Consider the following 71532-nt stretch of genomic DNA (forward strand, 5'->3'; position numbering starts at 1 on the left):
CCCCATTCTTTTCTATTTTAAATGCATCTGCTGCTTTTTTTGTGTTTAAAACTGTTTTATTTCCCTTGCTTTTATTGTACACCATCTCGATACATATTTTGTAGAAGGCGATTGATAAATTAATGACAATAATAAAAAATATAACAATACGTTCTTGTTATTTTAATTCATACCCCACCTTTTTCCCCTTAACAGGGTCTCAAGGCACCCTACAGATAAAATAAGAACAGCTAAAAACGTTTTTTTGGGGGGGAGGGAAAGAATCATATATATGTACGTATATAAAATAAATTAAAAACTTACAAATAATTATAATAAAAACAGCTCAGCGGCAGCCCTTTCATTAAAAGCAGTCAGTTCTGAAAAGCCTGTTGGAACTAGAAGTTCTTCACCTGTCAGCAGAAGGACAGCAAGGAGGGAGCCAGTCTAGCTTCTCCAGGGAAGGAGTTCCAAAGTCTGGGAAAGCCACCACCGAGAAGGCCCTCTCCCGTGCTCCTACCAAGCGGGCCTGTGAGGGGGATGGAACCAAGAGAAGGGCCTCCCCTACCTACTTACCCAGTAGCAAGGTCGGCCCTCTCGTGAGCCACCCAAAACCACCTGGCTCAGACACTGGATTGGGGTAGGCGTGGGGTTGCTGTTTATCCGCCTGTCCTGACTGCCTGGCCTGGCAGAACTACACAGCTGCCACACATCACTGATGTTGGTGGTACCCACGTCTCCTCACTTTCTTGCCTGTCTGGCCACTTGCTGCAATGCAGGCTCTTCATTCCTGAGAAAAGGATCCTTCTTCAGAATGACTGAGGTTCCTTACAGAGCCTTTGTTCTGCTGCCGCTTTGTCACAATGGTGTCAAATTACTTTTTTTATTTTAAAAAGTGTGTTTTATTTTATTTTTTTTAATACTTTTTTATTCGAGCTTTAAATAATACACATGTCTATATAAATATACATTGTACAAATCATCATATCACTGAACGTATAAACATGCATATAAATAAATTATTGTTAATTTTTTCTTTTTTACAAAAGAGGAAAGAAAAAAAAGGATCAAAAAACAGAAATTTCTTATCATCAAAAAAAAAAAAAAAAAAAAACCCTTTGGACTTTATTTAGTCCTGGACTTCCCTCCACCCTATTGGTAAGTATCAAATAATCCTACATTCACGTATTTTCTCTTAATCTTAAATATTAGACATTCTCTGTTAGAGTTAATCCAGGCCCACCAGTGTCTTCTACTATTTATTTTCAATATATTTCTGTAGCACCCTGCTTGTGGTTAACGCTTAGCTGGAATGAAATATTCAACGCAGCAATAGAGAAATTAAAATAGTAATTTATTTGTCAGACAAATAAATAAGAGGCACAGTGGTACATGGTTACCAAGCTCTGGCCTGGCCTCCTGCCATTCTGGCCAGCACTTATATTCCCTTAATCCAGCCCCCTTTGCTCCTCCTGTGGCTGCCTCTGTCCAATCAGCCTGGTTGAAATTCCTATTGGCTGTTTGGTAGAACCAATCACAAAAGATACACCCACAAAAGATACACCCACTTCCTTGCCCTTATAAGGGAGACAAAGAGCTATATATATGACATATAAGTAATAATATATCTTACATGGAATCTTAATTACCAGCTCACCTCTTGCCCTCCTTGCCCTATTGCCTTCTAAAACAAATGGTTAATCTTACATTTTTATGTTCAACAGATGTCAAGGATCTTGAGTTTCACATCAACATTGAAAGATTTCCTTCATTTAAGGTTTCTAAACAAATGCCTGACAACTATATATCAAGACTGCTTGGATGGCGTCTTCTGTCTGGCAGGGGGGCTAGGCTCATTTGCCCCTCTGGTCTCCTATTGCAATATGACTCTATGAAATAAGAATCTAGCATTTCTTAAATCCTTTGCATAATTACATTTAAGCCAATATATTTAAGCTAATATATTTCATACATTTATCATAGGTAGCCTCTTAAAAGAATAAAGCTTTTCAAAGTAAAAAGGAAGGAACTCAGTAAAACAGCTTTTAAAAGAAGCCTCTTCAGTGTACACCTCCCCCTTTCCCCCTCCTTTCCCAGCCAGCTAGATGCTTCTCCCATTAGCTCTTCTCAACATTTATTGCCTTTTTTAACTCTCTCAGTTTAAGAAACAGCTTTAGAAAAGACTTTTCAAAAATGTTCTCTTTTCTTCTAGCTAAATGTTTTTCCCCATTTGCTCCTGGCCTTTGAAAATACAACTCAAGGTTTAAGAGAGGCCCCATGGTATCATGTTACTATTTGCCCATTCCTAATGGTGTTTTCTCAGCCTTTTTTATCTTCTGTATCATGTAGGATCAGTGTCCTCGCTCTCAGCCTTTAATTTCCTCTTTTTATGACTTTGAGAATTGTTTTTCTACTATAAATCAATGGGGCCCCCTTGTCTTAGGAGAATGGCCAAGGTTTTCTCTGCCTGGCATGAAACATTTGAAAATCTAAGCCCATTTAATTTAGGAACCTGATCAAGATATAAGCCAATATAAGTCTTGATTAAAAATGCAGTCTATATTCAGATGCCAAATTTCCAGTATTTGCTCCAATTTTTATGAAATTTTTGCTCATCTTGGTCTCGTATTCTACCCGTTAATCTAGCAAGTTCGGCGTATTCCACCATTTTAACCTGCCAATCACTTATACTAGGTATGGTTTCCATTTTCCAGTTTTGTGCCAGCATAGTTCTTGCGGCTGTGGTGGCATAGAGGAATATATTCTTGTCTTCTTTTTTAATCTCTTTACCCAACATTCCTAGCAGAAAGGCTTCAGGTTTTTTGGGAAAAGTATATTTAAGAATTTTTTTAAGTTCATTATATATTAGTTCCCAAAAATTTTTCACTTTATTACATAACCACCACATGTGGTAAAAATCGCCTTCTGCTTCCCCACATTTCCAGCATCTTTTGTTCTTTAACCTGTAGATTTTAGCTAGTTTCACAGGTGTAAGATGCCACCTATATATCATCTTCCACATATTTTCCCTCAGTGCCATACACGCCGTAAACTTTGTGTTATTATTCCATAATTCTAACCACCTTTCAAAATCAATGTTATAACCCACGTCTATCGCCCACTTTGTCATTGCCTCCTTCACCTCCTCGTCTTTAGTGTACCACTCCAGTAATATGTCGTAAATCCTAGACAGTGTTTTACTCTTTCCCTCTATTACCTCCACACTAAACCTAGATTTTTTATCTTCAAATCCTGAATTCTTTTTGTCTTCCATTAACAAACCATTCACCTGGTGGTATTGTAGCCAACTTGTGAAAAAAGATTTTATCTGCTCGTATGGTCTAAGTTTCAAACCTTGTTCTGATTTGGTTATAAGTTCTTCATAAGTGGCATTCTTCTCTTCCATATTAGTTTTCTTAACAGTCAACACCTCTATTGGTGAAATCCACCAAGGAGTCTTCCTTTCCAAAAGATTTTTATTCCTCTCCCATACCTGGAGTATTGGACCCCTAAAAATATGGTTTAGGAAGCCCCTGTGTGCCTTCACCTTTCCGTACCACAGGTACGAGTGCCACCCGAACCTGTTGTCGAAGCCCTCCAGATCTAGTAATTCTCTGTTTTCCAATCTTATCCAATCTTTTAACCACAATAAACATGCCGCTTCATAATATAGACTCAGGTCCAGTAGGGAAAAGCCCCCTCTTTCCTTTTTATCTACTAATATTTTCATTTTAATTCGCGGTCTTTTTCCCTGCCAGATGTATCTCGCCAAGGTTCTCTGCCATTCTTGGCATTGCTTTGGACCTTTGAGTACCGGGATAGTTTGAAATAAAAACAGCATTCTAGGTAGAACGTTCATTTTTACAGCTGCTATCCTTCCTAAGAAGGATAGTCTCATTCTGTCCCAAATTTCCAAATCTTTCTTAATGTTTTTCCAGGTGGTCTCATAATTATCTTTAAACAGGTTAATATTCTTAGCCGTAATCCATACCCCAAGGTATTTTACCTTTTTTGCCATCATTATTCCCACCCTTTGCTCTAGATCTACCGTTTCTTCCTTAGTTAAATTTTTAAAAAGTGTGTTTTAATTTGCTGCCATCACAGCTAAGTGGTGGTGTGAGTGCTTTCCGTCTGAAGAGCTAGCAACGAAACATCCTTGCTGTAGCCACTAGGCTATGGTTACCAGATTTTTTTCAATGAATCCAGGGACACTTTTTTTGGGGAAGCTGAGTAGCAACAGGGAGTCAGTAGTGGGGATGGTGAGGCAAAAGACCCTGGGCCCAAGCACACATGCATACAGTGGTGCCTCGCAAGACGAAATTAATTCGTTCCGCGAGTCTCTTCGTCTTGCGGTTTCTTCGTCTTGCGAAGCACGGCTATTAGCAGCTTAGCGGATTAGCGCTATTAGCGGCTATTAGCAGCTTAGAAAAAGGGGGGGAAGGGAAAAAACTTGCAAGAACTCGCGAGACGTTTCATCTTGCGAAGCAAGCCCATACGGAAATTCGTCTTGCGAAGCACCTCGAAAGACGGAAAACTCTTTCGTCTAGCGAGTTTTTCGTCTTGCGAGGCATTCGTCTTGCGGGGCACCACTGTATTGCATAAAGGTGCAAAGCCCTTCTTTCCCACCCTGTGAAACATAAATGCACAGTTTTTTAAAAAATTGGGCAACGGCCACCTGCCCGCGACTCCTGAGCCTTCCCCAATCTCCTGCACCCTTCCCCCTTTGTTTTGACAGATCTGGGGAGGTTCGGGAGTCGCGGGCGGGTGGCCGTTGCCCAGGAGGGGCACAAGGAATGCGGTTTCTCTGCCAGGCAAGGTGCAAAGCCCTTTTTTCGCACCCTGTGAAACATAAATGCCCAGAGTTTTTTTAAAAAAACTGGGCAACGCCCGCCTGCCCGAGCCTCCCCCAATCTGTCAAAACAAAGGGGGCAAGAGATCTGTACCGCCAGACGTCCCTGGTTCCCCTTCGGCAGTGGCGGCGGCAGTGAGCAGCTCCTGAAGCCAGCCAGAGCCAACTGTGTTACCAGGCTGGCTCCGGGCTGCTGAGGCTGCCGCTGCCACATTTCCCGGGGACAGATTTGCAAATCTGGGGGCTGTCCCCGGGAACTGCGGACATCTGGTAACCCTAGAGTAGGCAATACCTCATACAGAGGGGAAGGGAGGAGGAAGAGAAGCAGTGGGCAAAGGGAGGGAGAACTAGAGAAAGAGAGAGGCTGCAAGGGAGACGTCTTGTCCTTCATGTCGAGAAGCAAAACGTCTTGGGATGTTGGTAATGATCAACATGCAGAAGTAGCTTTTGAAGGAGGAGTGGCTTTTGAAAGTATTGGACTATGCAGAAATGGCAAAGCTGACAGCAAAATTAAGAGATCAACAAGACAAACTTTTTATAGAAGAATGGAGGCTTTTTATGGACTCGTTTTTTAAAAATACCGCAGTGGTAGTCCAAAATATATGGAGGGCACCAAGCTGGGGAAAGAGGCCAGCCCATTTCAGTTAACTATAGCAGATTTTAACATACCGTGTTATCTCCTTTATTCATGCTTTCGTATAAGTCATATGCGTTACAAATACTTTGTTTTATTAGTATGGACGCAGAACTTACAGTGCATCTATCCAGGAAGCTTGCTTTCTGATAAAGCCAGCAGTTATTCTAAGAACCGCCCGCAAGCCTGCACTGCTTACTTATTAAACTTCTCCCTAATGGGAACGCTCCATCATTGGCTGCAAAGTTTAGATTTGAATTTGATTGCAAAGTTTAATCAAGGTTTGTGATCTATGGCAGGAGGTAGCTGGCCAGCTCTGCAAAATCCTTTCCATATAAAAGAACCTGGGGACGCATAACCCGGCGGATGAAAAAAGGAAAAAGATTGCCAATTACTATTTGAAGTGAGCGCCGAGCTAATCAAAGTGATGAATTAATTTCCTTTAGCAAATTACTTAGGTCTAAACAGCATATCACATTATCTAAGTTTGCTGGCACAACAACTTGATACATGGATCTGGTGAAATGGATTGCATGTTTTCAGAGGCTGAACTCACTTCAAATAAACTTGTTCCCTTTGCTTGTTTATTTATCACCCCAGAAAAATAACCGGTGGGGGCGGGGGGGGAGAGAAGGGTATGACCTTATATACAGGTTCCAACACCTACACACATAAATGAGGCACATTTGTTTATAAATAGCAATTATTTTATTGTGCTAGAAGGGGAAAATCTCTGGGTTAATCTCTTTTGAAAACAAGAGTTGTCCCACCACTGAGAGAGAAGATGATGGTGGTGGTGACTGGAAAAATGCAAAATGAGAAATGCAAAATGAAATAAATAAATAACTACTACTACTACTAATGAATAACTTCCTCAACACATTTTTAAAAAGCCATAGAATGTTAATCAGCTGAATGCATTGGGGTTTTGGTTTTTTTGGGGGGGAATAAAATTTATTAAATATTTTCTCAAATTAGAAAAGAACGTGCAGTGTCTTTCTCCCCCCTCCCCTTTTTTTCTAGGTCACAGACAACAGTCCTACAATAAATAAGCAAAATAACGAAACAGGCATTAGAAGTCACCCCAGAACTGGCCCTATTGAACATTTTCCAAGATCATAATGCCCACTCACATTATAAAGAGCTTATAACTCACCCACTCTCAGCAGTCAGAAACATCATAGTTAGACCCTGGAGAAATCTGTCAGGAGTAAACATAGACTACTGTTAAAAAAATTGTATGGGAAACAGCTTTATATGAAAAGGACTCCTTCATCCTGGTATGGCTCCCCTTTATCACATATACAGCCAAATGTCTGGCTGAAAAGAAACATTTTTGCCTGTTCCCTAAATATTTATAAAAGGTGCCAGACTGACCTCCCTGGGAGAGCATTCCACAAAAGGGGAGCCACTGCAGAAAAGGCCCCGTTCTCGTGTTGCCCCTCTTGTGGGGGAGGCACACAAAGAAGGGCCTCAGAGGAGGATGAAAATGGGAAATATGACACTTGATTCTATGAGACCTGAGAACGAAATGAGCAGAATGGGTGGTCCTGTTACAATGGAATGTGAAGTCAGTTAACAAGCACCTGCGATATGGAAGCACAGAGGGCCACAATGTGCAAAATGTGCACAAATGTGGAAAATGGGAACGGTGCGCTTTCAAGGGGTGTGCGGAAAGGCCCTCTGTGCCTTTGCAGGTTAAAAATAAATAAATGCTACTGACATTGGTGTGTAATGAAAGTTGTTGCATGTAACCAGAAGCCTGTGATTCAGCTGTCATTGAAGCCAAACTTTCATTGTCATTATGATCCTGACCACCGATTGGGTCATGCTAGCCGGCCTCTCTTACAACATGCACGCTTCATTTCTAAAACACAAAACCTGTAAAGATTTCAGGAACCAGATTTAGTCTCGTATTTGCATTTATTTTCCCCAGACTGCTGTTTCAGAGACACCGAGCCGGTTTATAGATATCTTTTACCAGACTAATTTGTTAGTGGAGGTATGAGGATAAAGCAAAATGTTGAGTTTTGCAAAGCTGCTCTGCAGGCAAAAAATATGATTGCAATTATTATTATTTTTAGATGGTGTACTGTGACAGGTTGAATAGCTTAATTAGCACATCAAAGGCTCTGTCTTGTATTTTCCTCTGAACTTCTTTCTTTCCCTTTCTTTCTTTCTTTCTTTCCTTCTTTCTTTTGCTATTTCTTCTATTTTTCATTGACATAAGAACAGCTGTGTAAAGCTTAGTTGGATCATAAAATTATCACCAGTGATTTTGTCCAGCAGGTTGCACCCCCTGCCCCAATACCATTAATGGCAGTCCAGTTTTTACATTTATGACGTTATTGATTTGAATGTGCACCAAGTAGTGTCATTTCAGCAAGTCGTTCCAGAGCAGAGAATGGGAGGGGTCAGAGAGATTATCAATTAAGTTTGAATGCCAGCTCTTCAGTATTCTAGATTCAGGTGGGTAGCCGTGTTGGTCTGACGTAGTCAAAATAAATGCAAAGATTTTTTTTAAAAAAAATTAACAAAACTTTCTTTGAAAAATCTTTTTTTAAAAAATCAATTTAAAAATTGTCCAGTAGCCTCTTAGAGACCAGCTAAGTTTGTTTTGGGTATAAGTTTCCGTGTGCATGCACACTACTTCAGATACCAATATTCAAGAAGGAAATCAGCCCTGAGTGCTCACTGGAAAGACAGATCCTGAAGCTGAGGCTCCAATACTTTGGTCACCTCATGAGAAAAGAAGGCAGCCCTAGATAGGGAAGTTTATAAATGTTTAATATTTTATTATGTTTTTATATATCCTGGAAGCAGCACAGAGTGGCTGGGGCAACTCAGTCAGATGTGCGGAGTATAAATAATAAAATTGTTGTTGTTTTGGAATTGTTGTTTAGTCGTGTCCGACTCTTCATGGTCCCATGGACCAGAGCACGCCAGGCACGCCTGTCTTCCACTGCCTCCTGTAGTTTGGTCAGATTCATGTTTGTAGCTTCGAGAACACTGTCCAACCATCTCGTCCTCTGCTGTCCCATTCTCCTTGTGCCCTCCATCTTTCCCAACATCAGGGTCTTTTCCAGGGAATCTTCTCTTCTCATGAGGTGGCCAAAGTATTGGAGCCTCAGCTTCATGATCTGTCCTTCCAGTGAGCACTCAGGGCTGATTTCCTGAAGAATGGATAGCTTTGATCTTCTTGCAGTCCATGGGACTCTCCAGAGTCTCCTCCAGCACCATAATTCAAAAGCATCAATTCTTCAGCGATCAGCCTTCTTTATGGTCCAGCTCTCACTTCCATACATCACTACTGGGGAAACCATAGCTTTAACTATACGGACCTTTGTCGGCAAGGTGATGTTTTGGAATAGGATGTCCCTATTTTCTTTGGAGAAATGTTGGAGGGTATGGAGAGAGTTTTCCTGAATGTTGTCAACTCAGGTTGAGAAGTCTCCTGTTTTCCTTCAGGAAAATGATTGTGGTTTGATCTGTCTATTCCAGGCTTGGGCCCATTTAATTAGTACACAATTCCCCTCCCCTTTAATGTATTTATACAAATTTATACAAATTGTGCTGTCCCCTATTCATGTGTTTATACTTTGCCCAGAGTGTCGCAACCTTGATTTGATCCTCTGGGCATTATTTTGTTATAAATATTAAACAGTATCACTTGGGTACCTGTTTATGCATGCAACCATGCTTCCAATTTTTTTGTTGACAGAGCAGAGTAAGTAATTCTGATGTTTTATTTACCTTAATAAGGCAAGCTCCGTTCCCTTTTAATTAGAGACCTGCTGTTTGCATTCTTACTGTGAGCAGGCAAAGATCTGAAACTTTCTGGGGAGATAGGGATTTAGGAAGAGGAATGTAGAGAGAAGAGGCCTTCAGATCTATTGCCCAGGATCACGACATTTTGCAAAGAGTTAATTTGCTATTCGCACTGCGCAACAGGCAGCAAATGCCAACTTGCTCCTATGAGTTCTTCAAAGGAAAGGAATTTTTTTTTCTTCCAAAAAAAGGGGGCCGCCTTTAATTTTCCATGGCTTGCTTTATGAAGCATGATCCTTATTGTAATAAAGTAATGATTTGCTTTGTAACAGGTGTATAAGAAATCATTTTCCTGTTTTCAAATTAAGGGAGATGAGCCAAGAGGAAAGTGAAAATGCAAAAACAAGTAGGGCTGGCGAGGAAGAGCATGATAAAAACAAGGAGAGATTGGAAGGTTGGCCTTGTTGCTACAAGGGCATGTGTTTCATGCGCAATAAGGTACCAGGTTAATCTTTACTGAATGATTTTTAGATAGCTAGCAGGTGTGGACCCCGCTAGAGATTTTGGAGTTCTGCCAGGGGGTCAGGGCAGATGATATTGGAACAGATGGGCCAATGGCCAATCTATTGATTAACCTCAGGGCCAAACTATTGATTAGCTATTTATTACTTGTGATAAACATTTATATGTTGTTGTTGTTGTTTAGTCGTGTCCGACTCTTTGTCACCCCATGGACCAGAGCACGCCAGGCGCTCCTGTCTTCCACTACCTCCCACAGTTTGGTCAAACATTGTGGTAGCTTTGAGAACACTGTCCAACCATCTCATCCTCTGTTGTCCCCTTCTCCTTGTGCCCTCCATCTTTCCCAACATCAGGGTCTTTTCCAGGGAGTCTTCTCTTCTCATGAGGTGGCCAAAGTATTGGAGCCTCAGCTTCAGGATCTGTCCTTCCAGTGAGCACTCAGGGCTGATTTCCTGAAGAATGGATAGCTTTGATCTTCTTGCAGTCCATGGGACTCTCAAGAGTCTCCTCCAGCACCATAATTCAAAAGCATCAATTCTTCGGCGATCAGCCTTCTTTATGGTCCAGCTCTCACTTCCATACATCACTACTGGGAAAACCATGGCTTCAACTACAGTGGTGCCTCGCAAGACGAAAATAATCCGTTCTGCGAGTCTCTTCGTCTAGCGGTTTTTTCATCTTGCGAAGCAAGCCCATTGACGGCTTAGCGGATTAGCGCTATTAGCGGCTTTTAGCGGCTTTTAGTGTCTTTTAGCGGCTTAGCGGCTTAGCAGATAAGCAGCTTAGCGGCTTAGAAAAAGGGGGGGGGAGAAAAAAAAACCTGCAGGAACTCGCAAGACATTTTCTTCTTGCGAAGCAAGGCCATAGGAAATTCGTTTTGCGAAGCACCTCCCAAACGGAAAACCCTTTCGTCTAGCAGGTTTTCCGTCTTGCGAGGCATTCGTCTTGCGGGGCACCACTGTATATGGACCTTTGTTGGCAAGGTGATGTCTCTGCTTTTTAAGATGCTGTCTAGGTTTGTCATTGGTTTTCTCCCAAGAAGCAGGTGTCTTTTTGGGAGAAAAGCAATGACAAACCTAGACAGCATCTTAAAAAGCAGACAGTGTCTGTCTCCAACAGTGGCAGTGTCTGTCTCCAACAGTGGCAGCAGGCTAGATGCCCCATGGATGTTCATAGTCATGGGCTTTTTTCTGAACATCTGGTATTCACAATCACGCTGCCATTTCTTTCTTTTTGCCTGCTATTCCATTTTTATCCCACCCTTTCTCTCAGGAGCTCAGAGCTCAAGGCAGTTTGCATGGTTCTTCTCCCCCACGGTTCTCCTCTCCTTCCTTGGAGGTTTTTAAGCAGAGGATGGATGGCCACCTGTCAAGTATGAGATTCCTGCATTGCAGGGGGTTGGACTAGATGACCCTTGGGGTCCCTTCCAATTCTATGATTCTGTGAATCAGCCGCTTCCATTATGCTCAGTGTTCAGGGATGATGGGAGTTGTGGTCCAGCAACAAGCATCCCCAGATCTCATTATGAAAACTTGCGAGACTCAGAATTCCTCAGGCTCAGAGTAAGACCTCTGTCCTTGCATTATCCTATGATAACTAGGAACTCCCAGATATTGTGGGAGTCCCCTTGCTGGCTGTAGTACCCACATCCATGTCAGAGAGTTGAATTGGGTGAGTGGCATTTTTCTGTGTCTTCCTGCCTTGGAAGCCACCCAGTTACTGCCAGCTTTTTGGAGTCAGTAAAGAGTTTATATTGACTTCGCATTGTTGTACTTGGTCATTGTGTTGCCTTTGGATATTACCGATATTTGTTTGCAACACAGGGGTTTAATTGTTTAGCTCTTTGGAGTCGGCAAAAAAAAGAGAGGGACAACAATCTTGATGTCTAATAGATCAGTTTCATGAATTTCGAATTCAATTCAGCGAATCCATGTGAAGGCTAAGTGTCTCTTGCAGTGCTGGATTTATGCACAGTCATACCTCATGTTACATCCGCTTCATGTTACGTTCTTTCAGGTTACGTCCCGCAGTGACCCGAAAGTACCAAAAAGGGTTACTTCTGGGTTTCGCCGCTCGCACATGCGCAGAAGCACAAAATGACGTCACACACATGCGCAGACGGGGTGAATCGCAACCCGTGCATTTGCAGACGCTCCGCTGCGGGTTGCGTTCTTTTCATGTTGCGAACAGGGCTCAGAACAGATCCCGTTCACAACCAGAGGTACCACTGTATAAGCTATAGCTTAGGGCCCCACACTCATGGGCCCCCCAAAAAATTTAAAGGAAAAAACTGGATGTAGATTTCCAAAATATAAGATAAAAAACAAATAAAATAAAACCTACATACAGCAACAGTGTTTTGTGTTGTGCAGGCTCCTATGTCAGTAATGGGTCCCGCCTGCTAGTTGACAAAGGACAGCTGGACATATAAAGGGCCCCATTACCTTCAGTAGCTTAGGGCATCATCAAACCAAAATACGGCCCTGGTCTTTCGCTATCTACATTCTCATCTACCCAAGGAGCTGGCTTTGTTTTCCATGCCACTACTGCCTCTCCTACTGTCTGCTCGCACCTGAGTCCCCTCCTGCCTAGGGCGAAGCCACGTTTGAAAAGCCATCAACAGATACCGCCGAAGCTGCTGCAGCCTCTGTATCCTCCTCTCAAACAATTACGGATGCACAGGGCTCGGCCTGCCAAAAAACAAATAGAAACACAAGGCTCGATTCAAGCATCTGTTTCCTCCTGGCCAGTCTCCACAGCTGTGCTAAGTGGCTTTGGAGCTGCCCCAGGTTGTCTGTCATGGGCTGGAATCAGAGTGGCAGGCAGCTGGACAAGCAGGGGGCCCTGGCTTCCTCTTACACTATAAACTTATCGCCACCCTGCACATTACTCAGCACCTTGCATGAAGCCGCCCTTAACGAGATTTGTAGGCTGGGTGGTTGCCTGCAGAAGCCATCATCCCTAGACCACAAATGTATTTGTCTGTGTTTCCTCTTACTGCAGAATCTGGGTTTTCTGAAACCTTTACAGTGGTACCTCAGATTACAGGTACTTCAGGTTACATACGCTTCAGGTTACAGACTCTGCTAACCCATAAATCATACCTCGGGTTAAGAACTTCGCTTCAGGATGAGAACAGAAATTGCATGGCAGCAGCAGGAGGCCCCATTAGCTAAAGTGGTACCTCAAGTTAAGAACAGTTTCAGGTTAAGAACAGACCTTCAGAACCAATTAAGTTCTTAACCCGAGGTACCACTGTACAGCGCTAGTCAATTGGAAAGGGGTGGGGGTCTGACACCTTGAATTTTCAGAATGTAGTGCTGGACCCTGGCTAGAGTAGCTGCATCTTGTTTTCCTCCTCCATAGGGTTCCCAGCCCTAGAGCACCCCAGACCCTGAGATTTCAAGGCCCAAAGCCGAGACCTAGGGGCAGTGATGTCACAGGGGCAGTTTCCAGTGATATTAAGCATAACACATTGAGCATTGACTACAGTCGCTGAGAGCATGTGATTCAAATAAAAAACACACAAAGTCTAACATATGAGCAAATATGTTGGAAATTTAGATAACGGTTGGAAATTAAACCCAAGGGGATGCTCCCAAGCATGGGTGTAGCCAGGGCTTTGCTTGGTGGGGGGGGGGCATTACAGGAGGCAGGCAGAACCTCAGTTAATTGAGATTTTTTGTAATACTTTTCAATACTTTTTGAGGATTTAGGGGGGCAGCTGCTCCCCCCTCCCTTGGCTATGCCCATGTTCCCAGGTCCAGTTGAAGTAATATGGTCACTCCTTTTCACCTGCTTAGGTTTAGGTAGGGAAGACTCTCTCACCCTGTCTGCCTCATTATTTATGACGTTACATGAGAACTGCAGATATCGTGGGGCAGCTTTCTTGTCTTGCGAGAGCAGTAACGGTGGAAACAAGCTTATCAAGCATCAACTCTGATCAGCTTGATGATCGTGGCTGCATCAGCTTGATTTTCTGATAAGCCTGAGAACTTCAACTGGCCGACAGAAGTTATAGCTCTGCATCCTAATTCATTTTGTGTGTTTGTGTGTGTGCTTCCAGACAAGGTCACTAGAAAAGAGAGCATTTATTTCATTCCCCCTCTCACACCAAGCCACAAATATGGTTTTGATCAGTTACAGCTGCTTTATTCTCTGCTCCAGAGCAATAACTTCTCTTTCCATCTCATAGGGGAGGTCAGCATTGACTTGCTCTTCAAAATACTTCTTGATTTCTTCCACCTCCTTCTCCCAGAAGTCTCTGGAAAGGGCAAACAGTTCCTGTGTGTTGACACCTTCCAGGCCTTTCAAGTTCAAGCCCGTGTCATCAGGGACGTAGCCGATGGCTGTCAGCTGCGCACTCACATCTCCCCGAATTCGGTTGAACATCCACTGCAGCACACGGCAGTTCTCGCCGAAGCCAGGCCACAGGAACCGCCCTTGCTTGTCTTTCCGGAACCAGTTGACGTGGAAGATCTTGGGCAGTTTTGCAGCAGGCCGGTGCGCCATGCTAAGCCAATGCGAGAGGTACTGGCCAAAGTTGTAGCCAAAGAAAGGCCGCATGGCAAAGGGGTCGTGCATGATGATCTTGCCTGTGGGGAGAGGGGGGAAAGATTGTGTTATGAGGGTCTTTCTTGCCCACATTCAGAGCACCATCGATTCTGCGCTTGACTGGGGAATGCCCATCGTGGTTCAGTGACACAGCAAGTGCTATGCATGCAAAAGGTTCCAGGTTCCATTCCAAGTATGCCCAGGTTCAATTTCAGTCAGTCAACCTGAGATCCAGTGTGGCGTAATGGTTAGAGTATTGGACTAGGGCCTGGGAGACCACGGTTTAAATCCCGTCTCTGCCATGAAGCTCGCTAGGTGACTTTAGGCCCATGGGTAGGCAAACTAAGGCTCGGGGGCTGGATCTGGCCCAATCACCTTCTAAATCCAGCCTGCAGACAGTCTGGGAATCAGCATGTTTTTACATGAGTGGAATGTGTTCTTTTATTTCAAATACATCCCCGGGTTATTTGTGGGGCGTGTCTGGTGTTTTTACATGAGTAGAATATGTCCTTTTATTTAAAATGCATCTCTGGGTTATTTGTGAGGCATAGGGATTTGTTCATTTTTTTTTTCCTTTTCAAAATATAGTCCGGACCCCCAGAAGGTCTGAGAGACAGTGGACCGGCCCCCTGCTGAAAAAGTTTGTTGACCCCTGCCTTAGGCCCGTCACCATCTCTTCGCCCAACCTACTTCAAAGGGTTGCTGTGAGGGTGAAACAGGTAGGAGGAGAACCATGTACAGCACATGGAGCTCCTTGGGAAGATAAAGGCAGTATATAAATGTAAAATAAATTAATTAATTAAAAAGTCAGTGCAGACTAAAACAAAAACCAGAAGGCAATGCTGAGCTTAATGGGTTAATGGTCTGACTTGGACCATGGCTGCTTCCCACACAGAATGAGGCAACTTGTAATGAGGCAACCAAAACTCTGCCCTTGAAACCAACCCGATCCCAAAGGAGTCAAGGTGTAAGCAACTCTGGAGCTGCGATGGCAGGGGCTGATGGGAGGTGCAGTCTAAAGAAACCTAGTTGCCGAAGGCTGTTTGAGATGAAGGCTGGTACTCCTCCCCTAACGAACTGCTACTGCTAAATAGGCAAAGCATAAGCCATGGCCCGGGGGCTGGATCTGGCTCAATTGCCTTCTAAATCCGGCCCGTGGACGGTCCGGGAATCAGCGTGTTTTTACATGAGTAGAATGTGTCTTTTTATTTAAAATGCATCTCTGGGTTATTTGTGGGGCATAGGAATTTGTTAATTCCCCCCCCCAATATATATATATATATATATATAGTCCGGCCCCCCACAAGGTCTGAGGGACAGTGGACCGGCCCCCTGCTGAAAAGGTTTGCTGACTCCTGGCATAAGCTGACTACTGCAAACAGAAGCAGGCATAGCCATGTGCATTGGTACAGTGTTAATGGCTTAATCCAAATGCTTGTCATGAGCAAAACCAGTTTCAGCTTACTGGTGGGTCTGCAGCACGGGCAGCCTTGCACAAAGCAAACAAAGCAGGGGTCCAATGAGCTGCCACCCGGGTGCATTTTGGGCTGCCCAGGCAGAACAGAGGATGCGATCCAAAGCAAAAGAGCACTGAGCAGGTGACTGAAACCAGAAGCTTATCTGGGCCCTGAGACCATGGCCAGACCAGGGCTGCAGTCTCTGAGGCTCTGCGTCAGCCCCCCCCCCCCCCCGCATAAAGACAGAACCTCACAATGTCGCACCTACTTATTCCCAGCTGAACTCAACGAGAATTAAAAATATACAAGACATCTTAATTTATTTCAGGGTCGTCTGCATTTTTAGCTTTGTCTGGATCGTGCAAAAGAAAAAGAACAGCAACTCTCTCCTCCAAACTGGTCTGGATACACCAGTTTCTGGGGTTGGTTCATGAACCAAGATGTCAGCGCTTAAGAGCTACCATGCAGCCAAATAAGCTATTATTTTAGGTGTCCGATCAACAGATAAGTTTTGCCAGAGGGCCACAACAAAAAGGAGTGTGTGTTTCAACACCCCAGTCCAAATTTGCACGAAAACCTACTACTGGCAAGCCCCAAATCCTTTTGCCTGTGTGGGACAACAACTGGGGGAGAGCAAAGTTTGGCTAATAGGCTGCCAATGAGTAACTTGGTTCTCACAAACACCGAAGAAGCAACGTCATTAAGTCTCTGCCTCGCACCCCTAAACTAGTAGATTGCAAATCTCTCTAGACCTTGGAACCATAAGATCTTTTCACCAGCCCTAATTACTCACAACGGCTACACTGCCATCAATATATTCACACTAAGAAAGAAAGGAAATAGGTTCCAGCAACTAAGTGTCAGCAATTTCCAGGTGAAAATAATGAGACGGGCTATTTAAATGCAGAAGCGTTATTATAGCCTGACTTACCTTTATGTTCAGCGGCAGCTGTTGCTTCTGATCTCATCGTTGCACCTACGAATACTCCATGCTGCCAGTTAAGGGCTTCGTAGACCAGAGGCACACCTGGGGAGAACAGGAACAGCTGTAATATTTAGAGCAGGGCAGTCCAACTTTCCATACCAAATGGGCAGCTGGAGTACTTTGACACAGAGCCCGTGGGCCGCACACACTGAATTAAAATTCCACATCAGTGTTTGCAATATATTTAGCATTACAGTGGTACCTCGGTTCTCAAAGGTAATCCGTTCCAGAAGACTGTTTGACTTCCGAAATGTTCGAAAACTGAGGCGCAAAGGACCAGCTGCAAGTTCAATTAGAAAAACTGAAAAACATGCAGTGGAAACTGTTTGACTTCTGAAGCGTGTTTGAAAACAGAAGCAATTACTTCTGGGTTTTTGGCGTTTGAAAACAAAAACACTCGGCTTCTGAGATGCTTGAAAACCGAGGTACCACTGTATTTAATATACAGTGTTACCTTGTGCTAATATACAGTACCTTGTGTTAAGTACTTAATTCGTTCCGGAGGTCTATTTTTAACCTGAAACTGTTCTTAACCTGAAGCACCACTTTAGCTAATGGGGCCTCCCACTGCTGCCGCACCGCCGCACCGCCAAAGCCCGATTTCTGTTCTCATCCTGAAGCAAAGTTCTTAACCTGAAGCACTATTTCTGGGTTAGCAGAGTCTGTAACCTGAAGCGAATGTAACCTGAAGCGTATGTAACCCAAGGTACCACTGTACACAATTACAGTGGCACCTTGTGTTATGGACGGGATCCGTTCCAGAGGCCCGTCTATAACGTGAAATACCCACAACTCAAAGTGCTATTTCTGTGCATGTGCGTGGTGCGATTTAGCAGTTCTGCACATGTGCGAAGCGCGATTTAGCACTTCTGTGCATGTGTGAGTGGCAAAACCTGGAGGTAACCCGTTCCGGTACTCCTGGGTTGCCGCAGGACGTAATATGAAAAGACGCAACATGAAGCAGACGCAACACGAGGTATGACTGTAATATATATAATTATATATATGTAATTAAATATGCAATTATTAGATTTAATATCTTTAACTATGAAACAAATTTAATACACAGTTATATGCGCATTGCACAAAAATAGATAATTATGCTTCATGTTTAATGTCTCTTCTTTAAAAAAAATTTAAAAATTGTCCAGTAGCACCTTAGAGACCAATTAAGTAGTTTTGGGTATAAGCTTTTTTGATTATTTTTTTTGACTGCGTCAGACCAACACAGCTACCTACCTGAATCTAGTCTCTTCTTTAACATTGCTGAGGGTCGCCAATAAGGGCCTCATAGGCTTCTTGCAACCTGCAGGCTAGACCACCCTGATTTAAAGGTTGGCAGTGCCACACATAATGAATTTTGATGCTTTCCAACACTGCAGCAGCAGGAGTGAGTTTCGGATTACGGCGCATCCTTCCTTCTTGTGGTTTATCTAACCCATTCAGATCTTAAACAGTTCAATCAAGAGGCTAGGCTATCTTAAGATACAAGGAGTCAGGGAGGGACGTTTAGGTTACCAATGGCCTCTGCCTCTTTAAAGCAACTGTTGAGCAGCGACAAGGGTAGCAAGAGGGTCCAGCGGGTGGTGAGCATTTGCCACTTTCCCTGGTCCCTCCTCACTAAAGAGGCTGTGTGTGCTCCCAGCATCCTGACACATCCTCATGGATTGGAGCTTAGGCATTACTCTACACCAGGGATGGAGCAGAAACTTAGTCTGGCTAGTATTTTTAATGCGGACATACCTAATGCACACTTCCCCAAACTATATGCAGACCAAAACACAGCTATTCTTTGGAAACTGCACTTTGCTGAATTTTGCGATTCAGTTCTGCAAATAAAAATGCGTGCAAAAAATCATCACGTCTGTTAGTGTGTGCACATGTTGGTGAAAATAACGTGCCGAAATGCATTTTATTAAGTGAAACAGTCACTAAGCTGCTAATTAACTTTCATGAGGACTATTTTTAATAAATGTAAACAGATGCAGAAATGAGAACTGAAGTCTGGAAAAATTAGGAACTGAGCAAAATTGAAATTCATAGATTCACATCCCGAGATTCATATCCCAGATTCATAGCCAAAAATACAAAAAATGGGAGCCATGTACCCAGGTTTCACCCTCACCTTGGCATTTATTTATTGGTTTATATTTTTGTAATAATAATAAAAAAAATGGATTTCATGATAGTTTGAAAAAGAATTTACACCTGATGCAACACTGTGTATTTGGTGGTACAGTGGTACCTCGATTCTTGAATGAAATCCATTCTGGAATCCCGTTCGGCTTCTGAAATGTTCGAAAACCAAGGCATGGCTTCCCATTGGTTGCAAGAGCTTCTTGCACTCAGCGGAAGCTGCGTCGGATGTGCGGGTTCCGGAAAACGTTTGAAAACAGAAGCATTTACTGCCAGGTTTTCAGCGTTCGAGAACAAAACATTTGGGAACCGAGGTTCCATTGTAACATCTAAAAGATACCCAGGTAATTTTTGTATGGGCATCCTATGTAAATGCAGCAAATAAGCACAAACGGCCTCGGTCCTGTATACCTGAAGGAGCGTCTCCACCCCCATCATTCTACCCGGACACTGAGGTCCAGCACCGAGGGCCTTCTGGCGGTTCCCTCACTGTGAGAAGCCATGCTACAGGGAACCAGGCAGAGGGCCTTCTTGGTAGTGGTGCCCTCCCTGTGGAATGCCCTCCAACCAGATGTCAAAGAGAACAACTACCAGACTTTTAGAAGACATCTGAAGGCAGCCCTTTTTAAAGAAGCTTTTAATGTTTGATGTATTACAGTATTTTAATATTTTTGGAAGCCGCCCAGAGTGGCTGGGGAAGCCCAGCCAGATGGGTGTGGTATAATAATAATAATAATAATAATAATAATAATAATAATAATAATAATTAAATAGAACAGATAGCCCCCTTTTGAGACTCTTACCTTCAGGTCTCCGTCCTCCAAATATGATCCCCTCGATTGGCACTCCTTCTGGAGCCTCCCAGGCAGGGTCGATAATGGGGCACTGGTTGGCAGGAGAGCAGAACCGGGAATTGGGGTGGGAACAAGGTTCCCCTGTGCAAATATAACAGATATTTATAGTGGCACCATTAACCGAAAATGCAACGGGGAAAAAAGAAACAGGGAGCCATTAACTGGAGTTAATTGTACCGCTCGTGGCTGTCCATTCCTTGTTCTTCCACGAAGTGAGCATCACCCCGGGCGCAAACTGCTTTTCCATGCCTTCCCAGTACACGCCTCCATCACTGGTTTCTCCCACGTTGGTGAAGATGGTGTTCTTCCGTATGGTCTTCATAGCATTGGGGTTTGTTTTCACTGACGTCCCAGGAGCCACTCCGAAGAAGCCATTCTCTGGATTGATGGCTCTGAGGTTACCTGGGGAATTTTAGAAGCAGTGTGAGGTTCGGAGACCTTGTCTCTGCTTCAGTCACTCCCCACCTCCCCAATACACACCCATTCCTCATTCAATCCTTTCCAATGCTTTAACAAAACTCTTCTGCTCCTCCGCTCACAAATACTATTTTCAGGCTTCTCAACTTTGGAGCCACTGCTGATGGTTCCCATCTGGTTATGCCAAAACTGCAAATGCATTTTAAAGCGCTCTAATTAGCACTCACTTGGGATCCTTCCCTGCATCAATTAATGGATACTACAGGGGTTTCTGAGATATTCCCTCTTTAAATGTCACTGCTCTGCAGGAGACAATATTTCCCCACCTGCTTATCTTGCATGGGGCTAAACTTGGATGCAATGTCATACTGTAGGTATCCTTCGAACCTAAACCACTGCTATTTTTTTCCTAATTGCCACCCTCGAGGGGAAAAAATAAATCTCGAAGTTAGGAGAAAGCCTTATCTGTTTCTTTTTGTAACAATGAACATGGTACATGGTTTTACAGGAGGGTTAAAAATATATTCGCTCTCTTTCCACATCCTGAAGCAGGAGAAGGAAGGGTGACAGGAAAAAAGAGTGGGTGAGTGGGTTGCTGGTTTTCTCAGCAATGGTGAAACTGACAAGACTCTGCACACACAGGCAGTTCTTCATGAAGGGCTTTGAAATGTAAGAACAAAAGGCGAAAGATTTATACGATCTGAGGAGAAGCCAGAGTATATATATACATATATGTATATATTGTATATGTACATATACAGTGAGAGCTGGACCATAAAGAAGGCTGATCGACAAAGAATTGATGCTTTTGAATTATGGTGCTGGAGGAGACTCTTGAGAGTCCCATGGACTGCAAGAAGATCAAACCTCTCCATTCTGAAGGAAATCAGCCATGAGTGCTCACTGGAAGGACAGATCCTGAAGCTGAGGCTCCAATACTTTGGCCACCTCATGAGAAGAGAAGACTCCCTGGAAAAGACCCTGATGTTGGGAAAGATGGAGGGCACAAGGAGAAGGGGACAACAGAGGACAAGATGGTTGGACAGTGTTCTCGAAGCTACTAACATGAGTTAGACCAAACTGTGGGAGGCAGTGGAAGACAGGAGTGCCTGGCGTGCTCTGGTCCATGGAGTCACGAAGAGTCGGACACGACTAAACGACAACAACATATATTGTAATCATGCTTAAGTAAGAGCAATGTAGAGAAGCCAGAAGAGGGGTGGAGGGAAGTTAATTCGGATAAGATATAGATTGAAAGGAGAATAATATTGTTAAGCTGTATTGTGTTTAAGACATTTGGAAAAAATTAATAAAAATTATTGGGGGGGGGGCGGAGAAATGTAAGAACAAGCCATTCCAAAGTGGGTACAGTTGTATTGGAAAAGTGATGGGAGGGAGGGTCAAAATGCATTTCATTTGATCGCTTCAAACGCAGGGGCCACAAAAAATGCGAGAAGTTCAAAATGCCACTGTGAGTCATAGAGCTGGAAGGGACCCCTGAGGTTCATCTAGCTCAACCCCCCATGATGCAGGAATCTTTTGCCCAACGTGGGGCTCGAACCCACAACCCAAAGATTAAGAGTCTCATGCTCTGCCGACTGAGCTATCCCACATTTCTGAACCGCTACCAGATTATTTAAGAACCCAATACAAATATACTTAATGCTGCATTTCTTGTTACATGTGGGAGGAAGAGAGGGTGTAAAAATGAAAATAATTTGAGAAGCATGTGTGAAATCTGCCTCAGAAACAAGCTAGAGCAAGTGCCCCTAACTACCGGAGGTTGTGAGTAGGAAAATATCTGTTCTTCCATCATCTGACACCAGGCTTTCCTGACAGCAAGTACAGTCTGTTCACACAAACATTATCAGTGCATTTTTTTATTCAGTGAAGTGGTCTTCACTGCATTGACATGGTGAACCAGATACATGGTTCTTTCAACATGCGTCCATGTTGCAGCCAATGCATATTTGATCAAGTTTTACGGGGTCATGGTAACACGTGGCCTGGAAAGCCGTTGAAAGATCAGAAGGCTGTTTCACCATAGCGAGGTCATATTGAGTTTGCCAACAAGAAACTGTGGCTCCTGCCCCATACCAGATGGGACGAAGAAACTGTCTACCTCACCCAACTTTTGCTATTGGCTCAACTGCTGGTTTCAACCACTGATATCAAACAGCTCTGGAACATCAACATCCCTGGCTAAATCCCCACTTGGATGCTAAAGAGGTTACCTTGGTCATCAAATTTCATCCAAGCAATATCATCCCCAACACACTCGATTTTCCACCCTGGCAGAGTTGGGTTCATCATGGCCAAGTTGGTTTTTCCACAAGCACTTGGGAAGGCTGCAGCAAAATATTTCTTTTCACCTTCCGGATTTGTGATACCCAATATCTATTTAGGGGAGAAAAAACCCCGCTCTCTTAAGGAGTGCCATGCAGCTGACAACAATACCATATTGGTCCAAATATAAGCTGCACCCAAATATAAGCCACACCTTTAAAATTCATGGGGGAGGGGGAGAGAAAAAAAGACAATACCCGAATTTAAGCCGCTCCCTTAAAATCCCACAGGCACTCACACCCGTTCTGTTTTACTGTATGTCTGTTTCAGCAGCGATCTTGTAAAAGCCAATTTTCGTAAGTGTCAGAGTAAGGTCGTGGATTTAAGCGACACTTTAACTTTTCGAGTTCAGAATTTGGAGGGGAGCAGGAGTGAAGCTTATATTCAGGCCAAAACAGTAATATTAACGACTGCAAAGCATAAGTAATAAACCAGCTAATCTCTGAACCACTGCGGGACTTTTTCAAACTGAAGAGCAAAGCTACCAAGTGAAGTTCTGAAATGTCATGGAGGAAATATAATATTTGATTTTAGAACATGGTAAAATTGTGCACAATTTGCAATCCCTGGAGAATATGGACTTCTCAACCCCATTTAGTCTCTGTTTGGGTATTTAGCATTCTGCTCTGCTCAGGGCAGTCCCCAGTGCTCTCCCCTTGGCTGCCTTCACAACAACCCTGCGGGTTTAGGCTGACAGAGAATCACTGGCCCACTGACTGAGGATTTTGGACCTGCCCAACACTCCAGCCACTACACATAGGTTTTCTGTATTTAAATATATTACTGCTACTATTGAACAGGCTCTGATCTAGTCCCTATATGAAGAGAGAGCCCCTGTATAAGAACCCCTATAAGATTAAATAGAGGTCTGCTTTCCTCCTGCCCTTCTCTCCTTATGGCATATAACAACACGTATGTCCTAAGACTAGGGAAAATCAGAGAATCTCAAACATTCCCAAAAAACTTCAAGGTTACTCAATATGATTATTTCCATTTAACAGATGGAGAACTGAGGCTGAGTGAGAGTGACTTGCCAAGTGTCACCAATTGAAGGATCTCACTGCTGAGCCATGATTTTTTTAGCTGCGGGCATTCCACCCATGCCTTCAAGCTCTTTCCTGTTCCATAGAAATGAAGGCGTTTACTGCCGTTCACTGTGCCTTCGGTTGCAACAGCACCAGTGCAAGCAACACATTTATTGTTAAAACTTTCCCCTACCAGCATGTGTTCGGCAAGCCAGCCCTCTTCCTTGGCGATCCTGCTGGCGATCCGGAGAGCAAAGCACTTCTTTCCCAGGAGGGAATTTCCTCCATAGCCGCTTCCAAAGGAAATGATCTCTCTGTGATCCGGGATGTGAGCAATCAGAGTCAGATCTGGGTTACAGGGCCAGTTATTTACCAGAGGCTCTACGAAAGAAATTAAGCAAAACACGTTATTTATTGGGATTGGTGACCTGGATAAAAGTGCAACCTTCTCCTTCTTTTAAGATGCATCCTTTTAAAACTGGACCACATGCCTATTTATTTTACTTTTGTTTGGTACACAATAAGCCCACAACTTGTGCGCATTCAGCTTTATGCATGTGGCAAAAATATATATAAATATAAAAGGGGGTGGAGTTCTGGGGAAAATGATTTTGGCAATCCCACCTGCCTTTGAATCCAATGCGTTTTGACTGTATGTGATTTTAGCTTTAGGCACGATCCCCAGAATGTAACCCCTGCAGGCAGTCTTACTGTACCAAAACTTAATTTCAATGTTTGTTTTCCAGCACTAGGTGTCACTATAGTGCTGTCTGCACAGCTAACAGCAGCAATATCAGCAACTAGTGGTTTTGGAAAACAGTTAATTCTTGAAACATTCTGTTTGATAGAGAGGTAGGCAAAACTCTCTCCATTTTCTGTAAGACCAGATGGCACTGAATCTGCAGAAGCAAGATCTGGGAGAACATTAAAAAGAAACCCAGCTGTTCCAAAGCATCTTCAGTGAGCAATTTCTGGTCCATCGGGATGACGAGCTGCCTGGCAACCCTGTATAGCAAAGCATCCAGGACCATAAAGTAACGAAGACTTTGCACTGAGAATGGCTTACTTTTCAATGGCAAAGGGCACCCAACTGAATGGAGGCATTTCACAAATTCCCCGTTGCCCAGGGCCTCTAGGACAGACGTTCCCATCCGAGTCATGATCCTCATGCTGGCCACCACATAAGGAGAATTGTCAGCTCAATCCCAAACTTGGATATAGGGGAACCAATGGGCCCCATGCTGAAAGGGATGACATACATGGTGCGCCCTGCAAAAGAGAAGCCGAAAAAAGGATTTCAAAACAGCAACCAAGACCACTGTAAACATAAGCTGGGAGTCTGTACCTTACATGTCTCCTTACCACCCCAAACCCTCTCTTCTCTCCTTTTATTTTAGATGGTATTTTGAAAAACAGGGGAGGCTAACTTTTTCTGCACTCAAAACATTAGAAGGAATCCTCTTTTGCACAGGAGGACGATTATCTAAACTCGAGGGCAGGAATTTGGCATTGCGATAGAGAAAACTCTCGCACCTTTCATGCACCCAGGGAATCGAACGCTGAAGGCTTTCTCAAAGTCCTCTTCAGACATCCAGCTTCCCAGCTGGCTCACCCCACTCTTCGGGATCGGGATGGTGTCTCGCTGCTCCTGAGTGACGATGACAGTTTTGCTTTCGATTCTGGCCACATCCCTCGGATCTGTACGAGCCAAAAAGCTGTGGAGAGAAGGAGCAGGACACCTGCACTTCAGCTATATAGGAAACAACCTGAACGCCTTCCCTGCCTGGTGTAGCTTTGCAGAGCAAAGGAGCCACCGCCGTATCTGCAGCCCTGTGGCACACGGGAGCTGAGGCAAAAGTGGGGGAAACAGGGAGATTGCTCTGCCAACCTGGCTCCTTTTCCTGGAAAGCCTTGTTTTGTGGATTTCCAGCAACACTTCCACTAACCCACATGCCTGGCAGGCAGCTGGTGGGAAAGTGAGCTCCATCTTCATCCGGCGAGACCCAATCCAGTCTGGCACAAAAGTTTCTGGGTTGCTCTGCCTGATATTAATAATTACAAGATTCCAGTACAACTCTACCATACTATGATATTTGAGTATGAAAGGACTATTATTTACAACACAGCTCCTCTCTCTCTCTCTCAAACACCCACCCACACACCCCTGCTCCTCCCTTTAGACTGGGGTGGGGATCCTGTGAACCTCAAGATGTAGCTGGACAACAGTTCCCTTCAACCCTGAACATTGCCATGCTGGTGAGGGCTGATTGGTGTTGCAGTCTAACAACATCTGGAAGACCACAGGTCTCCCACCTACTCTAGATGGAGGTTGTAGGATGCGCCACCTTTCCCAAGCTTCCCCACTCCCAAAACTCCCCAGCTGTTTCCCTCCCTCTCTCTAAATATTAGGTCCCAGGTAAGAAACATCTCCTGATCATCCTGGACCACTAACCTGCCATCTGCTTAGCAAAATAAATCAGCGAGGCTGGAGCGATTACGTTGAAACACTGAGCACAGCACTCTATTAAACTAGCAAGTAGGGACATTAAAACTGATGGTATCAACAAACCCCAGGCTTAAGGCAGACCAAACAGCAGCTGCTGATGGGATCCCATCTCATCCTCACTACAGCGGCATGCACACACAAATACGCACAGAACACACCCCACTTACCAATTCTCATATTTGCCAAGCTTCTTAATCATGCCTTCCTCCACCATGAGCTCCAAGATCCTTTTGTTCTCATGCTCTGAGCCATCGCAGATGTGGACAGCTTCCGGCTGGCAGAGCTCAGCGTTGCTTTCAACAAAGTCCCTCACATCTGGCGCCAGGCTCTTCGGGTCTCCCTGGACGAACTTTGGGGTGACACTTCTCTGTGCCCGCGGCTGGGATGGCATCGCCTGTTCTTTGCAAGGACAAGGCTCGGGGTTGGGGGTTCGTAATAGGAATTGCAAGCTGGAAGGGGGCTGGGGGGGGGAGAGACAGTATGTAGTGTAACAGATCTGGGTTGGAAAGCTTAGTTTAAAATACTTGCAGTGATCGGAACATAGGAAGCTGCCTTATGCTGAGTCAGAGCATCATCTCAGTATTGTCTACATCAGCAGTTCTCAACCTGTGGGTCCCCAGATGTTGTTGGACTACAACTCCCATCATCCTTGACCACTGGTCATGCTGGCTAGGAATGATGAGAGTTGTAGTCCAACAACATCTGGGGACCCGCAGGTTGAGAAACACTGGTCTACACCGATGGCAAGTGGCTCACCAGGGTTTCAGGCAGTCAGTCACTCCCACAGGTTGAGATCTTCTGCATTCAATGCAGGTGCTCTTCAACTTCTACAGCCCTTCCTCATGATCAAGAAGCACCTAGCATCAGATTGAGAAACAAGAGGTCATCTGAAACTGAAAGTGTCTATATCAAGGTTAGAAGTGAATGCAAGTTATATACTTACCTTTTCGGAGCTGCCTCTGTTCTCAGGCTCGGAGAGGATTTCGCAGGTTCTTTCAAGCAGTAAGGTGTTGCTTAGGGACAAGCTCTGTCCCAAACCTCTGGTCTTCCAGAAAGCAGCTTCCTTGCTTAAGTACTCTTCTTGGGTCGCAGTCCATCCCACCGTCTGGAGGCTCGCCTCTGACGTCACGGCATGGAAACGTGTCTTCTGGCTCGTTGCCTAGATGGGTGTCCTCAGAAGCGAACTAGCAGTCCCCAATAGCTTATCTGTTAACTGGTTCCATTAATGAGTGCTTGCGCGCCGTTCAAGCCAGTTTACGAAATATCCTGGCTAGGTCAACCTTTGGCCTCATTCTGTCCCTGTTGCAAAACAAAGAAAGAAGGGAAGAAAGAAAGAAAAAGAACGGTTGCCATTTCTCAATGCAAGCGAAAGGCTGAGCACACCCACCCACCCACCCCGGATGGTTGCAGAAGCCGAGGCTCAGAGGGCAGTTATGTGTGCAACAGATAGAAAAGCAGGTTTCGTAGTCACAGCAACTGCTCGCTGCAGGCTCGCCCCAGGGGTGTTTACTCGCTTTTGGAAATTTCCCTTGGCATGGGGGAAAAGAGCAGGTCTGAATAGCAATCGGAGGGAGAGGAAAGGAACACCATTTGCATTCAGTTCACACATACCAGTTCCCATGATATCCCGTATGAATGGGAAAGTTTTAATTTGGCTGGGAGAGTCAGGTTTGTAAGTTCCTTATAAAGATGCTTCCGTTCTACTTGGCCTTGGCTTTGCTTTCACGAAGGCCTCCTCTTTTTCTTCTTTTTACTTTTGTGCATGGCAGGGACATACCCCAAAAGCTGAATTTGATCTCTAGCCAAAGGGGGATTCCAGATATCTGGCACAGGTGACATCCATACCATACATTGAGAGGGGCTGGCTTCCTCTCAAGGAATTCATGGAGAAACAGTTCCTCAATAGACAACAGTTCCCGTGGTTCTTTGGGGCAAGCCATGCACTTTAAATGCATGATGTGGACATGACCACAGATCTGAGCCCATTTATGTCTTCTGTGGATAGTTGCAAGTACCTGTTTTCCTCCCACTGCTCAGTTACTTTCTATCTACTGTAAAGAGCTGTGGGACTAGAGTACTTTCTTCATGTCCTCCTGAATGTGGGGCCTGGGTGGCAGGAGGTCATGCAATCATGTGTCCTCTCCACAGTGGCGGAGCTTCATGCTCCAGCACCGGGGGTGGAGAGCAGGCGGGGGCATGGCTGGCGCACGTCCCAGGGGCATGGCACACCGCCCAAAGGGGCATGACGCCCAGCGCGGGGAGGGCAGCCACGATGGCACCCCACCAAGATCGTGGTACCAGAGGCGGTGTGATCCCCCCACCCCACTCTTCCTCAGCCAGTGGCTCTCCCTACTCCTGTCCACCCTAGTGCTGTGACTGAAATCTGTTTTAACTGTTTTTAAATTCTGAATTTTAAATTGTTGTACAGTCATACCTCAGGTTGAAGTAGCTTCGGGTCAAGCATTTTCGGGTTGCGCTCCACAGCAACCCGGAAGTAACGGAGCGTGTTACTTCCATGTTTCGCCGTTCGCGCAGACGCGTGCGCGGAAGCGGTGGATTGCGACCCACGCAGACGCGCGGACATGGGTTACATTTGCTTCAGGATGCGAACAGGGCATCCAGAGTGTAACCTGTCCTGGGACCCAATGCTGAAGGGTGTGTAATACATTTAATCATTAATAACGATAATAAGGAAAACACACATCGTTAGGTCAACTCGACATGTGCCTAGAACCTATATATTGTGTTTACTATAATGCAGCCAGAGTCCAAGAGTTGATTGAAGTGTCCAACATAACCAGGAAATGTAATCTACTTTATTTTCATTGCTTGTATGAAGGCTAATGACCATGTCATCATTATGAAGGAGTGTCTCTACCCCCATCATTCAGCCCGGACACTGAGGGCCTTCTGGTGGTTCCCTCACTATGAGAAGTGAAGCTACAGGGAACCAGGCAGAGAGTCTTATTGGTAATGGCACCCACCCTGTGAAATGCTCTCCCATCACATGTCAAGGAGATGAGTACAACTATATAACCTTTAGAAGACATCTGAAGGCAGCTCTGTATAGCCCTGTATAATTAATGTTTAATTGTGTTTTTATATATGTTGGAAGCTGCCTAGAGTAGCTGGGGCAACCCAGAAAGTCTGTAGCAAGGAAATAATTATAGCATTTTTGATATTGCCAAAATTGATAAATTAGTCATAAGGTACTCTTCTGATTTGTCTGGGAAATGTTTTCCATTGCAATATTACTATGTTGGACCATATATTTTATCTAATATTACTGGAAAATAAATTAAAAGTATAACGATTCAGACCTAACTCATTTCGTCGGCAAGCATGTCAGCTTCATTCATACTATCAGACTGTTTTAAAACCCTTGTACTGTTTTTAACCAGTGGTCAGTGATTTGCCCCATATCTCAGAAGTGTGTTTTTGTCTTCCTTTCTAAATCCTTTTATTATATTTTCAAAAGTTAAGGATGAAAACAGTGAAGCAATCTGATGCGTCCTTGATGGCACCAAGGCCAAACATGCTTGATAAAATGCGAGCCACGTAAGGCAAGAAATTGCGGGTTTGCTCTAAGAGGTTGTTTGCATCAAAAAGAGGTCAAAGCAAAGGCAATTTAACAGAGGGTGTCAGGCTTCCCACACTTTGGACTTACATACGTAATAAGCACAACAGCAGGATGCTGTGAATTTAAATAAACCAATGTTTGCACAGAATGTTGGAGAGCTCATTTTCTGCCCTTTCGTCCGGGAATCTGCTGGACTCCCAACTCCGATCAGCCCCAGCCACCATGGCAAATGGCCAGAAATAACGGAAGTTACAATTCCACAGCTCCTGGAGGATCACAGGTTCCCCATCCCTGCCTTAGATCTACAGTTTGATGCTGCAGTTCTGTACCCACTAAGCTCAGAGTAAGCCCCACTGAATTCTTTGCCTCTGAGTGTGTGAGGCTAGTTCCCTGGGCAAGGTCAGGCAGAGCCCAACTTGTATTTTTACTGCTGCATTGCTTAAGTGTCCACAGGGAGAAGAATGGAAAGAAAACCAGAATAATTTAGTCCTGTCTCTTGTGACCCCCTTGGCTGCCCCACAAGGTCCAGTGGTCACCAGCTGTCTGAGCAGAAGCATACTAGATTGCACTGCCTGCTTGAAGGGGGTTCCCCCAGACAGGGGGTAAATTTCATTGTCCCCCGACCAAGGATTTGTTGTTGTTGTTTGTTGTTTAGTCATGTCCGACTCTTCGTGACCCCATGGACCAGAGCACGCCAGGCACTTCTGTCTTCCACTGCCTCCCGCAGTTTAGTTAAACTCATGCTGGTAGCTTTGAGAACACTGTCCAACCATCTCATCCTCTGTCGTCCCCTTCTTCTTGTGCCCTCCATCTTTCCCAACATCAGGGTCTTTTCTTCTCTTCTCATGAGGTGGCCAAAGTATTGGAGCCTCAGCTTCAGGATCTGTCCTTCCAGTGAGCACTCAGGGCTGATTTCCTTAAGAATGGATAGGTTTGATCTTCTTGCATCCATGGGACTCTCAAGAGTCTCCTCCAGCACCAGAATTCAAAAGCATCAATTCTTTGGCGATCAGCCTTCTTTATGGTCCAACTCTCGCTTCCATACATCACTACTGGGAAAACCATGGCTTTAACTATACAGACCTTTGTTGGCAAGGTGATGTCTCTGCTTTTTAAAATGCTGTCTAGGCTTGTCATGACTTTTCTCCCAAGAAGCAGGCGTCTTTTAATTTCATGGCTGCTGTCACCATCTGCAGTGATCATGGAGCCCAAGAAAGTAAAATCTCTCACTGCCTCCATTTCTTCCCCTTCTATTTGCCAAGAGGTGATGGGGCCATGATCTTCGTTTTTTTGATGTTGAGCTTCAAACCATATTGCGACCAGGGATACCAACTTAAATATGGGGGGCCCTCAGCTGAGCCCCGCCTCAAATAATTGATCACAAGATGTGGCACATGCACACCCTTTGAATGGCAATGCCAATCAACTGGTGGGCCACCTCAAATATTTCATTGAGGGGAGCCGAAGAGAACTTGGTCCCTAGGAGTTGGCGACTATGCCCCCACCCAAAGAGAAGTTCTATATAACTATTTGAGGGTGGGTGGGGGGAATCAAAATGGGAGTTTTTAAAAAATGTTAAAGGAACATGTGTTCAGATCCTGTCTGAAAGAATTACATCTTGTTTCCTAGGTTTGCCCGGCTTCCAAATTGCAAGGAAGCCTAAACAGATTCAGCCAGCCCCTTAACTTCAGACTGCTCCCTGCCCTGCAACATGTGGATGGGTTTTTTTGGGGGGGTGGGTAATAGCAAGCATGGGCCCAATCTCTTCCCCTCATGTGATTGGAATCACGTGGTTTGTAGATGCCCAAATACGGTTATTATCACTGAGCCATCCATCTTCAACCAAGTCTCTTCCCTGAATTACAGCCAAGGTCAGACATCATTTAAGTACATGTGAAGTTCAAGGTTGCTGTATTTATCTGCATTTTGCTCTTACTTACACTGAGGGCTCACCCAGACTTCTTTTTGTGCTGTGCAAGCACAGGTTTGGGCTTTAATGTTCTGTGTCAGAGCGTGTTTTTTGCTTTCATCCCAGCTCTTTCCCTGGGAAAACCTGCATTTCACCACTGAATCGGAGCAAACTGCAATTTGAGGAAAACCCAGGTACCATTTGCTCTGATTCAGCAGCAAACCACCCATTTTCCTGGGGAAAAGTGTGGCACAAAAGGAAAGTTGGACTTGCTCAGAATTGCAGGGCACATCCACAACTACCTTTTACCTCACTCTTTCCAGGCACAGATCCACACTTAAAAGCTCTGTGTCTGAGCATTTAGTTTTCTTTCACCCCACAGCTTTCCCTGCGAAAATTCGCTCTTTAGCACTCAGTTGCAGCAGATGTCTATTCAGGTTTTCTGTGTATTGCCGTTTGCTCCGATTGAGTTTTAAAGAGCAGGTTTTCACAGGGAAAGCCCTGGGACAAAAAAAGGGCACTTGGACATAGAGCTTTTAAGCATGGACCATTCCTGGAAAGGGAAGAGAAAATGTAGGAGTTGGTAAGTCCTCGTTTCCTGTTTTGTTGCTCATTTGTTCAGATTGGAGATAAACTTTTTGAGTTTTTCATAGTCTGCTTGGGTTTTCAACACCCAAAATAAAACAGAACAGTTCTATCTGAAGTCAGAGAAGGTTTCCTTTGTTATTTAAAGCTGAACTAACCAAATCAAAGACGTTTGATTTGTAAGTAGACTGGAATCAGCCTTCAAAGTTGATGGTCAACTATGTCTGGATTTGGGGAAGGCATTTGTTATCACTCTTCCATCTAGTGAGTTTTGTCTCATTTCCCCCATTGTTTGTTAATACAATTCTGAGGAACTTTGGATGCTGCCTCATCAGCTCTCAGTCCATCTAGTTCAGCATTGTCTGGGATTCCAGACTGAGGACATTCTCATGCTTACCTGGAGATGCTGAGGTCTGAACTGAGGATCTTCTGCATGCAGAGTTTAGGCCTTTCCTCTCATCAGACAGGTGGTTCTGCCACAGGGTCATATTTCTATCTCCTCTCTGCTTATGGCGTGCTCCAATCAGGATGAGGATCATTAGAGAAGATAGGATATAGGGAGATTAAAGCGAATTGGGAGGGTTGTGGTTCAACACACACAGGAGGTTGCACAAGGCAGGGATCAGTCTTTCAGGTTATGTTCCAGCCTCGTAATTTTAGCGCGATTGCTGCTATCCAAAGCTTGGAGGTTGATAAAGCTCTGCACCGTTGGCAAGCGATAGCAATCAACTTTGATCTTTGGTATTCTGGTGTGATTTGGTGTAAACAGTCTTCCTGCTCAATTATACGGGGGGCTTATGTCCCCAGAGATCCCTTCTTATAAATCAGATTGCGCAGTAATCCCCAAAATGAACTGTGGAGCCAGCAGGGCGAATGCCGTGCTGCAAGCCTTGTAAGAAACTGACATGACCTCCTGGATGGCATTGTTTGCTACTTTCCAGCTAATAAACTAGCTGGGAAGTAGTACACACAGATCAAAAGGAAGGCCTGATCTCTTTGGCCAAGAGAGAGAGAGAGAGAGAAAACAGAGAGTTTGCTGAGTGCAAAGAAACAGAATCTCAAAGTGCTTGTGCAATCGTACCTCATTTGCTTGTGGTGAAAGGAGCATCTGATGTTTTTACCAACTCCCCTCCTTGGGCTCTTCCCAAGAAATAACACTAGGAATTACTGGCAACAGGCTTGATGAGAGTTGTTTGGTGCTGAATTTCAACAATGCTGAACGTACACGTGAATTTGTTCTACACATTATGCAGACATGCCCCCAGCGCATGTGAATACATATATGAAGCTGCCTTATATTGAGACCACTGGTCCATCCAGTTCTATACTGTCTGCTCTGCAACGTCTCAGATGAGGCTACAGATAAAAAGTTGGTCTGGAAGGACACAGTTGCTGAACTACAACTCCCATCATCCCTGGCCACTGGCCATGCTTGCTGGGGCTGATGGGAACTGTAGTTCAGCAACATCTGGAGGGTCAAAGGTTCCTCATGCCCGGCTCACTGTTACATGGAAACGTGACCACTGTAGCTCACCAAAGCAGCAATAAAATGGGGGGGGTAGGGCAAATGTAAGCATAGGGAACACCTATCCAGCTTCTCAGATCAGTACAGTGGTACCTCAGGTTATAGACGCTTCAGGTTACAAATTCCACTAACCCAGAAATAGTACCTTGGGTTAAGAACTTTGCTTCAGGATGAGAACAGAAATCACACGGTGCAGCAGGAGGCCCCATTAGCTAAAGTGGTACTTCAGGTTAAGAACAGTTTCAGGTTAAGAACGGACCTCCAGAACAAATTAAGTTCTTAACCCAAAATACTACTATACTCTGATTATGTGAGAAAATGTAGATCATCCCTTTATGTGAGCCACAAGTTCCATCCCCGCCCCCCAATCTTTGTAGAAGTGTTTAAAATTTGGTACTGCAAACATTGAGTGACAGTCAACCACGTCCTACTCAGGAACGGATCCACTGGAATCAATGAAGATCAATCACTAAGTTAAGCAAATTCATTTCAATAGGTCGAACCTGAGTAAAATTTAGCTGAAAACAACCTGTAATTTCTACTTTGGGTCCCCTTCCTGTGTGCGTTGTTTCAATGGTATATTGAATTTCTAACAGATGACTTAAACCTGGCAGATGACATCCTTCTTAGCATCAGCAGAAGATGGGGCAATATTAAGCAAGATGGATCATTGGTTTGACTCAATATAAGGCAGCTTCCTATGTTCTCCACATTTCTAGAGGGGAGGAGAAGCTCAAGAGAGTTTTCAATTCAAAAGCATTCACACTGCAAAATTATTCCTGGTTCTAAACTTCTGGAGCGTTAATGGGATTATAATGCATTACATTTAACAGCTAAATGCAAATCCTGATTTTTAATATTTTTTTACTATTTTTTGTGTGCTCATCTACTCTATCTTTCTTTTTTGACACTTGAATGCGATGCTCATCAATGTCTTCTTGGAAGCTGTCAAATTATTTAAATGAGCGTGAATCTGACATCTCCCCCCCCCCCCAATCTCTCTCCGCACCAGATAAGAGCATTCCATAAGCACCTTAAAAGGAAGGTTTTCAGGGTTCCTACTTGTGATGGACACCATTCAAGCTTTTCAAAATAAAGGTTTTGAGCGCTTCAATTTAGGAGCTGATTTGCCGCAGCTCATTCCTGGGGAGAGGGAAGTGCAGATGTGCTTTGTTGCTGGGGAGTGGGGAGGAAAGGAGCTGTCAAAGAAGATGGAGGAAAAACTTTTAGACTTCATTACCGCAGGAATGAGTACAACAAAGCATCTCACGGCATTTGAAAGTCACTGATGGTGGATAATGACTTCTTTCTAACAGACTGTTCCCCATTGTTCTTTGCAGATCTAAATGTTCCAGCCGTCGTCTTCTGAAACAAAACAGAGAATTTTGTGACACTGCTTGTTTTGTTTCCAGGAAAAAAGACTTTAAAAAATAAAATAAAAGAATATATATATATGGAATTGAGCTGCAACTACGCAATTCTTTCCATGATGTTGTTTTGTTGTTATTTGCCATTAGGGCACTTGATGGCCCACTAACTCGCCAGACTCACAAACAGGGTGGCCACTTTGAGAAAAGAAGACACAGATTTAAGAAAGAAAGAAAGAAAGAAAGAAAGAAAGAAAGAAAGAAAGAAAGAAAGAACATGCTAATGTATATATGCATAGATGTTAAAAATATTGGAATTATTAGTATAACTTAAATAGAAACAATGGCAATAAGATTGCAACAGAGGTGGCCTCTGTTCTTTTAACGCAGAGGTGGAGTCCGAGGGCCACATTCCATTCTTTCAACCTTTTGAGGGCCGCATGGGCAGAGCTAGAGGCCAAAAGTGGATGGGAAAACAAATGCAAATTTAATCTTTGTACAGTGGACTAGTTTTGACTTCGCACATGCCAGCTTGTGTTGTTGTTTAGTGCAAATTTTTAAATCTTTATTATTATTATTATTATTATTATTATTATTATTATTATTATTATTGCCTGGTGTCTGCAGTTGTTCCCAGTTAAGTATGTAAAGCACATCTGGAGCGTCCAAAACAAACAGCAGCAACAAACACTCAAGTTCCTTTTGGCAGGTAGGGAAGAGAAGCCGGCCGGGCTAAAATAGAAGCAAAGCAAATCTATAAAAGGGAAGGCAAATACTTTCGCTGAGAAGCCTCTCTGCCTCTGAGTGTTTGCACCTGACTGAGCGAGGCCAGAATTAGGAAATGTGGTTAGCTTGGCAACCCAATGTCTATTTGTTGGAACACTGACCCCGGAGTGCGTAAGAAGTGCTGTTGTGATACAGGATGGCACCAGTGGCTTTCGTGAGATAATGTGAACCCCCGAATCAAGGATGTATAGGCTTATAAAGGCTTATAAAGCAATCCTACACAAGTCTAGGAGACGCAGGTGGCGCTGTGGTCTAAACCACTGAGCCTAGGGCTTACCGATCGGAAGGTCAGCGGTTCGAATCCCCGTGAGAGGGTGAGCTCCCGTTGCTTGGTCCCTGCTCCTGCCAACCTAGCAGTTCGAAAGCATGTCAAAGTGCAAGTAGATAAATAGGTACCGCTCTGGCGGGAAGGTAAACGGTGTTTCTGTGCACTGCTCTGGTTTCGCCAGAAGCAACTTAGTCATGCTGGCCACATGACCCGGAAAAATTGTCTGCAGACAAACGCCGGCTCCCTCGGCCAGTAAAGCGAGATGAGCTCCGCAACCCCAGAGTCGTTCACGACTGGACTTAACTGTCCAGGGGTCCTTTACCTTTTTTTTTTACACAAGTCTTTTCAAAAGTCAGACCCTTACTGAGTTCATTGGGACTGACACTCAGGTAAGTAATGTACAGGAATGCAACCTTATTTTCCTGTTTACTATCGCAGGAACAAAGGAAGATGCCTTAGAGCTAGCCAGGCCTTTGTCCCATTTAGCTCAGTACTTTTCCACTTTGGCTCTCCATGAATTAAAAAAGGGATCTCTTCCCAGCCTGGAGGTGCTGGGAATTGAGATGCTGGGACCTTTTGCTTACAAAGCAGATGCTCAAGCGCTGAACTATGTGGCCCTTCCTCTTTCCTCATTTTCTTACTAATCGCACTTGTATGCAACACCTTTAACCTGGCTCCCAGTCGCTCCGTCACATTTGAATCAAGGTGTGGGGAAAGTATTTGCCTGCTCTTCACTGAGTTCTAAGGAATGGGAGTGCTAATGGGAGCTGTGCTCTAGTCCATACAACAGGTCTGTTGTTGTTTAGTCATTTAGTCGTGTCCGACTTTTCGTGACCCCATGGACCAGAGCACGCCAGGCACTTCTGTCCTCTACTGCCTCCTACAGTTTGGTCATGCTGGTAGCTTCGAGAACACTATCCAACCATCTCGTCCTCTGTCCTCCCCTTCTCCTTGTGCCCTCCATCTTTCCCAACATCAGGGTCTTTTCCAGGGAGTCTTCTCTTCTCAAGAGGTGGCCAAAGTATTAGAGCCTCAGCTTCAGGATCTTTCCTTCCGGTGAGAACTCAGGGCTGGTTTCCTTAAGAATGCCTTCCCTTCATGGATCACTGCCTTGCCGCGGTAAAGGGGCTTGAATAGCTCAGAGGGGTTATGAGCTATGCCGTGCAGGGCCACCCAAGATGGACAGCTCATGGTGGAGAGTTTTGACCAAATGTGATCCACCTGGAGCAGGAACTGGCAAGCCACTCCAGTATCCCTGCCAAGAAAGCCCCATGGACAAAGACAAAAGGTCTACCAAGGCTTTACTGTATGTATGTATGCCTGCATCCAGCCTGAAGTTTCCTTGCCACCAAATAAATTGTCTCATCAGCTGAGAACTGAGTGCATGATGGGGACCAAACACCATACGGAAGAGGGGGGAGCAATGTTGAACTTGGGTCCTGTTTCTGGGCTTCCTGTAAGCATCTAGTTTGCCACTGCAAGAACAGGATACTGGGTTAGGAAAGATAAAGGACCTCTGGACAGTTAAGTCCAGTCAAAGGTGACTATGGGGTTGTGGCACTCATCTCGCTTTCAGGCTGAGGGAGCCGGCGTTTGTCCACAGACAGCTTTCTGGGTCATGTGGCCAGCAGGACTAAACCACTTCTGGCGCAACGGAACACCGTGACAGAAACCAGAGCGCACGGAAACACTGTTTACATTCCCATCGCAGTGGTACCTATTTATCTACTTGCACTGGCGTGCTTTCGAACTGCTAGGTTGGCAGGAGCAGGGACCGAACAACAGGAGCTCACCCCGTTGCAGGGATTTGAACCAGAGCTGTAGCTAGGTGATCTTGCGCCCCCGACAGAACCGTCCAGATTGTACCCCCTAACCACAGACAAATTAGCTCTTCTTTCCACCTCTTCCAGCCCCCCCCCCCCGCATTCAATTCACCCTCTATTAAAAACCTTTTCTTATGACGGAATATTTTAGCTAATTTTGTGGGGGGGCCGCCTGCGCCCCTGGGGGGGTCCACCTCTCACACACACCCAGCTACAGCCCTGATTCGAACCGCCAACCTTCTGACTGGCAAGCCTAAGAGGCTCATTGGTTTAGACCACAGCGCCACCCGCATCCCTCAAGGATGCTGTACTAGATGGTCCTTTGGTCTGATCCTGCAGAGCTCTTCTTCTGTTCTTTTCACATGCGCCCTGAGGCTCCTTGTTTCTCTTATCTGCAAGCAGGGTATCATAAACAGATAAGGCAACTAGGACTGGTGAGGCCACCAACCACTGAGAACAGGACCACTTACATGCTGGATTGATCCACTCACCATTTTGAGTTGCATTAGGCAACCTCCTAGAATACAGATCAATGCAACTATAAAAACCAGCAGCTAGTGAGTGACAAGGCTTGCAGAGGATTGGCTAGTTAAATTTTCTCTCTTATAAAACTCTTTCTCTCCCTCTCTGGGAATATCTTCCAACACACCATTTCAACACAAACCGGCAGAAGTGATTTCAAATGGAAACACTTAGAAAACAGAGGCGAAGGTCAAGAAAATTGTGACATGTTAGTTATTGCTGCCTCCAAAACACGGACTAAAGGGGACTAATTTCACAAATAGGAAAGAGGCTAGGCAGCTCCTTGCTTGGGAATGCCACAGAAAGAGAACACATGGAGCTTGCAAGAATGTTGCCGTGCAGAAGGCTCATTGTTCTAGCCAGGATTAACTCCCATCATCCCTGATCACACTGGCAGGGCCTGATGGGAGCAATATTTGGACTGCCTGCCCTTAAAAGGAGTAATGGTTTGCTTCTGCTACTCCTATCAGGCAGTCCGAAACATATGGAAAATGCCAGACTGATGGAGGCTGTTCCAGTTGCTCCCTGCCTCTCAGCCAGCATGCAAGCTGAGCCTTTTCTCAGGTTGTCTCTCGCGGTTCCGTGCAAAATGAGCATAGCTTTGGTGGTAGGCCCTTGATCCACTTGCAGAAGCCTTTTGCAGCGGCTGACGGGGAGGCTGCGGCTTCCAGCTGGTGTACTCTCCTTCCCAGCATTGCCCATTCTGGGATGGTGGCAGCCTAACAACATCTGGGTTCCCGCATCCCTGAACCCACCCAGGCGTCCTTTGGAGGCGCAATCCCATTGATGCGGGATTTAAAGCGCGCACAGGGTTTTGTTTCCCCCCCAAGCAAACCCGTTTACACCGCATGCCACTTTACTCCTAGTTAACTGCGGCTGCAACCTTGCACTCCCAACCCCGCGCAAGCCCCACTGAGTTTAAACGGCGCCTCCGTGCGCAAGTGAGGCTGCAGGCGGGCAACCGCGATCCTAGGCACAGGATAGTGCTTTCGCATCAATGGCAAGCCGCGTGCCTGGATCTGCAGAGGTGCAGCTGGACCTGTGCAAACTGCCCTCGGATGTCTGATCACGCCTGGCAGAGTTTGCTTGGCGCGCGCCTTTGGCATCGCATCCCCGGGCTCGCTGGTTGTTGCAACGTTTGCTTGCGCCAGGCAGCCGGGAAAGACCAGCCCTGCGGATTGCGCGCACGGCCCGCCCTGCTGGATGAACGCGGGGGCGTCTGGCGCTTCTTGGGGAGTGAGGACGGAAGGGGAGGCCCCCTGCAGGCCCAAGGGGGTGAGATCCAGGGAGGGAATGAGGGGTGAGATGCCGGGTATGGGTGATAATTGCAGAGTGGGGCAGCGGTGAACAGGAGACAAATGGAGAGTTGAAAGGAATTTGCGATTCCTAATGGCGATATTGGGGGGTGGGGTTCGAGGGAATCGGAGTGATCCCGTCATCCCACATAAAGAATGGGACGGGAGCAGACTAGAAAGATGCAGGGTGGGGCCCCGATCCTATGCATGCTTACTTGGAAGTAAGCTTTCACCCTAAGTAAGCGTGGGGAAAGGATTGTGTGCTTGAACTTGGTGGAATTTACTTCCGAGTAAATCTGTATGGGGATCAAGCACTCAGGTTTCAATCTTGTGGGCACTCACCATGATGGCGGTGAATCGGACCGAAAAATACTGCAATCTCAAATGCGTGTTTACTCAAGAGTAAGACCCACGGAATTCAGTTGGGCTTGTTCCTGTTGGGTAAAGCGTGCATAGGTCTGCAGCCTTGATCTTCCTGGTCTCAAGCCTTTGGAGCATGTTCTACTGATTTCAATACAAAAGGGTTTTGAGCAACCTCACATTTTTAAAGATCTGGTGTAATCCATTGATCCAAGGTGTTCACGGATTGATGTGAAGTCAGGCGCAGATCGTGATTTGCAGTCGCAATGTGCTAGTCTATGTGCACAGAGCAAAAAAGCATGCATGCATGTACAGTCAGCGCACATTATTTATTAAATTTGTATACCAATCTTCATCAGTAGTTTGCAGGGCGATTCACAACAAAAAAATACACAAAGCAAAAAATACACAATCAAAACAAAAACCACATAAGCCACACTGTTGCTAGTGGGTACAGTGGATTTTCTTATCATTTCTGTAGTAGGCCCAGAGAACATGTTGATGGGAGGCCTAAACCAGTTGAGTAAACAAATAAATAAGGAAGTTAGCAGCACTCACTTCCAAGAAAGGCCGAGTGCTGTTGCTTTGCAGGCTTCCCACAAACCATCTTGTTGGCTGCTCTGAGCTCTGGATTCTGGACTAGGTGGGCCACTGGCCAGTTTTTCAGGCTTGTCTTACGTTCTTAAATGTGTCCGGGGGCTGGGAAGCAGTATTTCAGGATGGGATTGGAATTAGAAAGGTTTAGGGTTTGAGATAATACGGGAACTGCAAGTCAGGTAGAGGAATTACCGTGGGGGAGTGCTGTATTTGAGTTTAGGGGGGAAAAGAGAGCAAAATATGGGATGTGCATATGCAAGATGAGCATTGAAGAGGTTGCTATCAGTAATAAATTCTTGGTGGGCAGTGTCATTAGAAGGATAGTCTGGGCTGGGGCTCCTCCAGCCGAAGAGAGAAATTATTAAAGTGAGATGTTTAGGTTTGGATTACGAGATTAGAGCCACCTTTCAAAAATGCACACAAGCCTCTGTAGATTTTTGGTAGCATTTTTAACGTACTGAAGGTTAATATAAAAACTTAACTAGAAGGAGGGAAGAAACACATCTCTTTCAACACACACAGAATTCCTGTGTGTTCATTTGCGGGATTTTTTTTTTACTTATTGCAGGCAACTGAACAAACTGAGAAAGTGGAGCCCGAATCAGAAATTACCTTGTAGCTGAGGAAAAAGGGGCTGTGTGAGTTGGCAGAAGAGGTTCAGGGTCATAGCACAGTACAGATGATTTAGGGATAGTTTGGAACTGAATAAAAGGGTGCATTATCCCTGGCATTAGATTAGGATTACTAGTTGGAATTTTCAGCTCTAATTTGGTATTAAAAGCATTTTGGGTGGATCCAACAGAAGGGAAATGGGTAGAGGACAGAAGGCAGAGGAAATTGGGGTGTGGGGCTTTTGAAAATACCTGCTTTTCTGTCTTGCTTTCAGACTGTATGTTCATGTACTAAATGATGCTATGGATTATGGGTCCAATGTGAGTACAGGATGTTTGGTCGAACCTTATCCTTTCCACAGTGATGCATCTGTGTTTATTTGGGGAAGAGGGCTGTCAAATACCTGCATGTTGTTTCCAGTCGATTGGATGGTGCCATGCCTGTGTTTTCCCACTGGATGCTAACAAAACAAAACAAAAGCTCCAGCAAAAAAACCTTTGCATGCATTAGAAGCAACAATTCCACAACAAACACCAGTCTGGAATTTAGGCTGTGTACACACTCCCATTTACTCTGCACCCTGTGTGTTCCCATGGCTGGTTTAGGAAGCGGTGTGGACCCATCAGCCACAATTTATATCCTGCATCTGTACCGTCATTTCCCCCCCCCCCATAATTTTTATTAAGTTTTTCACAATTATAACAAATATCACATAGAAAAAAGAAAAGAAAACACACAAGAGAAGACACCTTACAATACTAAAAAAGAAAACAAAAAAAAAATATTAAACACATATCACTTGAAAAACCCAAATTATCTCTTACATTGTTAATTGACTTCCTCGAATCCCTCCCTTCTGAATTTCATTGTATCTGCATATAACAGCTCTCCAATATTATTCTTCAGCTAAAATTATTTCCAACAATTACCTATCTTCTTTTTTCTTAATATTCTAAATCCAAATTACTTACAATTGAATCTTATTTTAATCCTCGGCGTGTTTGGTACTTTCAAGTGACTTCTAATTATTTATATTACAATATTTAGTTAAATGGTCCTTAAATTTCTTCCAGTCTTCTTGATATTCCTCTTCTTTCTGGTCGCAGATTCTTCCAGTCAGGTCGGCTAGCTCCAAAAAGTCCAACATCTTCATCTGCCATTCTTCCACCATTGGAATTTCTTGGGATTTCCAATTTTTAGCTAACAGCAGTCTTGCCGCTGTGGTGGCACACAAAAATAGTCTAACATCTTTTTGGGGCAATTCCATTCCTATTATTCCAAGTAGAAAGGCCTCTGGTTTCTTAATAAATGTGTTTTTCAACATTTTTTTCAATTCATTATAAATCTTTTCCCAGAAGTCTTTCACCTTGGGGCACGTCCACCACATATGAAAAAAGGTACCATCTTTTTCTCTACATTTCCAACATATATTATCATTCATATGGCAGATCTTTGCCAATTTTAGTGGGGTTAAGTACCATCTATACATCATTTTCACGATGTTTTCTTTTAATACAGTACATGCAGCAAACTTAACCCCTTTCATTCATTTTGGAATGAGATCGACATTCAAGTTTTTAGGTTTTATTTTTGAAAGTAACAGAAGCAGAAAACATAGGGAAATGGCCTAAACATGGGGGAGGGGGATCCCAACTCAGCACCCCCTGTTTTTTAAGCAAAGTTCTGTTTTGGGGGAGGGTGAAAAATAGAGGGCTGGAGAGCCCCTTCCCCGACTTGCAAGAGGCCTGCCAGCTAGTTCTGTTAAGCATTCCCTCCAAACACCCCTCTTACCTCTGGGGTCGGTCGCTGCGAAGGACGGACTGCTTTGGCTTCGTGACCTTCCGTGGCGCTTTTCTAACCTGGAGAAACTTTGTTCCCTGGTAGCATCCGTCTCCTGAGCCCAGCAATGGAGGATGCAGAACCCGGTCAGCAGTTCACTAAAATCAAAGGTTCCGAAAGGGTGAGGAAGATTGACAGAGAAGAAGGACAGCTGGAAGAGGGTTCAGATACGCAGCTGCCCCCTTCTTCAGGAGAGGGAGGGAAAAGCCTCGTTTTGCTGAAGGTGGTACATTTGAAGGAAGGTGAGGATGATTTCGAGGGGGCTCCTCCTGCCCATCAGCACACCTTGACGCAACGAGAGGCAAGCATCCTGCATCCTTTGGAGGTGGTCCCACAAAGCGAAGCTGCAGAAGAGGAAAGCCTGGTGATAAGTTTGCCGGAGGTTTTCTATGCAATCCATGAAACGGAAGGGGTGCACACCCACGGCCTGAAAGAAGTGCAGGCGTTCAATCATGGAGGTGAAAGGTCAGCAGAGAAGACCCCGGACGCCCTTCGGGTTCATGTGCAGTCGGTAAGGCAGCTGTGGGAGAACCTGAATATAAATATGCTTCAGACCTTTTGGAAGCAAAAGGGATTGCACTGGCTTTCTGTCCAGGGCGGGTTGATTTAAATCAAGGAAATTGAAACTAACGGTAGTGTGAGAAGTGAGGTGACAGGGAACCAGGCAGAGGGCCTTCTTGGTAATGGCACCCGCCCTGTGGAACGCCCTCCCATCAGATGTCAAGGAAATAAACAACTATCTGACTTTTAGAAGACATCTGAAGGCAGCCCTGTTTAGGGAAGTTTTTAATGTTTGATGTTTTATCGCTTATTATTCTTTTGGGAGCCGCCCAGAGTGGCTGAGGAAACCCAGCCAGATGGGCAGGGTATAAATATATTATTATTATTATTATTATTATTATTATTATGAGGGTGGTTATTTAAATACAGTTCCTCTATACTGTAATATTTCCTACAATTATTTCCTTTTAAAAACTGTGCAACTATGTTGATTGGCAACCTTTAGGTACCCTTAGTCTTGCTACTGTGCTTTGCATCCACCCTAAAACCCATTGGATCTCAAGTTGGCCCCACTGCTGTCATGTGCTGGTACAGCAGTCTGCCTGCCCACTGCCCGCTACCCTGGTCGGCATGCCCAGCAGCTGCTGCAAGCATAACATAAGTGCTACTGGTGCATTAAGCCCTGCCAGGCAGTGCTCAGTATTAGGAGTCGTGACTTAAGAAGAGTTCCAACGTTCTCCGCAAATTTTTGCCTGGGATGGAAGCATCAGTCTGCACACTACGCTTGATCTTGGCCAAAAGGCCGAGAAGCGAATCACCCGTCTGGAGCTGTGTGCTGTGTGCCTACGATTCGTCACATTTTGAGTTAATGCTCTTTCTCCTTTTTTGTCTTAAAAGCAGAAGGATAGAAGTAAATATGCAGTTGCAGCTGGTGGCAAGGACCAGCAGTTCTTTGTAGTGGAGGAAGACGGAATTGGCCGTTCCCTTGCGATGGAGGAGGCAAAACCTCTGAGCGGCAGAATGAAAGGAGGTGCCTCTCTGTGCCACAGCTCTGAAAACAAGGACCTGAACGAGGCACCCGCGTCAAAACAGCGTCCTGTCATGACAAGTACCAATGCTGCCACGAAAGCCCACAGGAACAGAGTCCAGAAGGAAGAAGGTAAAGAGTCGCCTGCACAACAGTGTATATTGCCCTTCCTGTGTAAATACAGATTGTTGTAAGGGCTTCTGGTTCTTTGATGGTGCCTGCTGTTTGGACAACTGTTGTTAGGAAATTGGGGTAGGTGGACCCTTGTTCAGATCCAGTTGGACAGCTACTTGGGCACCTTTTAGGGCAGTGGTTCTCAACCTGTGGGTCCCCAGATGTTGGACTACAACTCCCATCATCCCTAGCTAGCAAGGCCAGAGCTCAGGGATGATGGGAGTTGTAGTCCAACAACATCTGGGGACCCACAGGTTGAGAACCGCTGTTTTAGGGGATGTCGTTAGTTTGCTGTTCTTTCTTATGCATAGTTATTCATTCATGCATGGTACTTTGGCCCCTCCAAGTGTCCCTGTTTTCCAAGGACAGTCTCAGATTTACAGAAGCCGTCCCGGTTCCTGATTTGATCCCAGAATGTCCCGCTTTCCCTTAGGATGTCCCTATTTTCATAGGAGAAATGTTGGAGGGCATGGAGTTATGCAAACCCTGAGCCAAGGGGATAAGTAACTATACAGTTTTAGGTGACTTCTGAAGGCAGCCCAGTACAGTGGTACCTCGGGTTACAGACGCTTCAGGTTACAGACTCCGCTAACCCAGAAATAGTACCTCAGGTTAAGAACTTTGCTTCAGGATGAGAACAGAAATCACGCGGCGGCAGTGGGAGGCCCCATTAGCTAAAGTGGTACCTCAGGTTAAGAACAGTTTCCTCAGGTTAAGAACATTAGCTAAAGTGGTACCTCAGGTTAAGAACAGTTTCCTCAGGTTAAGAACGTTAGCTAAAGTGGTACCTCAGGTTAAGAATAGTTTCCTCAGGTTAAGAACATTAGGTAAAGTGGTACCTCAGGTTAAGACCTCCAGAACGAATTAAGTTCTTAACCCGAGGTACCACTGTATGTTGTTCTTTAGTCATTTAGTCGTGTCCGACTCTTCGTGACCCCATGGACCAGAGCACGCCGGGCCCTCCTGTCTTCCACTACCCCCGCAGTTTGGTCAGACTCATGCTGGTAGCTTCGAGAACACGGTCCAACCATCTCGTCCTCTGTCGCCCCCTTCTCCTTGTGCCCTCCATCTTCCCCAACATCAGGGTCTTTTCCAGGGAGTCTTCTCTTCTCATGAGGTGGCCAAAGTACTGGAGCCTCAGCTTCAGGATCTATCCTTCCAGTGAGCACCACTGTATAGGGAAGCTTATTTTAATGTTTGATGTTTCGTTATGTTTTTATTTATGTTGGAAGCTGCCCATAGTGGCTGGTGTTAGTCAAGACAACAGGCCAGTGGGACTCCAAGGGGGGGGGGAGTTCATATTAGCTGCAGAACCAGAGGGAGCACCTGTTTGAATGCCAGTCCCTGGTGAGTAACAGTTCTCTGACGGTGGGCTTCTCAGAGACATCTGGTTGTTCATAGAGGACGCTGGAACTGAATAGACCTTTAGGCTGATCTAGCAGGGCTGCTCTCACGTTAAGGGGAATGTAATGGTTCTAGGGGGTTGCTCGTGCGTAAGTCGTCGCCACACCTGGCTGAGTCACCTGGGTGAACCCTTTCTGTCCGGACAGCCACCCATCCATGGCTGTCTCAGTCGCTGGCAGAATCCGTCAGTGGGCGTTTCTTGAATTTCTTCCAGCAAAGAAGTTCTTTGACGCCCAGTCGCCTCCTACTCTCCCTGCGCGGAAGTCTTCTGTGCAGGGAGGGTGTGGGCAGCGGAGGACCCGTGCTCTCCCCGCTGGTCTCCGGCGAGGAGTCCAGGAGCCTTCTCTCCGATTCCCCCATCTGCCCCCCTTCACCCCTGGTGTTACGCTGATTTCCTTCCCCAGCGGATGGGCTGCCTCTCTCCCTACTGGGACCCTCTCCGGCATCCCTCTGGAGCCTTCCCTCCACCTCTGGCTCCGATGGCAGTTCCCTGACAGGGAACGCAAGATTCGCACTGAGGGCCGTATTAAAAGTGCCTGCGTCTTGTTCCCAACCTGCTTTCGCAGTTCATAATATGTGCCCTCAGCCCACCGAGCAGTTTGTTGTTTCCATAGCGCTTGTTGTTAAGGCAAAAAGAAGTTAACGGTGGAGGAAGGGGAAAGTTCACTACTTTTATCCTGTTTGGGCTTAACTTTTGTGGAGGAAACGTCCTTGGTAAACTCGGAGCTAGTGAAAGATTGTTTGTGTGGGCATGAATCACTGGCGAAGAAGACAAATTTGCTCAGCTCATCCAGGCCACCAGGAAATTTTTGCAGGCTGACTCACGGAAAGGCCGCCCCAGAAAGAGGCAACTGCCTTTGCGGGATGGAGGGGAAGATGGTTTTAACTTCTGCACCAGTGGTGCAGAGGATCTTGTCTGTTGCTTATTTGACCTGAAACCAGCTGCGTTCTCCTAGGGGATGTGCTGCACTGTTGCAGTTTGTGCACGTTCGCCTGTTTCAGAGTGTCAGGCCTTCATCGCCACATGAAAAAGCACTCTGAGGAAAAGTCCCACCTCTGCCACCTGTGCCTTAAGGCTTTCCGGACCGTCTCCCTCTTGCGCAACCATGTGAACACGCACACAGGTACGGATTGGCTTCCGACAAATTGGGAGCCAAACTGGGAGCCAACATAGATCTTTCAGGACTGGTGTGATATGGTCCTGGGCGGCTGCTCCCGGTCAGCAGTCTAGCTACCGCATTCGGTATTAGTTGCAGGTTCTGAGCCGCCTTCAAAGGTTAGCCCCACGTGGGGAAAAGGGGTGGAAGGAACAAGAAGCCCCGACAATAACGGACTGGCATTACAAGCTACAAAAAATTGCTGAAAGGGCACAGTTAAAAAATACCCTGAGAGGCAATTCAAAACAAAAATTTATGGGAAAGTGGGATAGATAAAAAAACATATGTTCAAAAATACAGTAAAGGTTCACTACCTATGCTAGCATTTGATTGACGTTGGAATGAGACTGAGTTGAGAAATAAGACTAAGAGCACATATTGATACAGGAATGTATTAGATAATATGTAAATAAATATATAATAAGAAGAATACATTCATTTGTAAAAAAGGAATATACAGCAGGAAAGACAGGAGGTCTAGTGTGTGAGTATGTATATGATTTGGGGGAGGAATTTGTTTTTGTTTTTTCTCTTCGTTCTTTTTTTGTGTTTCATTTTCTTTCTAGGTATATAAAATTTGTACAGTGGTACCTCGGGTTACATATGCTTCAGGTTACATACGCTTCAGGTTACAGACACCTCTAACCCAGAAATAGTGCTTCAGGTTAAGAACTTTGCTTCAGGATAAGAACAGAAATCGGGCTCTGGTGGCGCGGCAGCAGCAGGAGGCCCCATTAGCTAAAGTGGTGCTTCAGGTGAAGAACAGTTTCAAGTTAAGAATGGACCTCTGGAATGAATTAAGTACATAACCTGAGGTACCACTGTATATAATTTATGTATACATGTTGGAAATTATATTATAGCAAGTCCTGTAATGTAATATGACAATGTTTACCGATATAATATAAGAATGTTAACAAATAAATAAAATGCAAATTCAGATAAAAAAAATGTTAGCCCCACATAGAGTGCATTGCAGTAGTCCAGGGGAGCCCAGCGTCTTGCTCTCGTGGGGGTCAAACGGATGCTCATTATGGGAAACCAGCAGGCAGAACATGAGAGCAAGAGAGTTCTCCCCTCTTGCTGTTTCCAGCGACCCATCGCTGCCTTCAGCTGCGGGGGCAGAGGGTAGCCACCCCGGCTAGCAGCCGCCCACAGCCCCCTCCTCACGTCTGGTTTCTCCCGACAGGGACCAAGCCATACAAGTGCAGCGAATGCGACATGGCCTTCGTGACCAGCGGGGAGCTTTCGCGGCACAGGCGGTACAAGCACACCCTCGAGAAGCCCTTCAAGTGCTCGTTTTGCAACTATTGTAGTGTGGAGGTAAGTGCGGCACTTGCAGGAGAACTGCTTCGAGTGCCGTACTTGGTAAAGAGGACAGGCTTCTGTTTTGCTTTTCAGAGGGAAGGACGCTTTCCGAGAGACGCACCTGCCACTTGCAATGGGCGTGCTCACTTTTATTCCTTCGACTGCGACGTTCGCTATTCATTTGCAGCATTTACGTGGCTAAAGCTTAGCGGGTGGCTTATGTGCAGCGGGCCGGTGGGAACAGCCAACAAGTCAATGAAATATAAGACGGCAATAGGAACAGAGGGTGCTGATTCATAGGGAGCCAGGTCGTTGGTTCATCTACGCCTGTACAGTCGTACCTCGGCTCCCAAATGCCTTTGGAGTCGAACGTTCCAGCTCCCGAACGATTGAAAACCGGAAGTGAGTGTTTTTGAATGTTCTTTTGGAAGCCGAACATCTGACGGGGCTTCCACGGCTTCCGATTGGCTGCAGGAGCTTCATGCAGCCAATCAGAAGCCGTTCTTTGGAAGTCGAACGTTTCAGAATGGATTCTGTTCAACTTCCGAGGTACAATTGTACTGAAAAACATCATGGGTTTTCCTTCCCTTTGGCCCCAGCCAGCATAGGCAGCCATCAGGGACGATGGGAGGTCCAGTAATATTTGAAAGGCCACAGATTCCCCAAAACTACCCAGAGAAATACAGTGGTACCTCGGGTTACAGATGCTTCAGGTTACAGACTCCGCTAACCCAGAAATAGTACCTCGGGTTAAGAACTTTGCTTCAGGATGAGAACAGAAATCGTGCTCTGGCGGCGTGGCGGCAGCGGGAGGCCCCATTAGCTAAAGTGGTGCTTCAGGTTAAGAACAGTTTCAGGTTAAGAATGGACCTCCAGAATGAATTAAGTTCTTAACCCGAGGTACCACTGTAACTTAGTCTGATTCATTTGGCAATAACATGCAGTCTTTAAAACAGATACAAAACCAACCGGGTTATCATTCTGTAGTATGAAGTGGTGAGTTCCACCAGTTTACTCTCAGCTCAGGGGAAAACTAAACCTAGTATTTTATTTTATTTTTTTAAAAAGTTTGGAATTTCCAACCATTTGTCATGATGGCAGTCACTGACATTTATAACACTTGTAGTAGCGAACTTCTTTTTTTTTTTTAATGATGAGTTATTTTGGCAGGGTGCCTGGTGCTGTCATGCTTTTTAATTTCTTTCCGTCGGTAACCACAGGCCAGCAAGCTGAAGCGTCACATTCGCTCGCATACAGGAGAGCGCCCGTACAACTGCACCCTTTGCACCTATGCTAGCAGGGACACTTACAAGCTGAAGAGGCATATGGTCACTCACTCCGGTAAGAATTAGGAATGCGACAGTTGTCATGGAAATATTTCACTGAAGGAGGGGAGCGATGCCTCCCTCTATGAGCTTAGAGTCTTAGACAGTGCCGGGCCGTAGAAGGAGGAAAGGGCAAGAAACTCGCTGGGCAACAGTTGGAGGGAAAATATACAGAACTATCTTCGTTCCCGCTGATAGCAAACTCAGGTGCTCAGTGCCAACAGGATAGAAGTCAACTCAGGGCCAATGAAAAACAAGAGGGAGGTATTGGCGTAGCCGGTGGAACACCAAGGCTTAACTTCAGACCCTACTAACGTGTCCTGTTTATATCCTAGTTAAGTGTTGGCTCCAAATCACACTCTCCAACTGCAGGTATGAGTTAGCTGGGTGACATCCACAATCTGCACAGAAACAGTTGTTTCCTCTTCAACATTAAGTTGAGGAAGGGTTCTGTGTGACCTAGAAGCTTGCATCCTGAATTTTAAACTCTAGTTGGGTAAATTAAAATCAGTGGGTGGCATTCAGCGAAGTTTTACATACTTAGTTAATTGACGAAACTTATATACCACTTATTATGTTGGATAGCTCGGTTGGTAGAGCACGAGACTCTTAATGACAGAGTCATGGGTTTGAGCCCAATGTTGGGCTAAAGACTCCTGCATTGCAGGGGGTTGGACTAGATGACCCTCGTGGCCCCTTCCAACTCTGTGATTCTTTGACGTGTTGCGTGTATTATGTGGCACATGTTCCCGTTCCGTGCGATTAACGTGGGATGAATCAAACAGACAAACCAGAAACCTTGAAATCTCAATGGAATTAAGACATGTTAAAGATGTTATAGAGGAGAAATACACACCTGACATTTACAACAGCAGTAAAATCAGGAGTAAAACAAAAAAGAAGAAGTGCGTGTGTAAAACATCACCGCAGTTTTCCAGCTATGACATTTTGCTTGCTAATTCACATCTTTCATCTTTTTCCTCCCAGGTGAAAAACCCTTTGAGTGTCAGATTTGCAAGGCCAGGTTCACTCAGGCTGGAACTCTGAAGTTCCACATGTTGCACAAACACGAGGAAAATGTGCCAAAATACCAGTGTCCGCACTGTAACACGTCTGTGGCCAGAAAGGGTGATTTAAGTAAGTCCCATTACCTCTCTCTTTTTTAAAGTGTTCTTTAAAATCAATGGAGTATTAGGCTTGGCATCATTTTAACTTAAGAAACTGCTGCCCCAAATATAGTGTTAATCTGGCTCATTGGTTCCAAATGAATACCTAGCTTGAAATCTTTGCAGCAGGCAAACCCTGATTTCTCAAATGAGAGTAGCAAGAAGGCTTTTTGAAGAGGCCAGCAAGCATTATTCCTATGCATGTACAAATCAGTTGAGTCCAAGATGCTTATGAAATTCTCCCATCAACATTTCTCTTATTTTTTGTTGGTTTGTTTCCAGCTCTGGGGTTGAAAATACTCACTGAAGAGCAGCTTCACTGAAGAGCAGGATATAAGCAAATAAATTGCTTTGCAGGAATGTGTGTGCTAGGCACAATTGCATACACAAATTGTATGGGGGGGGGGGATTGCACCAAAAAGCTGGTGAACTTCCAGGAGAACTTCTTACTTTCTTTCCTAAATGCAAACAGGTGTAGTCCAGTCTACTCATCAGTAGATCAACTGCTTTGCATGCGGAAGTCCCAGGTTCAGCCTTGGGCAGCTGCAGGTATCACTAGTAGAGAAGTCTGTCTGAAATCCCAGAGAGCCATTGATGGCAAGTGTAGACTAAACTGGTCTGACCCAGCCTTTTTCTGCAAGTGGCGTGCCTCCCCCAATCTCTGCCAAGCGGGAGCAGGATTCCAGGGCGTCCCCAGGATTGTGTTTCCATTGGGAAATCAAGGCACAGCGGAGACTAGTGTCTTTTAAGAAATAGGGTTTATTGCACACATGCGGCCTAGGACCCACGTACCTACGGGACTGCCTCTCCTGGTATGCCCCGCAGAGGACCTTAAGGTCCACAGATAACAACACTTTGGTGGTCCTGAGCCTCAAGGGGGTTAGATTGGTTTCAACTAGGGCCAGGGCCTTTTCAGCACTGGCCCCGACGTGGTGGACCACTCTGTCACAAGAGACTAGGGCCCTGCGGGACTTGACATCTTTCTGCAGGGCCTGCAAGACAGAGTTGTTCCGCCTGGCCTTCAGTTTGGACTTGGTCTGACCTTTATGTTTCCCTCCCCTTATGGTCTTGATTTATCAGCTATTTTAAAATGAGGCTGCATTTTAAATTGCATTTTAACATGTACAGTGGTACCTCGGGTTAAGTACTTAATTTGTTCCGGAGGTCCGTTCTTAACCTGAAACTGTTCTTAACCTGAAGCACCACTTTAGCTAATGGGGCCTCCTGCTGCTGCTGCCGTGCTGCTGGAGCACTATATCTGTTCTCATCCTGAAGCAAAGTTTGTAACAATTTCTGGGTTAGCAGACTCTGTAACCTGAAGTGTATGTAACCCAAGGTAACACTAATAATAAATTTATTATTATTTTAAATTGGTTTTTTTCCCTCCCTCTTTTTTTCCCCTATTATGTTTTTACTGTGATTTTATTTTATTGGTGTTAGCTGCCCTAAGCCCGGCTCTGGCCGGGGATTGCGGGGTATAAATAAATATTATTATTATTATTATTATTATTATTATTATTATTATTATTATTACACCTGGGTCTGCTTTGGAGAGAGTTCAGGGCGTGATCTCAAGAGGGGCTTGTTTGCCACAGCGGTGCAACGTTTGAGTCCAAGGCATCCTACATGCTGTCTCCGTGTCCCAGCCTGTCAAGGTGGTTCCACCTGGGGGTCCCTGGCCCCACCTTCCTCCTTCCCAAGGATGCTTGCTGCAAGCCACACCTCCCCATCTGTCCCCTCTCCCCTCTGTTTTTCAGAGAGGGCACATTTCCCCTGTGTGACCTCACTCTCCCAGCTGCCTTTCCTTCAGTTGACTAACAGGCAGCAGCCCCTGCCTGGTAAATTGTTCTTTAATGGCCTTGGTACTTAGTTCTCCTCCTGTTCTTAATGGCATTGCTATCACTGATCTCCCAAACAGGAGAATTGGTTCAGCCTCTGTTTTAAATCTGAGGTCTGGCGTCTTCCCTACAATACAGTCATACCTCGGGTTACAGACGCTTCAAGTTGCGCGTTTTCGGGTTACGGATGCGCCAAAACCCAGAAGTACCGGAATGGGTTACTTCTGGGGTTTCAGCACATGCGCAGAAGTGCTAAATCACACTTTGCGCATGAGCACCAAATCGCGACCCATGCAGATGCAGCGCTGCAGGTTGCGAACACTGCAGGTTGCAAACGTGCCTCCCGCACAGATCACGTTCGCAACCCAAGCGTGTACTCTAAATATTATCTGAATTCTACCATTTATTAATTTCTGGCATACTCCAGCAGTTGTGGGTGCCTTTGCATCCCCAAACTCTGCTACCCCTAGCTTTTCCGATTATTCCAAGGGAGGTTTTTATGCAGGAGCAACACAAGGCCCGCGAGACTAGGCAACTTTTCTTCTGTTTGTAGCAGAGAGAACTGGCACCACCTTGTGGCGATTCTGAATTGCAGGAACATTTGTGGTTGCGTGCTAATCCCCAGAGTCAATGAAAAGCGTGTCTTTGGTGTGGGTCCTGGGCAGTGTTGCTAATCTGACAAAGGGGGGTGGGATGGGGACCCATAAAGCTAAGTTGAGGTTTCCTTCCTTGAAATTCATCAAAAGTGGAGGAACAGCTGAAGGCGGTGCTTTTTCTTAATGCTAGGCCAGCCTAGCATTATGGGAATGGAAAACCTGTGTGTGTGTGTGTGTGTGTGTGTGTGTGTGTGTGTGTGTGTATTTATCTTCTGTGAATAATTTCCAGTCTGACTGGGGTTGGTGAGTGTCTCATGAACCCACTTAAACCTTGGTTTTGAGTGTACGTTTTTCCCTGTGGAATTGTAAGACACTATGAATAGAAATGGCAGAATATAACACATGCTTATTGTGGGACGCGGGTGGCGCTGTGGGTTAAACCACAGAGCCTAGGACTTGCTGATCAGAAGGTCGGCGGTTCGTATCCCCGCGATGGGGTGAGCTCCCATTGCTCAGTCCCTGCTCCTGCCAACCTAGCAGTTCAGAAGCACGAAACACAAGTAGATAAATAGGTACCGCTCTGGCGGGAAGGTACATGGCATTTCTGTTCGTTTCAGTTCGAAAGCACGTCAAAGTGCAAGTAGATAAATAGGTACCACTCTGGCGGGAAGATAAACGGCGTTGGACATTGGGCAGAATTAAGAGAATATAGGAGAGGTGAGGCCTGAAACAAAGATTCCACCCGCACGGCACATTTAAAGCAGTATCATACCGCTAACAAGAATTCTGGGAGGATGTTAAGGATGCTTGGAGAGCAGAGGATGCTTGGAGAGCAGAGATCGCTATTAGTAGACGTGATTATTCTACTGAAAAACAGAATCAAGACATGCCTTTTCAATTTGCAGAAAGGTCTGAATAGCTCAGCTGCAGATCATAGAAACATTGGCTTCCCAACTTCTGTATTTTCCTGGCACTTTTTTTTTTTTTTTTTGGTGGAGGTAATTTTTTTTATTCCTATTTTTGCATCGCTTAGCACAAGTCCACGGAGAGTTGAAAGAGGATGTGGAATGGCAATGAAAATCAATTCAGGCCATGCTTCCTTTGAAGTTGTTGAGAGTCTCTTCTGTGGGCTTTTATTGTCGCATGGGTCTGGCCCAGAGCATCCATTAACATCTGAACTCTTATATCTGCAGAGCAAACACTAATTGATTATACGAGTCTTGGAAGCCCTGGCTGCTTTTAAATTTCATTAAGCCAGTGTAGCAGAATTATTATTTTTGAATCCAAGAGAATCATAACACAAGTTACAGCAAAGGGATCTTATTGCAATGGCCGAGTTTGCTTTGCGGCTGGGGTGGAAGTCAAAGCACAGTATATCAGACCCTTTTCCATTTGAAGGTGAAAAAAGCCCCTCACATTACAGGGATGTTGTTGTTGTTGTTGTTGTTGTTGTTGTTGTTGTAATCTGGTAACTAGGAGCTTTGCAAGTACATTTGGAATTGCCACTATAGAATAGAATGTTATAAGAATGGCTGGAGCTTTTTCGATTGCATGGTTTGAGCGCTTGCAAAAGACATTTCAGAGGTCTCCACCGCCTCTGCTGTCGGTGCCTACCCTCCAAAGGCCCAGGGCAAGGAGAGGCAATGGTGGAATGGCAGAAGTATGCTGTACTGGGGACGTGGAGAGCCTGCCACCTTCTGCTGCCCCAGGTAGCTATTCTGGGCTCTTGGGAGCAGGGTAAGGAAAAAGAGGTTCTTAGCATCATGGAGAGCCCAGCCCTGCTTAGTATGAAGCTGAGCAAAGATTTGTCCTCCTAGTTCCTGCTTGCAAGCATCTGATCACAGGCTCTCCCTTTTTAAATAGCTCTTTTTAAACACCCCTGGTAGTTGCTTGTTATAGCTGCGGCTTGATAAGCTGAGATGCGAGCTAAAAGAATATTGCATGGCATATAGACCACTGTTCCTAGAGGGCTGTTGTGCCAGCATAGCAGGGTAAAAATAGCTTATGGGGCAGAGGTCAGCAAACTTTTTCAGCCGTGGGCCGGTCTACCGTCCCTCAGACCATGTGGTGGGCCGGACTATATTTTTTTGAGGGGGGGGGGAATGAACAAATTCCTATGCTCCACAAATAACCCAGAGATGCATTTTATATAAAAGCACGCATTCTACTCATGTAAAAACACCAGGCAGGCCCCACAAATAACCCAGAGGTGCATTTTAATTAAAAGGACACATTCTGCTCATGATTCCCGGGCTGTCCGTGGGCCAGATTGAGAAGGCAATTGGGCCGCATCCAGACCACGGGCCTTAGGTTGCCTACCCCTGCTATGGGGGAACTTTTAGGGGTAGAGAATGAGTGACAACCTAATAAAGAGGTAAGGCCTCTTTCACACGCTGCACTTTTATGTGCAAACCTTTAAAAAGCTAGATATGCCATGTAGATGCTCTCGATGTGGAGGTATGATTTCCTGCAAGTCTCTGTTGAGTTTTACACACAGTGGTAAATCTGGATTTGCCACCATGAGAATTGTGGTCTCGTGGCTTCTGCGTCTGTCTCTATCTGAGGCTGGATTTTGGAAGCCCATAGTTCTTCAGCTGTGCTGGATCAGTGCATCTGTTCAAGGAGACTCTGGGTATGTAACCTCTCTGGGGAAATACCGTACTTTTCTGTGTAGAAGACTAGGTTTTTTCCCTTTTAAAATTATGCTAAAAAGTGGGGGCCGTCTTATACATGGGTAGCGCATAGGGTGGACGTTTGATTGGTTGCTGCTGCGGCTGTCAGCGGCTGTTGGGCGTGTCATTGGTTGCTGCATCAATGGGTGTTGTTGATTGGCTGATGCTGTGGCAATATGGCGGGCGATTTGTAGCTTTTGCCGGTGAGGGGACAGATGGGAGGCTTTTGCGATTTTGTGATGCCATCTCTCCCCGTTTTCTAAAATTTGAGTCCCCCAAAATATGGGGGCGTCTTATGCATGGGGGCGTCTAATACACGGAAAACTACGGTAATCTGTAGAAACACTTTTCAAAAAAGAAGAAGCTCCCCTCCATCTTTCGAAAGGATCATTGAGATGATGCTTTTCTCCTTAGGAATCCACTTGCGAAACCTCCATTCCTATATTGAAGTTCCGCTGAAGTGCAGTTACTGCGAAAATGTCTTCCATGAGCGCTACGCTTTCAGACAGCATAAGAAGACCCACACAAATGAGAAGAGATTCAGATGTGACGAGTGCAGTTACGCATGCAAGCAGGTATTTAAGACAGTCGGGGTCTGAATGTCGGTTTGATGGGATTAGTTTGCTGTGGGAGATGTGTTTCCTTTGATTGCCATGCAAATATTTGTCACCGCAGTCTGTCGCTAAAGTCCTATACATTTTTTAAAAAAAATATATCAAGATTTTCTGGTACAAGAAGCAGGGGATATTTATACTAAGTATTGCAGTTTTTGATGTGCTTCTAATAGCAGAATGCTCGCCGTCGACATGATCAGAGGAGAAATTTTGTATCTGAAGCCGCTTCTCTCTGCCACATGCCAGAAATAATATTTGAACCGCGAGAATGAAAATGGACAAAATTATATTGGCATGTGATCAAGTGGTAATTAATTGATTCCTGCTTTTAAAGGAGCTGGAAATAAGTTAAAAGCTGGTTTGCTTCAAAAGGAGCTATAACTTAGTGGTAGGACAAAAGATTTGCCATATGCAAATTTTTATAATTGCTTTGGGGTAAGGCTGTGAGCCTCTAAACCACTGAGCCTCTTCGGCTTGCTGATCAGAAGGTCGGTGGTTTGAATCCCCATGACAGGGTGAGCTCCCGTTGCTCGGTCCCAGCTCCTGCCAACCTAGCAGTTTGAAAGCACATCAGAGTGCAAGTAAATAAATAGGTACCACTCCAGGTAAACAGCGTTTCTGTGCACTGCTCTGGTTCACCAGAAGCGGCTTAGTCATGCTGGCCACATGATCCGGAAGCTGTAGGCTGGCTCCCTCGGCCAATAAAGCGAGATGAGCGCCGCAACCCCAGAGTCTTCTGCAAGTGGACCTAATGGTCAGGGCTCCCTTTACCTTTAACTTAAGGCTGTGAAAGCACTAGAGCACCCAGTCACTGAGGTCCAGCTCTGAGGGCCTTCTGGTGGTTCCCTCACTGTGAGAAGTGAGGTTACAGGGAACCAGGCAGAGGGCCTTCTCGGTGGTGGCACCTGCTCTGTGGAACGCCCTCCCATCAGCATTGCATACAACCCCTTATACTGAAGGGAAAGCAGTGAGTAGCCTCACAAACACATTCTGGAATTGAATCTCTGCAGTTGCTTTGTTTTCAGAATAAAAATGTCCCATTTAAGCAAGTTTCCCCTCCCCCCATATGTGTTATTTGGCTCTCGGACATTTGCCCCCACTGCGTTCTCTGATCGTATCTCCACCAACCTCATTCCCATCCCTTTTAAAAAAATGAATAACTGAAAAGCAGGGTACATACTTCCCTCATTTCCCAGCTTACACATATGTAGAAATGAACGAATTATGCATGCTTCATCCTCTTTGCCTGACTTTGGGAGAGAGTTTGGAATTAAAATGCATAAATTCAGTAGAGCCAGTTCTCCATGGTGCATTTATTTGTTTGTCTTGTTGCATTACTAATTTCAACACAACTGGTTTTTTTTTTACTTCTGTTTGAACTGGTCCCAGCATTCTCAAATAATGAGATTAGTGTACATGTGTATGTTTTCAAAGGATTAATTTATTTTTGAAACAAACTTGGAACTAAAGCAAGAGTTTTCCAGTCGTGCTCTTTCTACTCTTGAGTAGTAGAAAACGGGCATTAAAATAGGGCCATGTTACATATGCCAGCAGTTTTTCATCCCTCCTACTTCCCCAACTTCGTATCTTTGCTCCTAAAGACACTTCCTTGGATCAGGACCACAGCTCGGCGACAGAACACCTGCTTTGCATGCAGAAGGTCCCAGCTTCAATATCCAGGCGGGGCTGGGAAAAGTGCCCTGCCTGGAATCCTGGAGTGCTGCTGCCAGTCAGTGTAGACAGTACTGAGCTAGATGGACCAATGGCCTGAATCTGCATAAGGCAGCTTCCTTGGCACTTAACATTGCCACTTCCTTTGTTTTGGCATAGGCAAAGGCTCTTCGGCCTTTTCCTCCCCATGGAAAACAGCAACGGAGGCTAAATTCGATTCTGTCCCTCACCTTATGCTCTTCTGCTCCCTCTTATATAAACATGAAGCAGGACATGGGCAAATGGCACAAGTACCAAAGCAGGTGGCGCTGTGGGTTAAACCACAGAGCCTAGGACTTGCCAATCAGAAGGTCGGCGGTTCAAATCCCCGCGATGGGGTGAGCTCCCGTTGCTTGGTCCCTGCTCCTGATAACCTAGCAGTTCGAAAGCACGTCAAAGTGCAAGTAGATAAATAGGTACCACTCCAGCGGGAAGGTAAACGGCATTTCTGTGTGCTGCTCTGGTTTGCCAGAAGCGGCTTAGTCATGCTGGCCACATGACCTGGAAGCTGTACACCGGCTCCCTCAGCCAGTAAAGTGAGATGAGCGCCGCAACCCCAGAGTCGTCCGTGACTGGACCTAATGGTCAGGGTTCCCTTTACCCTTTACCTTACCAAAGGATGCAACAGGAGACCTTTGCCCATGCCTGCCTGCAATGCTGTTCGCATAGGAGTTGGAAGGGGCAAAGTCCCCTTTGCCTTTATCCAGGTCCATGCAGGAAATAAGGGAGAAATCCAGGATTGCTAGTCATTCAAAACGTGGTCCTTGTTGACAGCTAGTTGCTCATCTGGGCTTTTCAGATTATTTCTCAGCAAATGCCCTATTCATCAGTTTTCCAAGTTTCTCAGAAGAGCCCATCACCAACTTGACCTCCCTGCTGGGGCCCCAAGCTCCTCCTTTAGGCAGGCTGCTCCCATCCGCCGTCTGTACCTGCCCAGAATGCATTGCCCCAGCCTATAGATCTATAACGTCGTAAAACCCAGCCTAGAGACCTATAGGCTGGGGGCATTGGATGCTGGTTAAATTTAAGATGGCGGCTGGCCACTGGAGATGGGAGCTGAGCTTGGCTCCCATTGAAAAGCGAAACCACTGCCTGCCCACCACTAAAATGTCATCCCAGGGAGGCTGATAGGTGCTGCTGCTGTTGCCCCTGAAGCAGTTCGTGTCCACATAGCGGGTGAATGTGCCATCAGATGCACTGTGGCAAGGATCTCCCAAAGTGTGGCTCCAGTTCTGTTCCCCATTCAGTCCTGCTGAAAATGAGTGACCTTCATGGGGTGGGGTCAGCAGACACACATGGGTTGGAGCAGATAGGGTCAGTGGCGTTCAGGGAACGCATGCAGGAAGCCCTCATGAGACTGGAGAGCTTGCTCAACTCTGTAACACAAGGAGCATGTAGCTCTGTAGGTGTCAGGAGTGAGCCGGCAGTAAATCACACCGTGCAAGTTGGAGTTAACTCTTGATTAGCAAGAACACAATCTGCACAGACTTGGCGGATTAATGAGCATAGCATCCCTGGTAGGTCTTGTCACATGAATCAGTTGCCAAGACTGAAAGTCCCCACAGCAGTCTTAAGTACCTTCTTCTCCAGGGTTCTTCCCAAGCAGTCGGAGACTGTGCCTCCGTGACGCCAACCTTTCCTCCGCCCTTTTCATCCCTCTTCTGGTTCTGTACATTTCCAGGCGTGGCTGTTGAAACATTTGGCATTCCTTCCAGTCAGTTCTCCTTTTCCTTCCCCACCAGGAACGCCATATGGTTATTCACAAACGGACACACACAGGCGAGAAGCCCTTCGTCTGCGTCTCTTGCAGCAAACGCTTTCGACAGAAACAGCTCCTGATGGTCCATTTCAGGAAGTACCATGACTCCAGTTTTCAGCCAAGAGTGTACAAATGCCCGAAATGTGGCAAAGGCTATTCTCGTTGGGTGAGTTGACTTTGCTTGGTAAAGGAGATGTCTCTTCCGTCAAACAGATCCAGAACTGTGTGTGCTCCGTACATACAAGCACAATAGCGAAAAAATATCTGGTGTGGGTTGCAAAATTCAGCCTTGTGGCAGTTTCAGCTGCTGTTGTGCTTTTTGTTTGGCATCAAGACAGAGGGGGGCATCAGGACCCCGATAGAGGCACTGCCAGTCAAACCAGGCAATGCTATCATAAACCAGGGGCTGCCAACCTTTGTAGGCCCCTGGACACATTTGGATCAGTGTGTGTGTGTGTGTGTGTGTGTGTGTGTATGCGTGCACACTTTGCTTTTCCAAGGAATCCAGTAAAAGTCAGATCCAGCAGAATTAAATAGAGAAAAACACAGAAAAACCATAAGAAATCTGTATCGTGGCATTATAACCAAAAATGCAAAAGAAATGCATCAGTTAAGAAACAAGGACTCAAATCAGTAAAAGAGAGCAGTTTGGTGAATCTTATGTTTATGTTATCAGGAATGAATACGTATTATTATTTATATTTCAAAAATTTAGCACACACTAGTATAAAAGAACAAGGAGGGTGGAATAAATCTATGTCAAATCCCACAAACTCAGTTCAGGGGGCACTTGTTACTTAGTTACGCATGACCTTTCAGAACCAAATTTAATATTTCCATTTTTATATCCCCACCGTGAGCCTAAATCATAGATCTCTAGAGTGGGAAGGGACCCCAAGGATCATCTAGTCCAGCCCCCTACAATGCAGAAATCATGGTCAAATGTTGATCCTAAGTTATATAATTCATTGAATTACAGTGGTGCCCTGCAAGACGAATGCCTCACAAGACGAAAAACCCGCTAGACGAAAGGGTTTTCCGTTTTGGAGGTGCTTCGCAAGACAAATTTCCCTATGGGCTTGCTTCGCAAGACGAAAATGTCTTGCGAGTTTTTCTGACTCCCCCCCCCCCCCTTTTCTAAGCCATTTATCCGCAAAGCCGCTAATAGCGCTAAGCCGCTAAGCCGTCAATGGGCTTGCTTCGCAAGACGAGAAAACCGCTAGATGAAGAGACTCGCGGAATGGATTCTTTTCATCTTGCGAGGCACCACTGTATATTGATCCTAATTGACCTTGATCCTAATACAATTCACTGAATCGGTGACTATAAGCCCTAACTCTCAACAGGCAGACAGACAGATGGATATTGTGCATAATACACTAGATAAGTGAATCTTGGTGTGTGTTTTTTATCCCTTATTCCGAGCAGAATAATATGCGCAAGCATGCTGAAAAGTGCGGCGAGTTAAGGACCGTTCAACCTAGCAAAGGGAATAAGAATAAAAAGAAAGAAAACAAGGGGTCCAGCTGTGACACCAAAGAAGGAGGTAATCTTTGAGGTGACTTCAGGTGAAAGGGGAGATGGTTCACGTCCTGCGATCGCGCTGAGTTGCTACTTGCAAGCATGCAGCTTTTTGCTCACACAGCCACATGCAACATGTGTTTATTATTTTGGCAAGGGAGACTGGAAATTGGCCTGGGCCTAAAAGGTCTCCTTGTATACCAGCATATATATTAGCATAACTACAGTAGTGCCCCGCAAGACGAACGCCTCGCAAGACGGAAAACCCGCTAGACAAAAGGGTTTTCTGTTTTGGAGGCGCTTCGCAAAACGAATTTCCCAATGGGCTTGCTTCGCAAGACGAAAATGTCTTGTGACTTCCTGTGGGTTTTCCCCCCTTTCCCCCCCTTTTCCTAAGCCCTAAGCCGCTTATCAGCTGATCCGCTAAAAACCGCTATACGAAGAGCCTCACGGAACGGATTAATTTCGTCTTGCGAGGCACCACTGTATACACAATATATTGCATATATTATTATGTGACAGGGCTATGTGCGTGCAGCTCCAGTTGCAGTCATGCATGCACAGATCAGGGCCATCTGTCAGGGATCCTATAACTGATTCCTGCATCGCATTGGGGTGGAATAGATGGCCCCCAGCAGTCCCTTCCAACTCTACTGTCAGGGACTGGGCAGAGGTGGAATGGCGGAGACCACCTCCCCATCCTGACCCTTCCAGGGAGGAGGAAGAGGAAGACAGTATAGATTTACCACAGGGGGGGTTGAGGGAGGTGGCAGCTCAGAGGCAGATGAGGGGGAAAGCTGGGAAATCTTGGGAGAGCTGGAACAACACCCAGCTGACACGTTGTGCTGGTCCCGTGGGTCAACCAAGAGGCGAGGTCCGAGTCCAGTCCAAGGTCGAAGGAGCAATATGGAGGCAGACCGTAAAAGCTGAGGCTGGGTGCAGGGCAGGGAGTCCGGTGAGGTCAGGAGCGCTGGCAGGAGAGCAGGACAAGGTTCAGGCAGGAACTGGCAACCTACAAAGTTGCTCCTGCAACTCGGGACTGGGGCTGGCTGGCTTTTATCTGCCCTGAGGCATAGGGCGGCCCCGATCCACAGATGACTCGCCCCTCCTGGCCTGGAGGCAAGCACTCCTCCTGTGGGAACTTGGTTCCCTCCGCCTCTCTGCCCTGAGCCTCTGCAGCTCAGGAGAGGCTGGAGGGTTACCAGACCCAGAGGCAACCTCAGCTTCCCCTGACGGGGCTGAGAGTGGAGCACCTGCAGGCAATGGGTCCTCCATCACCTCAGGAGCCAGAGCAGACTCAGCTGGTGCCTACACCTGAGGATCCAGCACAGGTGAGGACCCTTCAGGCTCATGCCCAAGCCCCGGCTCAGCTGGTTCTGGAGGCGGGGAATCCTGTGCAGGCTGGGATTCCTCAGGTTCAGCATCTGAATCCGAATCCCAGGCCATCACACACGTTGTCATTAGAAAGAATTCCAGACCCTCCATCTCCCAGAACCCGGCAAGCCTTAAAAGTAGGAGAGCAAAGAGCTCAAAGACCAAGGGCATGTAGCAGCACCCATAGCAGTGAGGAATGAGGGAGTGGGAGAGGCGGGGATTCACTTGGGACAACGCCATTATCCAAGAGGCTGGGTCCTATAGTTTCTCTCTGTAAAGATTGAAATAAAAAAGGACAGTAAGAAGCTTTCTATGTTTCTGTGTATGCATTTGTTCTCCACAAATGTCCTTCTTTCTCTCTCTCCTCCCCTCCGCCAGGGACTCCTTGTGTTAACTCTCAATTCTACGCTCCTCGTATCCCTGCCGGAACATGGGAGAAAAAGGAAGTTGTTTTGGACAACGAGAAAACTGGGGTGACTTGTGAAATGATCTTCGACTCGATGGACAAATGATGCGGTTAAACACCTCTTCTGTCTGCTTGTAAATACATCGAGGCATTAAGCTCGATTGGCAGATCTGTAGAGCATTATTCCCTGAAGGTTGCTGAAACTGCCTACGTTTTGCCATTGTTCTGTTAACGGCACGCAAGAAGTAGGTTCGTGGAGGTAAAATGCCTCAGCGAAATCGTTCCAATTAACTCTGGCTCTCTCGCCAAGGACGTCACCTCTGAATAAATTGTTGGATTTCAAATAGCTTCCATTCGACGTTACAAGTTTAGTTATAAAGTGCTGGAATTATAATACAATTTGAATGGATTCCTTTATGGCATGGATCCCAGATCTCTTTAGCAAATGTGGCAGGAGTCAATGATGATTTTTTAAAAGAGAGTTTATAGCGGTATTGTAACAGATGTACTCATCCCCTTATCCTTTCTAAACTAAACAGTGTTTCAGAAACTTGGTTGACCCACAAGGCAAAGCGTACCTACCCCACAAGAAGGAGTGCCTCTATCATAACACCTCCAGCACTCTTTAGAACAAGCAAACTGTCGGCAGCTGCGCCGCTTAAATTCTGTAAGTCTATAAACAGACTGAAAAGAGAAAGAAAGAAAAGAAAACACACAGAACTATTGTAATCTGTAAACAAGTTTGCATATCGTGTATTTCCGTTTAACTTGTTCGCACAAATAATTACGGAGAGAGGCGTTTTCTTCTCTTGTGGAAAACATGTTCACAGCCATTTTGACAGTGGCAGCCGTCTTCAAGTTTGCATTTTGACCGGGTCCAATAATCCTCTGTCTCTTATTGATTTGATTGAATAGCAAGCTATTTCAATTCCCCTCAGGTTGTAGAAAGAAATAATTACGTTTTCTACATATTTTACCCTAGGTTTTTGGCTATGCCGACGCTTGTTGTATTATGTCTATTGACATGGGAATCGGAACCAGAAATGAAACTTATTTTGCCCACTCTGCCCATCCCTCCCCTTGTCACACAGAACTCGCACACAAACAGTTAGAAATGCTTTCATCCTTCAGTATCACAGAGGTTTGTTGGCATGTTTCACTTTCAATAAATTAATTTTGCCTTGCCACCATTTCCCAGGAATCCTTTCCCAGTTGCATTCTTCTCAGTAGTTCTCATGCAGTGGATTTTGCCATCCAGTTTTATAGAGCCAATCAATTGAATATGGGAGGTGGGAGAGACTAATTCTCAGCCCACCCATCCCTCCTCTGTAAATACTGACCAGATCAGACAACCTTCATGGTTAGCTAAACAGCAGAAATCTTTGGGTGCAAGCATCGCGCAAGGAAAACAGCGTTCAAGTCTGTTAATGTTTTTACCTTGGAAATTGCTAACCTCTGCAGCAGCATCACTGAGATGTTACCAGAATGAATCTGAATTGTTCATACTGCCTATTTCGTTTTCTTGCAATAAGGTGAGATAACAGTATGCTTTGCGGTGGTGTGTTCTCTCCTTTTTAACGTTTACTCGTTTTAAAAGACAAGATGCAAGTGCAATGAATGCTGATGTCTTGATTTGCCTACAGTTTATAAGAGTGTAATAGTACAACCATTTTAAGGCAAACGTTAGTGTTTGCTCTGGGAGGAAATGGGCTTTTTACGTTCAATAAAGATTTTTCTGAACATCATCTTTCAGCTGGCCTCTTTAATCATGTCTTGCCTTCAGAAACTAGATTCTCTGATGTGAAATCCGAAGCAAAGTTTCCAGAGTCATAGCAAATCTCTGTAAACCTTGGGCTGGATATGCCAAGGCCCAAGATCAACAGAGGGGCTTTGCTGGTGGTCGTACGAACAAGTGGTGCTCTCTGTGTGGGGACCTGGAGGTGGGTTTCTCTGTAGTGGTGCCCCACCTATGGAACTCCTTCCCCTTGGAAGTATAAATGGCCCCAACATTAATGGGTGCTCGCCATTTTTTTGTGGGGGGGAACCCATTGGTTTTCTGAAGCTTTCAGATGATTAGGGGTTTCTAATATATCTTCACCTGGGTATCCTATATTTGGCATTAAATGGAATAAAGCTATATTACTATGGATGGTTTTGGGACGCGGGTGGCGCTGTGGTCTAAACCACAGAGCCTAGGGCTTGCCGATCAGAAGGTTGGTGGTTCGAATCCCCGTGACAGGGTGAGCTCCAGTTGCTCTGTCCCTGCTCCTGCCAACCTAGCCATTCGAAAGCACGTTAAAGTGCAGGTAGATAAATAGGTACCGCTCCGGTGGGAAGGTAAACGGTGTTTCTGTGCGCTGCTCTGGTTCGCCAGAAGCGGCTTAGTCATGCTGGCCACATGACCTGGAAGCTGTACACCAGCTCCCTCGGCCAATAAAGTGAGATGAGCGCCGCAACCCTAGAGTCGTCCGCGACTGGACCTAGTCGCAAAGCGGCTAACATAAAACAATAACATCGTAGGACACCCCAACTGCAACATAAGCCATACAAAATAATAACAAAACATCAGGAAAACAACCACCTTCTATGAAACACTATTAACAAAGCAACTTTAAGAATAGGCTCAAGCACAAGAAAAATCATAAAGTTCACAAAGCGCTTGTAATCCACAAAACAGTATTAGCAACGTTAACAAAAAACAAACAAAGGTTGTGGGTTTGAGCCCCACGTTGGGCAAAGGATCCCAGCATTGCAGGGGGTTGGACTAGATGAACCTTGGGGTCCCTTCCAATTCTAAAAGTCTATGAGACGTGAATAAAACCCGAAGGTTCAAACTAAGGGTCATATGGAGCAGGGAAAGTCTGGGCAGTTGTTACGATTTATATACTACCCTTCATCGTAAGATTTCAAGGTGGTTCACAGAATAAAATACAGAATAAAAACAGGTAATATGCTGCTTTTTGGCGCCTATGGCAGTTCCACGCATTTTGGGACATCTCTGTACGCTAAGCCCAGGTAAAAACAGTACTTAGTTTGTGGGCCAGCATCTGCAGAAAATTCAGAAATAAGGACGCCACACAAATCAGGCACTTCCTTCAGGATCAACCTGACTAACAAATAACCTTATTTTATCAGTTCAGTAATGATGTTAGAGTGCAGTGCTGAGAGCTTGCCTCAAGGTGGTGATCTAATTTCACTTGTGTGTTAAGCGAGGAGGTTTAAAGAGGCTGGTTTGGGAGCGGGGAATGTTGCCATGTTGATCCTGGGAAACTGGGGAGGCGAAAGCACCCAGCAAATGGCCAAGGTGGATTTTGTTCTGCAACATACGCGGTAGCTGTGGGTTATATAGCTGTGAGTCTTGAAAGTGTTCCAGCTCATACTTCCCATTCGTGCAAGAGAATGGCCAACTAGCATGCTTGTCCATTGCCCGATGTGAACCGAGTGTGCAGGTAGGACCTGCAAGTTTCGGTGGCAGCCAAGGAACCGGTTCCCTTAAAGCAGGTGTGGCAGGACCTTGTTCGACTCGAGGGCCACATTCTCTTCTGGGCAACATTTTTAGGGTCACAACCAGCAAGGGCAAATGCAAAACTCAGCACAGCAACTAATATAAAGTTTACTTTTGTACAATATATAAGTGCATGCCTTTCTCTGTCCTCCATTCAGACAAGCAAGGGGGAACGCCAAGAGTTCAAGGGCAGATTCCAGTCAGGCAAAAACACTTGGTGGGTGGCCTAGAGAGTGTGCTGAGGGCCAGATGAAGGAGGCTTTGAGGACCACATTCCACTGCTGGCCCTGAAGCTCGCCGTGCCCACCTTGGAGATAGAAAACTCGAAAACCCACCATTTTAAACATTACATTCACATGGGTGGTGATACCCACCCCACCTTAAATTCCATGCTTGCAGTTACACCCAGAAATCTTTTTATTATTAATAATAATTTTCATTACATTTTCAAATTTTACATTTCAAATTAAACATATTTTATTATACCATATATTCATTGACTTCCCTCCCTCCCCTTCCAAGGTTCATTTAACTTACCCACCATCCCTACATATTTTAAGATATCCATCTAATTTAATTTTCCTATCTTACATTAGTTCAAAATATGTTATACTGTTGAATTACTTGAACAGTTTTTAACTGTGCACAATCATTTTCAATATACTTGACAAAAAAATTCCACTATTTAAATACCTGTTCTTGTTCTCTTATTCTGCTTGTTAGGCCTGCATATTCTATCATCTTAAGCTTCCAGTCTTCCTTACCAGGGATTTCTCTCACTTTCCATGTTTGGGCTAACAAGATCCAAGCCACTGTTGTTCCATACATGAATAAGTTCTTCTGGCTCCTGGGAACCTCTGTCTGAACAATTCCTAACAGTAATGTCTCTGGGGTTTTTTGAGAAAGTTGTTTTAAACACCTTTTTCATCTCATTGTATATGATTTCCCAATATACTTTAACTTTTTTGCATGTCCACCACATATGGAAAAAGTTCCTTCTACTTCTTTGCATTTCCAACAGAAGTCCGATTCCACCATATACATCTTAGCCAATCTTCTTGGAGTTAAATACAATCTATGGATCATTTTCATATAATTTTAGTTCATAGCGTTGCAGTAGATTTCAGATCGTGCTTCCAAAGTTTCTTGCAGAGGTTTAAATCTATATTATATCCTATATCCATTGCCCAGTTACACCCAGGAATCTTGGCACAAGAGATGTTCATGCCAGGCTCTGTGATAGATTACGCTTTTAAATGGCTGCCATGGTCAGGCCAATACAACCCCTCACAGCGTTCTCTGCTTGAGTTGTGTAACATCTTGTGAGAGGCGTTGCTGTTGTGTACTGGGCAAGCACACTAACCCTAGAAAACTCTTTAACAAGGCAGCAACTCCCAGCAAATGGCACCAGTCCCCTCTGTTTTCTTTTGGGAGCTTTTAAATAGTTGCATTATTGTTTGTGCTCAGCCACTGGAACGAGTGAACTTTGTCTAGCTGTGGGTTGCATATCTATCATTAAACAGTATAGAACACTAACAGTTTCTGGTCCAATATTTTCAACAGGGCATTTTAACAGGTTCCATGGCATTTTGAGCAGGCCTTTCATTGTGAAACAGTTTTTCCTCCTTTCAAATGGCCCTTTTGACTTCTAGCGTTCTCCAAGGGTCATGCACTGCCTTCTTCTTTAGATTTTGTGTCATTGGGTTGTGAGCACAGCACAGCCTTCCTTGATATTTTGAAGGGCTGGCTTTGATACACTGCTGGACCTGTCTTCCACAACCTAGTGCCTAGATGTTTTAGACTTCAACTCCCATCTTCGGCTGTGCTGACTGGGACATGTAGTCCAAAACATCTTTGAGGCCTTGAATTGGAGAAGGCTTTATGAAGCCATAGTTTTTCAGTGGTTTGATTTAATATGGTGTCCAATGATATCCAAACATAGACCAAAACCCATTCTTTGATCCTTGTATGAATGAGAGTTGATAGTGAACCACAAGCCACTTTTGTCTCTGAGGCGAGACAGGTAAGCTAATTTCCCTTCAAATTGCCTTGGAGGCCCCAAAAGCACTCTGAGCTGGGATTAGAAACAGCGTAAGAGATGTGGTGGTAGTACTGGAAAGAAGGGAATAAAAGCTTCTTTACCCCCTTCCCATTCCCTCCAACATGATGCGGCCCAAACACTGTCTTTTGGGTCCGAAATCCCTTGTGAGGCAGCTGACATGCACAAGATTGTGGGCCCAGAAAAGGCACCTTTTTTGGACACAGAGCCCAAACATGCACATTTTGGGGCACTGTGCGAGATCGTGGACCTGAAAAAACACTTTTTGGGGGGTGAGATCTCACTCCAAAATCACACAAGAGCAAGGCACCCAAAATGGCTGCTGTGCTCTTGCAGGAAAAACCAGTTGACGGGTATTCCTTCTGTTAAAGAAACCAGCCAGGAAGCTTTGTGGCAGAATCAATACTTGAACCTACCTCCACTGGCCCAGTCCTTGTATGGCACTAAACACTACTCCTCAGTGGAAACTTGGTCTTTAAAAATTGGCCTGTTCATCAAACTCTCCGGCTAAGATAGGCATTTGTGTATGAGAAGAGGCTTGTTGTTCTTTCAGTTTGGGCCACACGAGTTGCATATTCATCTGTAAGCAGCACAGCCTTCAGAGTTTGCAGCGTTCAAAGTTCTTTGGAGAGGAGCTGCAGCTGTGTTTGCCTCGCTTCCTTGTCAGGAAGAGGAGAGCCCGGGCGGCGAGGAGCTGCTCTCGTTTGGTGCCTTGCCATCCCATCTGGCAGATGGCTGCTCGCTCCAGGAGGTCATGCGTACAGTTCGGCGGACTGTCCTGCCGCTGACAGCTTCTCCCTCTCAACAGCAGCAGGCGAACGAGTCGGAACAATACGTTGCTCTTGCGGCCCATTGATGAGGGATGACAGGTTGCAAGGGACGAGGCAAAGGTTATTGATGAGAAGATCCCATCCGGATAATTGCTATAATTATATCCCGAGGATTCCAAGACCCATCAGATGCATTTATGCTGTAGCCCTCTGACGATAAACACAGGCCTGACAGAGAACTTCCATACTTGGCCTTCAAAACTTGCAGCGTTCCCCTTTTGTACAAACAAAAGGAAGGACTTTCAGTATTTGCTTTTTATAATAGCCAAGCTTCGTTCATTTTCTCTCATCTTTCTTTTAGCAAGTGCAAAGAACCCATTATGCTCTCCTGGAAAAGCAAGCACATGAGATTGGATGTAGGCCAGCTATTAGTCATATGAAAAAGGGAGACAGGGAGGGTACTTATGAGTTCTCGAGGTTATAGCACTTGAACAACAAATTGTAAAAACAATCACCTGCAGCAAGAACTTAATAAGAAGGGATGATGAAGAATGCCTGTTCTTCCCTTGGGTCACAGCCTAGGTAAAAGGTAAAGGACCCCTGGACGGTTAAGTCCAGTCAAAGGCGATTATGGGATGTTGTGCTCATCTCCACATTCAGGCCGAGGGAGCCGGCGTGTGTCCGCAGACAGCTTTCCGGGTCTTGGCCAGCATGACTAACCTGCTTCTGGTGCAACGAAACACCATGATGGAAGCCAGAGCACATGGAAACGCCGTTTACCTTCCTGCTGCAGCAGCACCTAATTATGTACTTTCAAAACTTTTATGTGCTTTCAAACTGTTAGGTTTGCAAAAGCTGGGACAGATCAATAGGAGCTCACCCCGTCATGTGGATTTGAACCACCAACCTTCCGAATGGCAAGCCCAAGAGGCTCAATGGTTTACAGCCTGACCTATGGTGTAGAGCACCAGTAGCACGACCACCATATGCACATAAGGTTTTTGAAAATTAAGCATCTGGGCCTTTTCCAGATGTCTTTTCCAGCTTGTCAATAGCCTTCTTAAATTGTGCCAAACCATCAAGGCTATCCAAACCCTTGATATTCTGAATATGAAGACTGTTTGCAGCAGATGTGTTTCAGAAAACATGTCAGATGCATTTCAGGTTATAAAGTCGTCTTCAGTAGTTGGAAAAGCCATCTCCTCGGGCAAATTCGTGTGGTACATTATGCAGCTGCTGACTTCTCTAGTTTAAGAAAGACAGTTTAAGGAGTATCGCAGTGTCCAAGGCCTAATGGCACTCAGCCATTTTTGTCATAAAGACACACTCAATGCTATGCTCAATTCTGCATAAAATTTGGGGCCCATTCATACTTTCGCTTCATTCGTGTTTCGATCATCATGTGCACCTATTAATCCCCTCTCCACATCCAAGAAATTTTGACGCTGTTCCACGACTGTGCAATAGGTTTCTTGGTAGAAGCTCTTTGACCAGCAAGTCAAACTCAGTATGAACAGACTTCTCTCTCCCCCCCCCCCCCCCCGCA

The 71532-nt window shown here is 45.4% G+C and overlaps 2 protein-coding genes across 2 annotated transcripts; one reads left to right on the top strand and one right to left on the bottom strand.

Annotated features, from left to right (window-relative positions):
- Positions 1-13824: 13824 nt before the first annotated feature.
- On the bottom strand, positions 13825-27361 carry PCK1 (phosphoenolpyruvate carboxykinase 1). The gene is given in 11 exon segments (XM_081868212.1): positions 13825-14347; positions 16695-16790; positions 19688-19819; positions 19916-20140; positions 22390-22552; positions 23720-23907; positions 24593-24718; positions 24721-24795; positions 25060-25241; positions 26200-26492; positions 26976-27361. Coding segments are annotated over 10 exon segments (1866 nt in total). The 5' UTR covers positions 26424-26492; positions 26976-27361; the 3' UTR covers positions 13825-13892.
- An 11406-nt stretch (positions 27362-38767) lies between these two features.
- On the top strand, positions 38768-64348 carry CTCFL (CCCTC-binding factor like). Its single transcript, XM_081868209.1, has 11 exons — positions 38768-38961; positions 43146-43611; positions 44499-44760; positions 47163-47330; positions 48553-48686; positions 49892-50012; positions 50984-51133; positions 56683-56843; positions 60335-60517; positions 61780-61897; positions 63625-64348. Exons 1-11 carry the CDS (start codon positions 38801-38803, stop codon positions 63756-63758), a joined length of 2058 nt encoding a protein of 685 aa, XP_081724335.1. The 5' UTR covers positions 38768-38800; the 3' UTR covers positions 63759-64348.
- The last annotated feature ends 7184 nt before the right edge of the window (positions 64349-71532 follow it).

This window comes from Podarcis erhardii (assembly GCF_964252035.2).
Source record: "Podarcis erhardii genome assembly, chromosome: 6".
Taxonomy (NCBI): Eukaryota; Metazoa; Chordata; class Lepidosauria; order Squamata; family Lacertidae; genus Podarcis; species Podarcis erhardii.

Bases quoted from the DNA above. Each gene is read 5' to 3' on its own strand.
- CTCFL (XM_081868209.1), top strand. From the start codon at position 38,801: ATGGGAGCAATATTTGGACTGCCTGCCCTTAAAAGGAGTAATGGTTTG. The intron at 47,331-48,552 runs GTACGGATTGGC...TTCTCCCGACAG, and splicing joins CCATGTGAACACGCACACAG to GGACCAAGCCATACAAGTGC. The intron at 61,898-63,624 runs GTAATCTTTGAG...CCCCTCCGCCAG, and splicing joins CTGTGACACCAAAGAAGGAG to GGACTCCTTGTGTTAACTCT.